The sequence below is a fragment of the Hordeum vulgare genome, chromosome 6H, assembly GCF_904849725.1.
Source record: "Hordeum vulgare subsp. vulgare chromosome 6H, MorexV3_pseudomolecules_assembly, whole genome shotgun sequence".
NCBI classification, from domain to species: domain Eukaryota; kingdom Viridiplantae; phylum Streptophyta; class Magnoliopsida; order Poales; family Poaceae; genus Hordeum; species Hordeum vulgare.
The window spans coordinates 503,236,207-503,308,295 of NC_058523.1; the positions used below are offsets into that span (position 1 = coordinate 503,236,207).

Here is a 72,089-nt window from a genome sequence, read left to right on the forward strand (position 1 = left end):
GAGCGCGCCGACAGCGATCGCATCAACCTTGGAACCATTTCCCATGCGCATCGTCACTTCGTCCTCGGGCAACCTTCATCTATTTCGTAGTTCTAGCTTTGCGTTGCAAATGTGAGCAACCGAACCGGTATCAAATACCCACACACTACAACGAGATTTGGTGAGGCACACATTAATAACATGTATATGATATATACCTAGTTTGGTGTTGGCTGCCTTCTTGTCGGCCATATACTTGGGGCAGTTTTGCTTCCAGTGACCAGTCCCCTTGCAATGAAAGAACTCAGTTTCTGGCTTGGGTCCAGCCTTGGGTTTCTACATAGGAGGGGCAACTACTTTGCCACTCTTCTTGGAGTTACCCTTCTTGCCCTTGCTATTTTTCTTGAAATTGGTGGTTTTATTGATCATCAACACTTGATGTTCCTTCTCAGCATCGCAAATAGCTCGACGATTGATTTATTCATCCCTTGCATGTTGTAGTTCATCCCAAAGATTTTGTAGGTAGGTGACAGTGATTGAAGAACTATGTTGGTGATTGCGTCTAGCGGGAGAACAATTCCCAACTCAGCCAGATGGTTGAAATACCAAGACATTCTGAGTATGTGCTCACTGACAGGCCCGTTGTCCTTCATCTTGCAAGCATAGAACTTATAGGAGGTCTCATACATCTCGATCCGGGCGTTGTTCTAAAAGATAAACTTCAACTCCTGGAACATCTCATATGCTCCATGATGTTCAAAACATCTTTGAAGTCTCGATTCTAAGCCATACAAAATTGCACACTGAACTACTCGGTAGTCATCGAGACGCGACTGCCAGACGTTCATAACGTCTTCAACCGCTAGGAAGGGGAGCGCATCACCAAGAGGTGTATCAAGGACATAATTCTTTTGGAAAACTGTGAGGACAATCCTCGGATTACGGGCTCAGTCTACAAAGTTTCTTCCATCATCTTTCATCCTGGCTTTCTCTAGGAACGCATTAAAATTCAGGGGTGCTACTGCGCGAGCCATTGATCTACAACATAAATTTACAGAGATTACTTAGACTATTGTTCAAGATAATGAGTTTAGTTAATCATATTACTAAACAACTCCCACTCAAATTGACACCCCTCTAGTCATTCGAGCGATACATGATCCAAATCCACCAACCCAACTCCGATCATCACGTGAGATGAGCTCGTTTCAATGGTGAACATCTTCCTGTTGATCATATCTACTATATGACTCATGTTCGACCTTTCGATCTCTTGTGTTCCGAGGCCATGTCTGTACATGCTAGGCTCGTCAAGTTTAACCCAGCTGTCCAGCATGTGGAAAACTGTCTTGCACCCGTTGTATGTAAACGTAGAGTCTTTCACACCCGATCATCACGTGGTGTCTCGAAATGATGAACTTTCGCAATAGTACACACTCAAAGAGAACACAATTTTATCTTGAAATTTTAGTGAGGGACCACCTTATAATCCTACAGTCGTCCTAAGCAAAAAAGGTGCATAAAAGGATTAACATCACATGCAAATCATAAGTGACATGATATGGCCATGATCTTTTGCTTTTGATCTCCATCTCCAAAGCACCAGCATGATCTCCATCGTCACCGGCACAACACCATGATCTCCATCATCATGATCTCATCATCGTGTTGCCATCAATATTTTCACGCCAACCATGCTTGTACTACTATTGATACCGTTTCGCGATAAAGTAAAGCATTACATAGCACTTAATGATTGACACGTAGGTCATACAATAATTAAAGACAACCCTATGGCTCCTGCCAGTTGCCGTAGCATTGACATGCAAGTCGATATTAACTATTACAACATGATCATCTCGTACATCAAATATATATCATCATGTGTTTAGCCATATCATATCACAACATACCCTGCAAAAACAAGTTAGACATCCTCTAATTTTTTGTTGCATGTTTTACATGGCTGCTACGGGTATCTAGTAAGAACGCTTCTTACCTACGCACAACCACAAGGTGACATGCAAGTTGCTATTTAACCTTGTACATGGACCTCCTCCGTTGAATCCGATTCAACTAAAGTGGGGGAGATAGACAACCGTGCTACCTCTTGAGCTTGCGTTGGTTTTTTCCCTTGAAGAGGAAAGGGTGATGCAACAAAGTAGCAGTAAGTATTTCCCTCAGTTTGAGAACCAAGGTATCAATCGAGTAGGAGTATCAAGCCAAGTCTCCAAAGTACCTGCGGTAAAACAGCAAATTTGCACCCAACACTACAAAGGGGTTGTCAATCCCTTCACGATTGATTGCAAGGTGAGATATGAAGGCGGAAAGTGCAACAAAGTAAAAGTGTAGGGCTGAAAATATGATGTGAAGTAAACCCGAGGGCCATAGTGTTCTCTAGAGGCTTCTCTCATGATAGCAAATATTACGGTGGGTGAACAAATTACTGTCGAGTAATTGATAGAACCGCGCAAAGTCATGACGATATCTAAGGCAATGATCATACATACAGGCATCACGTCCGAGACAAGTAGACCGATACTTTCTGCATCTACTACTATTACTCCACACATCGACCGCTATCCAGCATGGATCTAGTGTATTGAGTTCATGACGAACAGAGTAACGCCTTAAGCAAGATGACATGATGTAGAGGGATAAACTCAAACCAATGATGAAAACCCCATCTTTTTACCCTTGATGGCAACAACACGATGCGTGCCTCGCTACCCCTTCTGTCACTGGGTGAAGTCACCGCACGGTATGAACCGAAAACCAAGCACTTCTCCCATTGCAAGAATCATAGATCAAGCTGGCCAAACAAAACCCACAACTCGAAGAGAATTACAAGGATATGAAATCATGCATAAAAGAGATCAGAAGAAACTCAAATAAGATTCATAGATAATCTGATCATAAATCCACAATTCATCAGATCTCGACAAACACACCGGAAAAGAAGATTACATCGGATAGATCTCAATGAAGATCATGGAGAACTTTGTATTGAAGATCCAAGAGAGAGAAGAAGCCATCTAGATACTAGGTATGGACCCGAAGGTCTATGGTGAACTACTCACGCATCATCGGAGAGGCAATGGTGTTGATGAAGAAGCCCTCCGTGTCTGAATCCCCCCTCCGGCAGGGCACCAGAACGTGCCCCAGATGGATCTTGCGGACACAGAAGCTTGCGGTGGTGGAAAAGTATTTTCGTGGCTCTCTCTCGTGGTTTCAGATTTTTCGGGGATTTATAGGCGAAAGAAGTAGGGCAAAGGAGCCACGGGGGGCTCATAAGCCTGCTAGGCGCGGCCCCCCAGGCCGCGGCTAGGGGGCTTGTGGCCTCCCCGGGGACCCTTTGCCTTGGTTCTCAAGCTCCCCGCGTTTCTTCTGTTCCGGAAAAAATCTTTTCGGAGGTTTTATTCCGTTTGGACTCCGTTTGATATTCTCCTCTGAAAAAGGTCAAAAACACAGAAAAAACAGGAACTGGCACTTGGCACTGAGTTAATAAGTTAGTCCCAAAAAAGATACAAAATGCATACAAAACATCCAAAGTTTGACAAGATAATAGCATGGAACCATCAAAAATTATAGATACGTTGGAGACGTATCAAGCATCCCCAAGCTTAACTCCTGCTCGTCCTCGAGTAGGGAAGTGATAAAGACTGAATTTTTGATGTGGAATGCTAGCTAGCATATTTGTCCTTTGTAACTTCTCTCTTGTGACATGAATGTTTAGATCCGTAAGATTTAAAACAATAGTTTGCTATTGACATGAAAACAATAATACTTCAAGGAAACTAGCAAGGTAATCACGAACTTTCGAAATAATAAGGCCAAAGAAAGTTATCCCTACAAAGTCATATAGTCTGGCTATGCTCCATCATCCCCACACAACGAATTTAAATAATGCACAACCCCGGTATTGGCCAAGTAACTGTTTTTGCACTCTTACTCTCTCAAACCTTTTTCAACTCTCACGCAATACATGAGCGTGAGCCATGGATATAGCACTATAGGTGGAATAGAGTGTGGTGGAGGTTGTGAGGCAAAAAAGGAGGAGATGGTCACATCGACTCGGTGTATCAAAGGGTTATAGAGATGCCCATCAATAGATATCAATGTGAATGAGTAGGGATTACCATGCAACGGATGCACTTAGAGCTATAAGTGTGTGAAAGCTCAAAAGGAGAACTAGTGGGTGTGCATCCAACTTGCTTGCTCACGAAGACCTAGGGAAATTTTGAGGAAGCCCATCATTGAAATATACAAGCCAAGTTATATAATGAAGATTCCCACTAGTATATGGTGGTGACAAAACAAGAGACTCTCAATCATGAAGAACATGGTGCAATTATGAAGCACAAGTGTGCAAAAAGATAGTAGCATTGTCCCTTCTCTCTTTTTCTCTCTTTTTTTGTTTGGGATCTTCGGCCTCTTTTTTTCATTTTTTTGGTGGGCAACTTTGGCCTCTTTTCATTTTTCCTCACATGGGGCAGTGCTCTAATAATGATGATCATCACACTTTTATTTACTCACTTCTCAATGCTTAGGACAATGATGACTCTATAGGAAATGCCTCCGGCAGTGTAGCGAGATGTGCAACAATCTAGCGGAGCATATGACTCGCTAGCTATCTTACAATCATGCAATGGAAATATAAAAGTGACGGTGCATTTCATGAGACGGAACGGTGGGAGTTGCATGGCAATATATCTCGGAATGGCTATGAAAAGGCCATGATAGGTAGGTATGGTGGCTGTTTTGAGGAAGGTCTATGGTGGTTTTGTGTATCGGCGAAAGTTGCGTGGCACTAGAGAGGCTAGCAATGGTGGAAGGTGAAAGTTCATCTATACCATGGACTCACATTAGTCATGAAGAACTCACATACTTATTGCGGTAGTTTTTATTAGTAATCGAAACAAAGTGCTAAATGCATACTCCTAGGGGAAGGGTTGGTAGGTGTTAACCATCGCGCAATCCCGACCGCAACACAAAGGATGACAATCAATAAATCAATTATGCTCCGACTTCCTACATAGCGGTTCACCATACGTGCATGTTACGGGAATCACTAACTTCAACACAAGTATTTCTAGATTCACAACACCTTACTAACATGACTCTTAATATTACCAAATCCATGTCTCAAAACTAATTGAGAGGAATCAAACTTCTCTTTCTAATCAATGCACATGAATATGGAAGTTTTATTGTATCCTCTTTGGATGCCTATCAACTTTAGGACTACTTTCATAGCACAAGCCAACTACCAAGTTACTCAGAGAGAGCACTCTCAAAAAGACATAAGTCAAGATCGAGAGTTCTTATTTCTCCAAAATATGACACCGCCGTGCTCTAAAAATATCTAAGTGAAGCACTTAGAGCAAAGTTATCTAGCTCAAAAGATATAAGTGAAGCACATGTGAGCTAAATTGCTTAACTCAAAAGATATAAGCGAAGCTCAATGAGTATTCTAGCAAATTCACGATGAGTGCATGTCTCTCTCAAAAGGTGTGCAACAAGGACGATTGTGACACAACAAAAAGAAAATACTCCTATAATACACGACGCTCCATGAAAAACACATATCATGTGGTGAATAAAAATATAGCTCCAAGTAATGTTACTCATGGATTGAAGACGAAAGAGGGGATGCCTTCCCGGGGCATCCCCAAGCTTAGGATTTTTGGTGTCCTTGAATTTGGCTTGGGATTCCTTGGGCATCCCTAAGCTTGAGCTCTTTCCACTCTTTATCCCATTGTCCATGAGAACATCACCCAAAACTTGAAAACTTTACAACACAAAACTTAAACAGAAACTCGTGATATCATTAGCACAAGAAAACAAACTACCACCTCTTTAGGTACTCTAGAAAACATGATTTCTATTTATATTGGTGCTATATTACTGTATTCTCACTTTTCCATGGCTAGTACCCCCCGATACTATCCATAGTTTCATCAAAATAAGCAATCAACACAACAAAAACAGAATCTGTCAAAAACAGACCAGTCTGTAGAAATCTTTATACTTCGTATACTTCTGGTATCTCAAAAATTCTGAAAAATTATGACAATTTGGGAAATTGGCATATCAACGAGAAGCTAAAATAATCAACTCAAAATCTCTTTCTGGATAAAAATGAAAAATAATTTTGTGAGCGAAAAGTTTCTGTCTTTTCAGCAGGATCAAACAACCATCACCAAAACTAGTCATAAAGGTTTTACTTGGATCAAACACAAAAAACACAATCATAACAGAATTATGATGGTGTGGACACAAAAAATCAGAAAGCAAAAAAGCAAAGATAAATTCATTGGATTGCCTCCCAACAAGCGCTATTTTTAACGCCCTTAGCTAGGCATAAGGCGATAGAGTCACGTATCGTCGTCTTTGGTACTCAAACCATAAGTAGCCCTCATCATGGATTCATAAGGCAATCTTATTTTCTTTCTACGAAAATGTTCCATGCCCTTCTTTAATGGAAATTGAAATCTAAGATTCCCTTCCTTCATATCGATGACAACACCAATAGTACTTAGGAAAGGTCTACCAAGAATGATAGGACATGTTGGATTGCAATCAATATCAAGCACAATGAAATCTACGGGTACATAGTTCCTATTTGCAATAATAAGAACAGCATTGGTCCTTCCCATAGGTTTCTTATCAGTAGAATCCGCAAGATGCAAATTAAGAGAGCACTCATCAATCTCATTGAAGCCTAGAACATCACATAAAGACTTTGGAATCGAGGAAACACTAGCACCCAAATCACACAAAGCATTGCATTCATAGTTAGGTTCCCACTCATCATGAAGTTTTCTAGGAATAGAAACTTCCAATTCAAGTTTCTCTTCAAGAGATTTCATCATAGCATCAACATTATGATCGGTGAAGGCCTTGTTTTGGCTATAAGCGTGTGGTGAGTTTAGCATGGATTGCATCAAGGAAATGCATTCAATCAAAGAGCAATTATAATAACTGAATTCCTTGAAATTCAAAGTAGTAGTTTCATTACTACTCAAAGTTTTGATATCCTCTACTCCACTTTCAATGATTTTAGCATCAAGATAGATAGACTCCGAATCATTGGGGCATTTCTCAACCAAAGTGGATTCATATCCAGCCCCATCATCATTAGGTTTGACACTAGAAAACAAGGATTTAATGAGAGTCACACCAAGCACTTTAAGATCTTCATGATTCTCATCATGAGAGCACGCCTTTTTAAGCCATTCATGTCTAGCACGAATTTGGGCGGTTCTTTCTTTACTCTCATTCATGGAAACATGCATAGCTTTCAAAGTTTCATCCATATTGTTCTTGGGAGGAGCACATCACGATTTCAAAGCATCAATATCAAGAGACATTCTATCAACGCTCGTAGCCAAATCATCAATATTGAGCAGTTTTTATTCTATGGATGCATTGAAAATCTTTTGAGAGTTGATAAACTCTTTAATATTACTCTCTAGATCAGAGGGTAATTTATTGTAATTTCCATGAGCATTGTTGTAGGAATTGCCAAAGTTATTAGAAGGATTACTAGGAAAAGGCCTAGAAATATAGTTTCCTCTAAAAGCATTGTTATTGCCAAAATTATTCCTACCAACAAAATTAACGTCCAAGCTCTCATTGCTACTCTCAATCAAGGAAGACAAGGACATATCATTTGGATCTAAAGGAGCACCTTTACTAGCAAACAATTTCATTAACTCATCCATCTTAGCACTCAAAGAGTTAATTTCTTCTATAGCGTGCACTTTTTTACTAGTAGGTGACCTTTCAGTGTGCCACTGAGAATAGTTTGTCATGATATTGTCTAGGAGTTTTGTAGCTTCTCCTAACGTGGTTTCCATGAAAGTTCCACCGGAGGTGGAGTCCAAGATATTTCTAGAAGCAAAATTCAAACCAGCATAGAAGATTTGTATAATCATCCAAAGACTCAAGCCATGAGCGGGACAATTTCTAATCATCAATTTCATTCTCTCCCAAGATTGTGCAACATGTTCACGATCTAGTTGCTTAAAGTTCATGATATCATTACGGAGAGAGATAATCTTAGCCGGTGGAAAATACTTGGATATATAAGCATCTTTGCACTGGTTCCAAGAATCAATACTATTTTTGGGCAAAGATGAAAACCAAGTTTTTGCTCGATCTCGCAATGAGAACAGAAATAGCTTCAATTTAATCACATCATTATCCACATATTTCTCATTTTGCATATCGCATAACTCAATGAAGGGATTAAGATGGGATGCGGCATCTTCACTAGGAAGGCCGGAGAATTGCTCTTTCAAAACAAGATTCAGTAAAGCAGCATTGATTTCATATGATTCCGCACTAGTGGCGGGAGCAATCGGAGTACTAATAAAATCATTATTATTAGTATTCGAGAAGTCACAAAGTTTGGTGTTTTCAGTCATGGTGACTTCAGCAAGCAGACAAGCAGACAAGCGAACAGAAAGCAAGCGAAAGAAAAGGGCAAACGAAAAAGGCAAATATTTTTTTAAATTTTTGTTTTTCAGAAGTGGGGGAGAGGAAAACGAGAGGCAAAAAACTAAATGCAAGAGATGAGTTTGCTACAATTACTTGGATAAGCTTCACTTAGAACAGTCCCCGGTGCGAGAAATTGACACGTTGGAGGAAGACTATTCTTGACTTGATGCTCCCCGGCGACGGCGCTAGAAATTCTTCTTGCTACCTCTTGAGCTTGCGTTGGTTTTTCCCTTGAAGAGGAAAGGGTGATGCAGCACAGTAGCAGTAAGTATTTCCCTCAGTTTGAGAACCAAGGTATCAATCCAGTAGGAGTATCAAGCCAAGTCTCCAAAGTACCTATGCAAAAACAACAAACTTGCACCCAACGCTACAAAGGGGTTGTCAATCCCTTCACGATTGATTGCAAGGTGAGATCTGAAGGCGGAAAATGCAACAAAGTAAAAGTGTAGGGCTGAAAATATGATGTGAAGTAGGGGCCATAATGTTCACTAGAGGCTTCTCTCATGATAGCAAATATTACGGTGGGTGAACGAATTACTATCGAGCAATTGATAGAACCGCGCAAAGTCATGACGATATCTAAGGCAATGATCATACATATAGGCATCACGTCCGAGACAAGTAGACCGATACTTTCTGCATCTACTACTATTACTCCACACATCGACCGCTATCCAGCATGCATCTAGTGTATTGAGTTCATAACAAACAGAGTAACGCCTTAAGCAAGATGACATGATGTAGAGGAATAAATTCATGCAATAGATATAAACCCCATCTTTTTACCCTTGATGGCAACAACACGATGCGTGCCTCGCTACCCCTTCTGTCACTGGGTGAGGACACCGCACAATATGAACCCAAAACCAAGCACTTCTCCCAACGCAAGAACTGTAGATCAAGTTGGCCAAACGAAACCCACAACTCGAAGAGAATTACAAGGATATGAAAGCATGCATATAAGAGATCAGAAGAAACTCAAATAAGATTCATAGATAATCTGATCGTAAATCCACAATTCATCGGATCTCGACAAACACACCGCAAAAGAGGATTACATTGGATAGATCTCCATGAAGATCATGGAGAACTTTGTATTGAAGATCCAAGAGAGAGAAGAAGCCATCTAGCTACTAGCTATGGACCCGAAGGTCTATGGTGAACTACTCACGCATCATCGGAGAGGCAGTGGTGTTGATGAAGAAGCCCTTCGTGTCCGAATCCCCCCTCCGGCAGGGCACCAGAACGTGCACCAGATGGGATCTTGCGGAGGCAGAAGCTTGCGCCGACGGAAAAGTATTTTCATGGCTTTCTCTCATGGTTTCAGATTTTTCGCGGATTTATAGGCGGAAGAAGTAGGGCAAAGGAGCCACGGGGGGGGGGGGGGGCACAAGCCTGCTAAGCGCGACCGCCCCCCAGGTCGCGGCTAGGGGGCTTGTTGCCTCCCCCGGGACCCTTTGCCTTGGTTCTCAAGCTCCCTATGTATCTTCTGTTCCGGAAACAATCTTTTCGGAGGTTTTATTCCGTTTGGACTCCGTTTGATATTCTCCTCTAAAAAAGGTCAAAAACACAGAAAAAACAGGAACTGGCACTTGGCACTGAGTTAATAAGTTAGTCCCAAAAAATATATAAAATGCATACAAAACATCCAAAGTTTGACAAGATAATAGCATGGAACCATAAAAAATTATATATACGTTGGAGACGTATCAACCCGCCAGCCATCTTTATGCAACAAGTTGCATGTGTGTCGATGGAATCGATCTCTCGTACGTGAACGAGTAAAGTTGGTTCGGGCCGCTTCATCCCACAATACTGCTAAATCAAGAAAAGGCTAAGGAGGGAAGCAATCTGAATATCAACACCCACAAACTCCTTTATGTTCTACTTGAGATGTCATCTATGCATAGACCTAGCTCATGATGCCGCTGTTGGGGAACGTTGCATGGGAAACATACAATTTTCTACCCACATACAAGATCTATCCATGATAATGACCATCTACGAGAGGACAGATCATATCCACATACCCTTGTAGATCGCTAAGCGGGAAGCGCTAAGAGATGCGGTTGATGTAGTCGAACGTCTTCGCGATCCAAATCCCAAGCCATCCCGTGATCCAATCATTATCTAGCGCTGAACGGACGACACCTCCGTGTTTAACACACGTACAACTCGACGACAATCTCCACCTCCTTGATCCAACAAGCGAGAGTAGAGAGGTAGATGAGTTTTCTGGCACGACAATGGCGGGTGGCGGTGGTGGTGAACTAAACCGGCAAGGCTCCGCCGAGCTCTACCAAACTAATCTAGAGGAGGGATACGATCTATGGAGAAGAGGGTAGCATGTGGCTTTTCAGGTGGTGGCTGCCCTCAAAACCTCCACTATATATAGGAGGAAGGGGTATGTAGGGCTGGCCTTGGCCCCTCCTCCAAGGAGGAGGGTTCAGCATAAGTGGGGAAGAAGTCCACCTCCCACAAGGGAGATGGACACCCTTGGGAGGACTCCTCCTCCACCTCCTTCACCAAGTCCTAGCGCATGGGCCTCTTGGGGTCGGCTGCCCTAGCCCACCAGGGGCGAGTGGGTCACCTCCTACGCCCATGTGCCCCTCCCAGGGTGGGTGGGCCCCTCCTGGTGGACTCCGGTACCCTTTCAACACTCCCGATACAATACCGAAAATCCCTGAAACTATACCGGTGCCCGAATACCACCTTCCTATATAAAATATTTACCTCCGAATCATTGCGGAGCTCCTTGTGACATCCGGTATCTCATCCAGGACTCCGAACAACCTTCGGTCACCAACACACATAATTCAATAATACCAAAACGTGACCGAACCTTAAGTGTGCAAATCCCGCGGGTTCGAGAACTATGTAGACATGACCGAGACACTCTCCGGTCAATAAGCAATAGCGGGACCTAGATGCCCATATTGGTTTCCGCATATTCTACGTAGATCTTTATCAATTGAACCTCTATGTCAAGGATTCAATTAATCACGTTCTATGTTACCTTTGTCCATCGGTATGTTACTTGCCCGAGATACGATCGTCGGTATCTACATACCTAGTTCAATCTCATTACCGACAAGTCTATTTACTCGTTCCGTAATACAAGATCACATGACTAAATCCATAGTCACATTGCTTGCAAGCTTCTTGTACTATCGAGTGGGCCCTAGAGATGCCTCTCCGTCACACGGAGTGACAAATCCCAGTCTCGATCCACGCAAACCCAATAGACACTCTCGGAGATACCTCTAGAGCACCTTTATAGTCACTCAATTACGTTGTGACGTTTGACACATACATGGCATTCCTCCGGTGTCCGGGAGTTGCATGATCTCATGGTCATTGGAATAGATACTTGACATGCAGAAAACAATAGCAATAACCTGACACGATAATTTTCTATATTCATAGTTTGGGTCTTGTCCATCACATCACTCTCCTAATGATGTGATCCCGTTATCAAATGATAACTCATGTCTATGGCCAGGAAACATTGATCATCTTTGATTAACGAGCTAGTCCTATAGAGACTCACTAGGGACGGTGTGTTGTCTATGTATCCACACATGTATTTACATTTCCAATCAATACAATTCTAGCATGGATAATAAACGATTATCACGAATAAGGAAATATAATAATAACCACTTTATTATTGCCTCGGGGGCATATTTCGAGCAGTCTATAAGAAAGAATCCTACACTAATTAACAACATAGGTAGTCTTGGAGTGCATTACACCAAAATTTACTGACAATATGAATGTCACTTTATGTGCACCATTCTCAGAACAAGAGGTGTGTGATGCAATCTTTCAGATTGGGCCTTTAAAGGCGCCTAGATCGGATGTCTTCCCGGCCAAGTTTTGTCAACGCAATTGGGAGGTATTGAAAGCTAAAATTCTTGATGTTGTGTTGGAGTTTTTTGTGACTGGTATAATGCCTGAAAGGGTTAATGATACAACTATTGTTCTAATTCCAAAGATTCCTCACCCAAATGATCTGAAAGATGTTAGACCAATAAGTTTGTGTAATGTTATTTATAAGATCGTCTCTAAGTGCTTGCTGAACCGTTTGCGGCCATTGTTACAGGAACTTATCTCGGAAAACCAGAGTGCTTTCATTGCAAGGAGGATTATCTCAGATAATTCTATAACTGCCTTTGAGTGTCTTCGTTACATACAATCGGTGAAGCACAACGCTCCAGTGGTGTGTGTATATAAGCTAGACCTCTCAAAGGCATATGATCGTGTGGATTGGGATTTCTTGGAGCAAGCTCTAGTTAAATGGGGATATTCTATGGAGTGGATTTCTTGGATCATGTCTTGTGTCAGGTCGATTAAGTATTCGGCGAAGTTCAATGGAAAATTACTTGAGTCCTTTACCCCGTCTAGGGGCCTACGCCAAGCTGATCCATTATCTCTTTTTATTCCCCTTTGTAGATGATGCACAGTCTGCTCTCATTACTAAGTCAGTTGTCGAGGAGGGATTGACAGGAATTACTATATGCCAGGGGTCTCCTGTGATATCTCATCTTTTGTTTGCAGACGATACAATGTTGTTATTTGAGGCGTCTGGCCAGCAGGCAAATATTGTCAAGGGTTTGTTGAACACTTATACTTTAGCGTCGGGTCAACTAGTTAACCCAGCAAAGTGTTCCATCCTTTTTTGGATAATTGCCTCGATGGAGTGGCGGATGAGGTGAAAAGTTCCTTAGAGATTACATATCAAATTTTCGTACCAAAGTACTTGTGGTTGCCAGTTCCTCAAGGAAGAATTCATAAAGGTCACTTTGAGACACTACAAGCAAGACTCGGTAAAAGGCTTGTAGATTGGAGTGAGCAATATTTATCCTCGGGTAATAAAAAAATTCTGATAAAGTCTGTCACGCAGGCAATATGTCATGAGCGTTTTCAGATTACCAGCTTCAGTGTGTGATGACTTAACACGTATGATGAGGCGGTATTGGTGGGGTGTGGAGAATGGGAAGAAGAAGATGGATTGGCTCGGTTGGGAAAAGATGAAGTTACCGAAAGCAATGGGCGGTATGGGTTTTAGGGATATGAGAGATTTTAACGAGGCATTGTTCGCTAAATGGGCTTGGCATCTGTTGGATACCTCTGATAGCCTTTGCGCCCGTCTATTGAAAGCAAAGTATTACCCAAATGGAAATTTAGTGGACATTGTTTTTCCATCTAACTCTTCGGTGCTATGGAAAGGAACTGTGCATGGCCTTGATCTTCTAAAACAAGGTTTATATGGCAGGTCGGAAATGGCTCTTTAATTGAAACATGGCGGGAACCATGGATACCGCATGATCATAATCTTCGGCCTGTCACACCCAAGCAGAATTGCATATATACCTGGGTTGCGGATTTTTTGGATGAGCATGGAGCTTGGAACGTGCAGAGGCTGAGAGAGCACTTCTGGGACTTGGATGTTCAGGAAATTATAAAAATTGGACCTTCTCCTAGAAGGGGACATGATTTTATTGCATGGTTTCCAGAAAAGAACGGGCTATTCTGAGTGCAAAGTGTGTAACGGTTAGCAACTAGAGAACAAAATATGACGGTCACGAGGGGTTGTCGACTTTGCCATGGCCATCTCCATCGACGAACGGGGTCGCCTTATCCATGGATGGGGCTTTCTCCATGGTGGATGGAACAGCGGCGGCCGGTATGGTTCTGAGGAGGCACGATGAAAGCATGATTTTTGTTGTCTACTGATGTTTATTTAACTGTAATAATGCACTTGAAGCAGAATTGCATGCTATCATGCAAGGTATGGCATTGGCAGTCCAACAGTGCAACGATCCTATTATAGTCCAATCAGACTCTTCGAAGGCATTGACGACGATGATCGGGAATAATTTAACTCGGTCTGCATATGGGCATTTGGTGGCTGAGATCAAGCATTTGATGGTAGATCGAGAGTTTATTCTCGTGAAAATTAAGGGTGAGCAAAATAAGGTAGCAGATCGATTGGCACTATATAGTCATACTGAGTATACTACTGTTGTATGGCTAGGTAGAGGTCCACCATGTGTGGATGAACTTGTGTCTCTTGCAAACCAACCTGTGGTTGGATGGTTAAATGGACAGTGGTATCCCCAGCCCACCAGGGTTCAAGGCCTAGTTCTTGCATTATTTCTGGATTTATTTCAGTACTTCCGGCGATAAGCTTTCAGTAGGAGGAGACGTTCCCGTCGACGAGGAGACGCCTACTCTGACTTCATAAAATCTCAAAAATGATATGTCGGCTCAGTCTCTCGGAGGTGCTCATAGGGGTAGGGTGTGCGTGTGTGTGTTCATAGGGATGAGTGTATGCGCGTGTATGTGAGGGCTTGCGTCTGTACTGTGTTAAAAAAACTTATGTATATGGAATAAAACTCTTTTATCCTCGAAAAAAAGAATAGACACGTATTGCAACTGGATCCATGCACGCCGGCATGCCCCTTCCCTATTCAGGGCGCCATGGTGCAGCCCTAATTGCCTTTAATATCTAAAATAGAGTAATCGAATCAAAACCTTGGCCGATAAGCCGATATGAATTGTCCTCAGCCGGCAAAATTGACAAAAATGACCCCTGGGGGGAAAGAACGCACAGAGTGAACCCTCGGGGGAAAGATTTCACTCGTCTGACCCTTTTGTGTGGCGCCCGACACCTAGGCGCCACACTACACTGTGTGACACCTAACCGTTCGGCACCACACGCCCCGACCACCTGGCAGAGAGGGCCCACCCCCAGGCCGTGTGACGCCTAAGCCTCAGGCGTCACACATTGTAATGTGTGGCGCCGAACCTTAGGCGCCACACATTGACTTATACAACCACGGGCCAGCCCCCCTCCCCACCCCCTCCCCACCCCCTCCTCATTCCCCTCCCCCATCCCCCTCTCCCAGCCACGGGCCCCTCTTCAAATCCTTCTCCAAATCACCAAATCTGAAGGTTTGGACCGGGCATTTGTTCTCCAATCACTCCCCTAAGGTAATCCCCACCTCTCCCCTCATTCTCATCCAAACAAAAATCTCTTGTGGTCATTTTTTGTAAATTTGAGGAAACCCTAGTTTTTCATGAAATGTGGGATGTATATGATATTGTTGTATTTGTTTGTATGTTAGGATAAGGGGTATGATGGGGTTAGGATTAGGGTTGTTTGTATGTTTGCATTATGGTTGTTTTAGGGTTAGGCTAGGGTTAGGCTAGGGTTAGGGATGTTTGGTTGTGTTAGGGTTATGATGGGGTTAGGGTTAGGGTTAGTGTTATGGATGTTTGGAAGTTAGTAAGTAGATATTGTAGTTGTATGATTGCTTATAAAAAATGTTCTATGTTTTGTTGTTTAGGGATGGGAAGAACATGTGTTTATGTTCATCACGTGGACAAGGATGCCTTTTTAAAAGGCAATATTGATCCGGCCCGGATGAGCTTGACATGGTGTTCGATTTGTGTCCTAGCTATGGTGAATTGTTGGAACAAGTCCGAAAGGATTTGAATTGGACGGACCCTAGTGATGTAGTTGAGTTTGATGGTAGGCATAATGTGGGATTCGGAATGCACATTCGTTGGAAGACCATGCGTGTCAAATCCGAGCAACGTTGGCTTGCATACAAGGATACGGTGGCCGAATCACTAGACAAGGCTCTAGAGTTATTTGCCATCAAAACAAATGTTCCTAACTTGCAGTTGGATTTGAACCGGGTTGCCTCTCCGATTGTTGAAGCTATTCCTCCACCCATCAATGAAGAGGCCAACATTGAACCTCTTTCTTGTGTCCAACATGAACCATTGCTAGAGGCTAATGATGAGCACGATGATGATGAGAATGATGGTACTGTTCTTCATGACAACAATCTTGGTGATTTGGACAAATATAATTTGCAAGAGACAATGGACCATTCTATTCCGTACTCACGTGGCTATGCATCTGAGTCTGACGATGAGGGTCCCGATGAAGAAGTTTATGAGGAAGGGTTCACGGCAAAGGAGGCTGAAGCTTTCACGAAGGTATTAAAGCGTGATCACCGGACACCATTGTTCGAAGATCTTAGCCTTGTGGATGAAGCCGTGGTTGACGGAGGCGAAGGCATATTGTTTGGAGTTAGGCCACCTTCTCATCGGGACACACATGGGAAGAATATTATTTTGCCGGGGTCAAAGTTCCAAACATTCCTTGAACTGAAGATGTGGTTGGATGAATATTCTGTTACGCATTATAGGCCACACAAAGTTGTTCATTCAAACATGAAGCTACGTTACACGGTTGCATGTGAGGATAGAGGGTGTCCTTGGATTGTTCGTGTAAGACCATGGAAAGGAGGGCCAGGATGGAACATTGTCAGTTGTATGCCTCACATGTGTCGAGGCAAGAGGGTTGATGGTGCCCTTTCGTCGCAAAGCCATAGACAACTCACCTCTGAGTTCATCGCTTATAGACTTTCCAACTCCATCTCCTCTCTTCCTACAATGAGCATAAAAAGCGTACAAGACCTTGTGAAAGCCCTCTTTCACTACGAGGTGAAATATGGTAAGGCATGGAAAGCAAAGCAAGCCGCATTCAAGATGTTGTATGGTGGTTGGGAGCAAGCATACAACCGCATACCTAGGTTGTTGGGAGCTATTGCCGCCACTAACCCGGGCATGGTTCATGTGGTCGAGCCGTATGGGGAGAAAACAAGGATTCTCAATGGAAATAGGGTCCGGGTATTTGGCCGTGCATTTTGGGCATTTGAGCAATGTGTGAGGGCTTTTCAGCACTGTCGTCCTGTCATCTCCATCGATGGCACGTTTTTGACCGGACAATTCAAGGGCACTTTGTTGGTTGCAATAGCAAGTGATGCCAATAACCGGTTGATGCCTTTGGCTTTTTCTTTGGTTGAGGTAGAGAACAATGTTAACTGGGAACGGTTCTTGCATATTTTGAGAACCAAAGTATTACCGTTTGAGAGGGAAATATGTGTCATATCGGATCGCCATCAAGGCATACTTAACGCGGTTGACATTGTCATTCCCGACCATGCTCCTTTGCATCATCGATGGTGCATGAGGCATTTCTGTGCAAACTTCTACCGGGCATGTGGTAGCAAGGAGTTGGCGGATGATCTTCAAGATTGTTGTCAAGCATTTTTGGACAAACCATTTGCAAGATTGTACAACGCTTTGCTTGTAAACAAAAAACTTGATGCAGGTGGGCTTGAGTTTCTCAACAGGCACATTGAACTTTGGCCCAAGTGGGCACGAGCTTATGACGAAGATGGCCGAAGATATGGTCAAATGACAAGTAACATGGCAGAATGCTTCAACCGGGTGCTGAAGGGTGTCTATGCGTTGCCGGTGACGACAATAGTTCAATACACATTCGACAAGTTGAGAGCATACTTTCTAAAGTACTCGCAAGAAATAGATGATCAGATTGCGGGAGAGAACAAGAAAAAGTACAAGTACCAGTTTCCACCAAAGGTTGACAAATGGATGGTATTTCAATCACGGAAGGCTGACTCCCAAACGGCTACCCTGTACAACAAGGAGGGTTGCACATACCAAGTGAATGAGCCCGGAGAAACGACAAACGATGGCCAGCAACACGGAAACAGGGCGTTCAAGGTATCTTTATCGTTGTGTGATTGCTCTTGTGGGAGGCCAAGGTTGCTTCATCTCGCATGCTCGCATTTGTACACGGCAACTCGCAGTAGGAATGTGGACGTCAACCATCCACTAATCGTGAGGGAGTCCGAGTTCTCGATCATGACCACGAAGCATACATGGGCTCCTAGATTTGAACCATACTTTGACCAATAACAATGGCCGGAGTATCATGGAGTACAACTATGGCCCGACCGGGAGGGGAAGGTTGTGAAACGGGGAAGACGAAAGACAAAGCGTTTTAGAGGAGACATGGATGGATGGGGCCATGGTGGTGGTAGAGAAATGGGGAACAACCAATTCCAAGAGCCTACTGAGAGATCACATTGTGGAGAGTGCGGTGTAACAGGGCACAGCACAAGAAGGTGTACGAAGCCAAAGAAGAAGTCCAAAAACAATGATTCCAGGTCAAGCCAACCAAGTCCTAGCCAACATGGTCATAGCCAACCAAGTTCAAGCCAACAAGGGACGGGTCAAGCAAGCACAAGCCAACAAGGGACGGGTCAAGCAAGCACAACCCAACAAGTTCCTACTCAACAAGTTCCTACTCAACATGTTCCTAGCCGACTTGGGCTTACTAGAGGACGTGGTGGTGGTGGTGCTAGAGGCAGGGGTGGGATAGGTCGTGGTGGTGCTAGAGGCATGGGTGGGATAGGTGGTGGTGGTGCTAGAGGCAGTGGTGGGATAGGTGGTGGACTTACTAGGATTGGTATGCGTGGATACCTGCGAGGCCCATTTCTGTATGTCACATATTTGACTTATCTTTATCATGTTGTTTTTCATGCTCCTTTGTATGTTATTTTACTAACTATGAGCTTTGATGCCTGTTTTGTAGGTATGGCGGCTTCTCAACCCAACAAGGAAAAAGCGGAGTGGGGGGAGGAGAAGGATGCAGCTAGTGAGGAGCAGCGGTTGATGGAGAGGGCTGCAAAGAAGTTGAGAGAGGAGGATGCAGCCAAAGCGCGGAAGAAGAAGGATGAGAGTATAAGGCAAGGATGGATGAGCAGTGGCAAATGGAACTTGAGCGCCGGAGATATGAGGCTAGGATAAAGGAGAGTGACAGGAAGACGCTAGAGAAACGTAAAAAAGAATGGGAAGCTAACTTTAAGAAGATGATGGCAGAGGGCGCAACAAAGAGAGAGCGGGAGCATCAACGCTTCACAGAGAGGGTTAAGGAAGAGGCTTCAAAAATGCGCAAAAGGGAAGAGGAAGAGGAAGAAGAGAGGAAGAAGAAGAAGGGAAAGGGGCCTTGCTCGACCCAATAGAGCCGGATGCTTCTATTCTCATGCGCGCTTTCATCTTCGAACCCTATGTGTTGTTGAACCCTATGTGTTGTTGAACCTTGTTCGCTTGCGCGCTTTCTTACTATGAAACTCCACTATGTATGCACTTTTGGACGTATGTTCTTTAAGAACCCTATGTATGTTTTAACTCCACTATATTTGTGTTGTATGTTTTAACTCCAGTATTACCGTGCCGTATGTTTGAACTCCACTATATTTGTGATGAATATTTGAACTCCTCCATCACTATGTGCTGCAGTTTTCAGCATGCCAGAATGTGTGGCGCCTAAGCCTTGGGCGTTGCACATGTGTGGCGCCTAAGCCTCAGGCGCCACCCATGTGATGTATATTTGAACTCCTCCACTACTATGTGCTGCAGTTTTCAGCATGCCAGAATGTGTGGCGCCTAAGCCTTGGGCGTTGCACATGTGTGGCGCCTAAGCAACAGGCGCCACACATGTGAAACAGAGAGTAACAGAAGTCTGCACTTTCTGTTGCTCTCTGTTTCACATCTTTTTCACATGTGTGGCGCGTGAGGCTCATGCGCCACACATGTGAAATATATGTGAAACAGAGAGTAACAGAAAGTGCACACTTCAGACGCCAGTAGGTTTCACATGTGTGGCGCCTGAAAAAGATGTGAAACAGAGAGGAACAAAAAGTGCACACTTCAGACGCCAGTAGGTTTCACATGTGTGGCGCCTAAGGCTTAGGCGCCACACATGTGAAACCTACTTGCGTCTCAAGTGTGCACTTTCTGTTGCTCTCTGTTTCACATCTTTTTCACATGTGTGGCGCCTAAGACTAAGGCTAAGTCAATGTATAAGTCAATGTCTGGCGTAGAGCCAGCCGCCGCCGGTTTGAATGGGGGAGGGGAATGAGGAGGGGGTGGGGAGGGGGGCTGGCCCGTGGCTGTATAAGTCAATGTGTGGCGCCTAAGCGTTCGGCGCCACACATTACAATGTGTGACGCTTGAGGCTTAGGCGTCACACGGCTTGGGGGGTGGGCCCTCTCTGCCAGGTGGTCAAGGCGTGTGGCGCCGAACGGTTAGGCGTCACACAGTGTAGTGTGGCGCCTAGGTGTCGGGCGCTACATAAAAGGGTCAGACGAGTGAAATCTTTCTTCCAAGGATTCACTCTGTGCGTTCTTTTCTCGAGGAGTCATTTTTATCAATTTTACTTCCTCAACCTGCGCGGCTGCGCGTGGTGATTTTGACCTGACAAGCTCTTCTATGTGATTGCTACTGTAGCACCACCCAGGACAACAATTCATTCAGTGCATCTAATTTGTACGGTGCTACTGGTTATCTACTCTTTGTTCCGTATAGTACTCATTCCGTCTTAAAATAAATGTCGGTTGATGTAGCATAAAATTTAAATTAGTTTAATACTACATTTACAATATTTATTTTAAGATGAAGGAAGTAGTATATAATATTTTTTCTGTTTTCAAATATTTATTGTTAAAAAAATTAGACTAGTTCTTTCTAGTAATAAATATTATGATACAGCTGAAGTAACATGCACCAAGTGGAGTATGTAATCGCTTGTCGGTCTGCCCTTGGGCATGTATGTGGGGTTGCACTACCTGGCCTGCAGTCATACTTAGATCAGATTTGATGTTTCGCCGACGCTTGATTTTTCTGTTAGTTAATTTGGTTTAGGAGAGCAACCGGTAGGTACTTACTACGAATGCATGACCCCTACGCTGCACCAACAACCGAATTATTTTAACTTATCAACATCAGTGGCAGATACAACATGTTTCCTTTTCCTGGCCAATAATATAGAACATCTCATTTTTGCACTTGGCTCACTCGATTTTAGCTCCATAGGTCAATATCATATAATTATATTAAACAATCTTGACACTCACACGCACACGCACACACACACAAACACACACACACATATAGGATGATCGTTTGGGGCACCTATGTGACCAGGCTCCTAACCTAGATGTCGTTGGATCATACTTGATTTCATTGTTAAGATTGGTTTAAATTTTGCATGCATGCATGCATTATTACTTTCTATTTGTTTGCATGCATAATTGATACGTGTCAGTAATTATCTCTTTATGATAGAAAATCATAATTAATTATTAACCATACTTGTTGTCATGTATGGTAGCATGTACGTTAGTGCGTATGTATTTTTATTAAGTATAACATTAACACATGCATCTTTTCATTTTATACAACATCATTACATACATATATTCGTTATGTATAATACTCACTAACTTGTATACATATGTCGAATACATGCATGTATCATTTATTAAATGGTGTGTCACTTATGGGTATAAAATAAAATTAAATTAAAATTAAGGTATTTATATTTATATGTATATTTTTATTGGGTATAGCACCAACACGTGCATATTCATTTGTATATTCACAATGAGGTATGTATATTCATTTGTATATTTATGTGTACATTCACATCGAGGTATGAATATTTCTATGCGTATATTTTCATTGAGTATAACACCAAAACATATTTATTAAAATGTATGATATTTATGTGCGTATTTTTATTGGATATTGCACTGTCACATACATATTTTCGTTTAATACAATACCCAGTAACACGTATCACGGTCTACGTGGGAATGTCAGATACATGTACACATATACGAACCCATGTATAAATGTTCAGGCTATTTTTGTTTTAGAAAGTAATAACCATTTAATACATTAGTACATGCAAACAAAATATGGAAAGACATTATTTTGTCGAGTGGATGACATGCACTAATAAATATGACTTGCCATAACTGAAGCACCTAGGTGACCCAAACATTATTTTGTCGATTAGATGACATGCACTAATATATATATTAGGGCCACGCTATTCGTCAGCCTGGATGAGAAATAGTTATTTTTGACTTCCTTTTATTTTAACATCAATGCATCGTAAATTTACGTTCCGTAAATTTTGTCTTGTTTTATACGTAAGAAGAGAAGTCTTGTTTTATACGTAAGAAGAGACCGTAAAAAATATAATCAACGTAAAAATATTATATATTATAGTTTTTTGTCAAATTTTACATAGTGATTCAATATAAATGTAACCATTTGTATTTCAAATATAATTTGTTGTAAATTGATTATAAGATTATCTCAGGTGAAGAATAAACTATTCTGCATCCTAGGTGATGAATAGAGTTTCTATATATATATATAAATAGAATAATCTATTGACATGTATGTTGTGTACATTTTTTCTCAATTTTACCTTGTAGGAAACATGAAAGCCTAATTAAACGTTGCCAGCCGTGTGCTAAATATACTACATGACTAATCTTTCTAAGATTGAAGGCCTCAAAATCAATTGAGGTCTTCAATTGGAATTCGGTCATCCGATTTTGACCGGATCAACAATTTCTCAAACGCTTTCATTTATTTTTCATACAATGCACTATGCTTCCAAATTTTTAAAACTTCACAATTAATTGATGCTTCAATTTAGTCCCCGTTCGGTGTCTCTCCGCTGCACGGCTCCGCTCCGGGAGCGGACGGAGCGCTAGTTCAATTTTCTGGAGCGAGCAAACAGCTGATGTGCAGATCCTAGGAGCAGTGGATTACTGAACAGGTCTTTAGACTCTGGTCACCTGATTTTGATCGGATCAACAATTTCTTAACAGAGCACTCCTATTTAATTGTTTTAATTCTCTATGCTCCGTAATTTTAATGTTTTTCATTCATTAAGGTATTCAATTTTGAATTTGGTTTACGATTTTGATTGAGACAACGATTTTCCAAATCAATTAACAACAACTGGCCTACAAAAACATATAAACCACTCGCAGACTCCTATCACCCATACAAAAGCATCACCATGTGATATTATAGCACGGATATAGTATATGCAACCAACGATGAAAAAATATCTTCACATAAACATGGGTTGATTAGCAGATAACACAGAATCACACCACCAAAGAACCATTAAATAACTGCATTATAAATAAATCAAAAACATACTCCAATGCCTCGCACACCGGCCAAACTAAATACTCCACCAGTTTCAAAATATAAGGGTTATTAGTTTTTTGGAAACTCGTTTTTTTATTTTTACCAAGTTCAGAGACAAAAATATCAACATCCACAATATTAAACAAAAATAGGAAAATTCATTTCATGATGAATCTAATAACACCGATTCGATATTATGAATTTTAATATATTTCTCTATAAATTTGATCAACTTAAAAAGGTTTGACTTTTAAAAAAATTAATACACCATATATTTTAAAATAGAGTGGGTAATTTTTTTAAGAATCCTAACAAATTCAATGGCACAGCAAAGCGCGCATAACCCTTGTAGTATCCTATTATTCCGGTCAAAGTTTGAGAGCGGGCGAACCTTCATATGTCTATCTTTCTAGTTCATTCATGATCCCTGGTTATCAAGTGGTAGTATTCACTAGAGAGAGAATAAGTCAAATTTATAGTGATTTTCTATGTTGTGTTGTGGGCTATTATGTTTCAAAAATTGCCTTTGATTAATCGTAAAATCGTATTATTTAGCTCGAAACTAGATCGAGACCGACTCGAGATCGATACAAGTCGAGCACGGGCCATTTTCTACGCCTTGACTTTGAGCTCATTCGAATTTTAGTATAATCTGAGTTTAACCTAGTCCAACTTGCTTGAGCTCAACTTGTTTGCAGCCCTAGCCTAGATTAGAGAAAACATAACCTTTGGCCCCTCTAAACATACAGGTTTTGTACCCCACCCCCACGCCGCACACGCGAAAATCTTGCCTAGCTTCGCCACTGTCAATATGCAATATATCATATATGATGCCGGCTGTTGTATGCTTATTTGTTCGTGATTTAAACAAAATACCTCTAAATGGGTCTTACCTTCATTATAATTCTGCTATAGCTTTTCATAACTTATGACCAAATCACGCTAAATGGCATAGAGCTCACTATTTAGACTTCAATTTTTGTCGTGTTTGCTATTTACAAGTTATTGAAAATGCAACTTCCGTCGGGGACGACTTGGTTGACCACAGTGTCAACGGTGGAGGGAAGTCGGAGGTTGATGGTGCGGATCACGGGTGGGGAGGGGGTCACCGGCGACGGAGAAGAGTCTCAACTTAGAGGGAGAGGGGGTAGTAACACGTATGTACGCCAGCAGGACGGAGAAGAAGCTAGGACAAAAGATCGACTTCCACCAAATCTTTTTTCAGGCAACTTGCACGTAGTTGGTCTCGATTTTTGTCTATACATACATGGCCAGGGAGCTAGATATGTTTCTCTACGTGAGTGGCAGATATATTTCATTTTCTTAACCAGCAACAAGATATCCGATTTTGCCTATATATGCATGGCCAGGGTGCTAGGCAGGGTTATGGTACCGTTGCTCCAAACAATAGAGGTACTGAACCACCAGCTATATTGGCAAGTCGGCAAAACTGGTTGATTAATGGGGCTCAAGCTCCCAACAGCAATACTTGTCTCCCAGGTGGCCAAGCTAGGCTCCCTCCTCATTCTCTTCCTTCTCGTGCTGCTCGTGCCTGCCTTCCTCAGGGTCCCGTATTGCTACCTTCTCTTCAACGCCATTGTCCTGGTGCTGGGCATCCAGGCCGGCCTCCTGCGCCGCGGAAGCACCATGACCTCTTCCGATCCTATCGCCGAGGAAGACCGGTACCGGTATTCGCGGACTGATCAGGATGCCACGCCTGTCAGTATCGCAACTTCACCGTTTCAGAGCGCTAGATCAGTCCATCCCAACGACCAAACGGCGGTGTCAGATGATCATGCGGTACCTGCCTTTGGAGCAAGTAAGATAGTTGACCTGCAGACCAAGACCAAGACCAAGAAGGTTGTGCTGACGATGCTGATGAAGAAGTGCCCGTCGGCGGCGAGCATCTTCTTCCTCAGCGCGCTGAACGGCAGCCGAGACAGTGGGGAGGAGAAGGAATGCGAGGAGGAGCAGGAGGATTGTAAAGTCGACGTGGACGACGGCGATGCGACAATGTCTCGGCAGGAGCTGTTTGCCAACACGGAGAGGTTCATCGGGAACTTCCGCAAGGAGCTCAGCATGCAGAGGCAGTAGCTCTCGAAGCAAGATTTGGCTTTCCTTTTCTTATTGCTACTAGGGTGATACTTGATAGCACGCTTCGCCGCGCCGGTTGTTGTGTTGTGTGGGAAAACATGAGATGAGAGAGATATGAGAGAGATGTGACTGTAGTTTTGGTATTAAGTATTGAGGAAATGCACTTTAGCAGTTCAACTCTATCATAAGTTAAATATTGATACTTCCCCGGTACCCATGGTTCTGGTAAGTAAAAAGGGAGCTCTAGTTGCATTTCAGTCTAACACATCAGCGGATGACCATATTTCAGGGATTGAGAAAAATAAGAAACAGCGACTTACAACAACAAATCGATCGGCGGATCAGGCAGAGGCTGCGGTGCAGCCCTGTCAGACGCAATGAATCTTTTATGCTGGAACTGTCGAGGACTTGGGTCGGACTCGACAGTTGGTGAGCTTCGCTGGTTAGTGAGGTATTTTCGACCTTTCCTTCCTCTTCCTTTCCGAAACGAAGATGAAGGATTCCAGGGTTGAAAATTTCATGTGGTCTCTCGGTTATTCTGGAAGTTTTGCTGTAAGCAGTGTTGGTCTTAGTGGTGGATTAGCTTTGTTTTGGCAAAAACCATATACTGTTTCCCTAAAGGGTTTTAACTCACATTGCATTGATGTGATTATATCTTCGGAAGAGTGCATTCCCTGGCAGGCAACTTTTGTGTATGGAGAGCCTCGCCGTTGTAACATCCCAATTTTCGTAAATTCGGATGTTAATAGATCATTCATTTGCATCCCACATTTTATGCATCATTGCGTTCCTCTGAAAATTTTTATCGTTATGTGACTGCAGGCAATTTATCGGAGCGGAGATAATATGACTTCTCCCCTGTGAGTTAAAGTCACCATTTTTGGTTTTTGCAAATTTTTCCAAACTCCGAATTATTTTAGTCGAGTTTTTTTTTCGATCGCGTTGTGTGATCCTAGTGCATAAAACTTTTTTTTAAAATTGCATTAGGTGGAACTAGGGTTCCTATATGTATTATATATATATTAGTTGTATATGTATTTTGTTTTCCTAAGTATTCTAGCGCATATACGTATATTAGTACCTACTCTGTTTCTAGTATTTTTGTTAGCTAGGAAAATATTTTTTCTGTTTTGTTTTTTTTTCCTTTTCTTTCTTTTTGTTGCTGCTGTTTGTTTGTTTTTCAAAAAAAAAAAAGGAAAACTGCCAGCCCCCATGCATGCACGCCCCCATGCATGCACGCATGCAAGCCTTGCATGCAGCCCCCAAGCCCCTCTCCACGTCTCTCCCTCCCCACGTCTCCTCTTTCCTTTTTTTCTTCTCTCCCTCCCCACGTCTACTCCTTCCTATTTTCTCTCCCTTTTCCTTATTTCTCTCTTCCTTCTTTCTCCTCCCTCTCTTTCCTATTTTTCTCTCCCATGATCTCCTTCCCAAAGTTCTCCCTCTCCTTCCTTTCTACTCTCCTCCCCTAAGCCTATATAAACCCCCCCCACCTCCACCTCTCCCCAACCCTAGCCGCCGTCTCTCCACCGCCGCCTCCACAAGCCGCCGCCGGCGCCTCACCCCACCGCCGCCCTAGCCGCCGCCGCGAGCAGCGGCAGCAGCCCGAAAGCTGCTGCACCTCGGCCTCGCCGCGGAGGAGGAGCCCTCCCCGAACTCTCTCTCCATCGCCGCCTCTTCCCCGCGGAGGAGGAACCTCACCGCCGCCGCCCGACGCCCCACCGCCCGGAGCTACTCCCTCCTTCCTCGCCGGCCATCTCCTTTCTTGCCAGTGCAACACCTCCAGCAGCAGGTAGCAACCTCTCTCTCTCTATTTCATGCACTCCATCTCAGCCATTAGAAGCTTGCCACGTGTGCCTCTCATTAACACTAGCAGTTTCGTAATTTCTGTCCAGATTTCAAAAACAGAAACTTTCAATCTTGTTTTGATCACAACTTTTTATCCCTACGTCCAATGACATTGATTCTTTTTCCAGTAGCTCACAAATTTCCTTTAGTTTTTAAAAATATATAATTTTTCTGTGTTTGGAATTTTTAAATATAAGTTAGAGCAGATTTAGTTTAAACACTGTTTTGCCTATTCCAGGAGTTTGAAAAATGATATTGAGTTGATTCTTTTTGCTACTGTTTTCTAGTGATAAAACCTTACTGTAGTAGAATTTTCAGAATTTTCCAAGTATTTTACTAGTGTTTTAAACAGAAACAAGTTTCTGTCCTACCGACGTGCGATAAAATTCTTTTGCGTAGTCGTTTGCCAATCTTTGCATGTGATGTTATTTTTTTTTCTCGTGGCATGATTGAATTGCTTATGGTGTGCTTTGTGTTTGTATCGGTAGATCATCCGGAGTGCGAAGCGTGTTACTTAGAGACGCTCGAGCAGGACAACTATCATCAAGGCAAGTCATCTTTGATCATGTTATTTTACCTATGTTTTCAATGCATAGTAGATCACCTTCTTTGCCCTATTTGCATGCTGCCTAGGTACTTGGAAACTTTAGTCATAGGTGTAGTATCATGTGGTAGGAACACCAACACCCCGATACTTGGCCCCGGGACGACAATGTTATATATGCTATGCTCTAGTAGACGGGTTATCGGTTGAGTGTATTCCACGAGTGATGCGAGGTTGATATAATAATCAAGACCGGACTAAGACAAGATTTTCAAGACCTCGGACGCAATGCAACACTGGGTGAAGGATGGTTGATCGGCTCCCTGGAAAACCCAGTGGATGCCCGGGATGCTGGAGAGGCCATGTCATCCTGCGGAAAGCTTCACCCAGGCTCAAAGGGACGGACGAAGACTTCAAGACTCAAGGCTTACCTGCACAGCCACAAGTCATTATGGGCTCTGGCTTGGTTGGACAACGCGGCGACTCTGGACAGGCGGTGCTAGCAGATGTAGACGAACGGTAGGAATGGATGGGCACCGACAGGGATTCAGAGGGACCCGTTGAAAGACCATGTTTTGATCATCCGGTCTTCAAACACCCTGAAGTGCGAGGACAAACCCGGAGGCGATCAAATCTTGTGGGGAACGTGTGCAAAACGCAGAGTACTCAACCTAATCGATTAGCCGTGTCCACGGTCATGGACAACTTGAGCCGAAGGCATTGAATTTCCCCTGAACTCTCGACACAACCTAATAATGATGTGGGTGTTAACAACTATTCGGGTACGAGAATTGGTTGGCGGAACCATCTCGTTAACAACAAACTATGTAGTAATATTTTGCTTTCAAACCCTTTTGTTGTAGGATAAAACTAGCTTTATGCAAAAACTTAGCTCCACCGGCCAAATATGCATGTAGAGATAGTGATTATTTTACTCCCTCTCTTGATGATTTGCCAGCATATTCAATATGCTGACCTACACGGCTGCAACGTATCATGTTGCAGAGTACTTTTCCGACCAGGAGTGAGGCTACCGTTCTACGCTCAGCGACATGCCCTTGGAGTCGGATGGACTCGTCTACCTGATGCTTCCGCTTAGTCTTCGTTAGATAATCTCATGAGTTGGCCTTCAGCCACTTTATTGTACTCCTTTATTGTAATAAAGTACTCTTTATGAGATTTCGATTAATAAAGCTGTGTGATTGCACTCTTGAATATATACATTATGTACTGTGTGTGTACCAGCATGATCTTGGGATGGTACAGAAACACCAGAGGCTTGACTCGTTGAGTCGGGTCGCTACAGCCGTGAATTGCGTCATGACTTTTGGAAGTTGTTATCTAGGCTATGCTCAGAATGGAAGGGTCCGTGGATTTGTTGCGGAGATTTTAACGAGGTTCTTTGCAGTGATGAACATTTTGGGGTCACCAAACGATCAGATGCTCAAATGTCTTTGTTTCGTGATTGTTTGGATGAATGCAACTTGGTGCATCTTGGTTATGCTGGCCCTCAATTCACATGGAATAATAGGCAGATTGGAGATGATTTGGTGAGAGTCAGGCTAGACAGAGCTGTAGCAAATGGAGAATTTATGGATTTGTTTAATAATCACAGGGTGGAAAATATTATCACTACTACGTCTGATCATTTTGCTATTGTAGTCAAAGTTTCTATATTGGCTGAGGAGATGAGGGCAACGCCGGTTCAACAACAGTTTCGGTTTGAAGCGGCTTGGCTTAGAGCACCAAATTATCATGAAATAATGGAAAAAGTTTGGGTACAAGGGCAGGACAGTCATATATCTATGCAATCCACATGTGATAATCTACGGCGTCTTGCCATTTCACTTAAGAAATGGAGTCATGATTCTTTTGGTTCGGTTCACAAAGGTATTCTCATATTACAAAGTAAGCTGAAGGTGTTGCGGGGGTCAACACAGAATAATTCTGATGAGATACGTATGACCGAACAATCTCTGTATGAACTTTTTGAGAGGGAAGAGATAATGGCACGTCAATGTTCAAGGATAGATTGGCTTCGGGAAGGTGATAGAAACACTGCGTTCTTTCATGCACGGGCTTCGGCGAGGAGACGCACTAACAGAATTACTAGCCTAGCCTGTGAGGATGGATCAATGTGTGATGATATGTCCGAAATCAAAGGTATGGTTCATAGTTTTTATGCCAAATTGTTCAGTTCGGAACCATGTCCTTTGGCTGTTTCGGTCCTGGATGCTATCCCTCGTAAGGTCACTAATGAGATGAATGTCGAGCTATGCAAAGATTATACGGATGATGAGATAAAATCTGCTTTGTTTCAAATGGGTCCCACGAAAGCACCTGGACCGGATGGTTTCCCGACTCTTTTTTACCAAACACATTGGGATTTTCTACAGAAGGAAATTTGTGGTGCTGTCCGAAGTTTTTTGAATGGAGGATCTATTCCGATTGGTTTTTGTGATTCAGTGATTGTGCTCATTCCCAAGGTTAATAATCCACAACATCTCAAGAATTTTCGACCAATCAGTTTGTGTAATGTTCTTTATAAACTCGCCTCAAAGGTACTCTCAAACCGACTTAAAGTTTTTCTGCCAGAGGTGATTTCTGAGAATCAAAGTGCTTTCATTCCTGGTCGTCTTATCACGGACAATGCTCTTATTGCTTTTGAAAGTTTACATACGATACGATCTCAGAGAGTGAAGAAGCCTTACTTTGCTCTCAAGATTGATATGATGAAGGCATATGACCGTGTGGAGTGGAATTTTCTTCGTGGATGTCTCTCTCGTTTGGGTTTTGCTGATTCTTGGATAAGCTCGGTGATGAGGTGTGTTACTTCTACTCGTTATGCTGTTCGGATTAATGGAGATCGCACAGAACCCGTGGTACCAACTCGGGGTATTCGTCAAGGTGATCCAATCAGCCCCTACCTCTTTCTTCTTTGTACTAGGGACTGTCATGTTTGCTCAAACAACAGGAGGACCAAGGTGTACTACATGGCATTAAAAATGATCGACTTGGTCCTGCTATTTCCCATTTACTGTTTGCAGATGACAACATTTTCTTTGCGAGAAGTGATAGGAGGAGTGTGGAAGCTTTGAAGAATAAACTTTCTCTTTATTGTCAGGGTTCTGGACAAAAGATTAATTTAGAAAAATCATCTATTTTCTTTGGTAATGGCTGCCCGGAGGTGATCAAGGATGAGGTGAAACACATTCTTGGCGTTTTCAATGAATCATTACAAGAATCATATCTTTGCATGCCTACCGAGGTGGGGAGATCAACTTCTCTGACCTTCAAATATTTGTATGATCGGATGTGGAAGCATATCAACGGTATGTCTGATCGATCCTTGTCTAGAAAAGATGTGGAAATTCTTTTAAAATCAGTGATTCAGGCGATTCCTACATACGTTATGAGTTGTTTCCATCTTCCTGTCGGTACTTGCGAGCAAATGAGGAGAATCATTGCTGATCAGTGGTGGGGCTTTACTGGTGGTAAAAGGAAGATGCATTGGCGATCATGGGATTGGTTGACCTGTCCAAAATCTATGGGTGGTCTTGGGTTTAGGGATATGAATTTGTTTAATCAAGCTATGTTAGGAAAACAGTGTTGGCGGCTACTCACAGACCCAAATTCCCTATGTGCTCGTGTTCTTAAGGGCCGATATTTTCCAAATTCAGATTTTTGGGATGCTAAATTCCCACGGTCTGCTTCCTATACTTGGTGGAGTATTCTTCATGGCATGGAACTAGTTAAGAAAGGTGTCTGCTGGGGTGTGGGTAACGGTGCTACCATTAAGATCCAAGAGGATCATTGGATACCTGGTGTTAAACCTCAGTTTTTGTGGTTGTCAGCCCCTCCTTCGGTTGGCCAGAGGGTGAATTCATTATTCGCTGTTGATGGTTGTTCTTGGAACATTCCCCTTGTCCGATCAGTTTTTGAGGAAACAATTGCGGATCAAATTCTTCAAGTTCCCATCAGCCGATTTGGAGTTCCTGATTTTGTATCATGGCCGCACACCCGTTCTGCTACATATTCGGTTCGATCTGCTTATCATCTCGCCTGGATGACTAAGATGGTTGCATCCTGTAGTGTTTCGGGCCGGGGTATGACTTCTAATCTTTGTGGTGATGCTATTTCATGGAACAGATTATGGGCGATCAAGGCACCAGGGAAGATGTTGATAACTATTTGGAGTTTTGCTCATGATTGTTTGCCAACTGGAATGCAATTACAACGGCGACATATTCCTGCTTCTAAGGTTTGTGTCCACTGTTCTGTTGATGAGCACGTAGAGCATGCATTGCTTTTTTGCCCTTATGCACAAGCTGTTTGGAATGATGTCAAACATTACTTCAATCTGCATCTTGGTCGGCAAGGTTTCACAAGCTGCAAAAGATGGATTTTTGATTTTTTGGCTCGTTGTGATGATCTTGCTGCGACATTCCTTGCAGTCACGTGTTGGCATATTTGGGATGCTAGAAACAAACTCCGTGAAGAAAATATTACCCAGCATCCTTCTAGTCTTGCTCTGAAAATTAAAGCTTATGTTGATATGATTGTGGAGCATTTGTTCATTTCCTCAACCAACCATAGGCGTGAACCCTCTCCAACAGCATTTTGGGTTCCGCCGCCGGCAGGTAGGGTGATGATAAACGTTGATGCTGCCCTTTTCTCACATGACAGGAGCATGGGACCAGGTGTGGTGATGCGAGATCATTCTGGTTCTTGCATTACTTGTTATGGTGTTGGTGTTCCTAATGTGATACTTCCAGAGCTAGCAGTGGCCATTGCAATTCAGAGAGGTTTGCTATTTGCTTTGGGTGAAGGGTTTCAGTAGGTTATCCTTGGTTCAGATTGTTTGACGGTTATCCAGCGCATCAATTCACTGAGCCAGGATCGATCTTTGTGTGGTCTTGTGATTCAGGATATCAAGCAACTTAGAGGTTCCTTCATGAGTTGTTTTATATTTCATGTGCGTAGGGAACAAAATGTTGCGGCACATTTATTAGCTAGGTCATGTAATCAGCTAGAATGTCGTGTTTGGCGTGGTGTATTCCCGGAATGCATCCGGAAAACTATATGTATGGACATTATGCCATGATCTATAAAATTTGTGTGTTATCAAAAAAAGTTAAGCTTTCCAGGTTACACCCGGACCTGCTATAAAATCTGAGATGTATACTGTTTAACTTTATTTATTTCTACAGGACCGAGAACTTCGTTATTCAATCATCACGGTTGAGGTGCTGAGATGTCAGTACAGTTAATCTGCTATAAGTAACCTATTCGATTCGTTTTAGTCAGCCACAGGGGCAACATGTAAATAGGACAACCGGAGTATCAAAGATGAGAGGAGAAATATTATTTAGGGAATAGAAGTTCTACAAAAGTTCCTACAAAACAAAAGAGAAGAACGGAAAAGTTCCTACAAAAGTTCTGCATTAAGTCTCTCTCACAGCTGTAAACATAATCGCACGTCATAAGGAATCCCCATTGTGGAAGCACCATCCGACAATCCCGAGCTTCCTCCAGAACTCAAAGTGGGCTCTCTTACATATAACAGTCCAAACCGAAGTAGCTCAATCTACTCTCTTCGATCCAAAATGTTTGAGGTTCTAGGTTTTGTCCTAAGTCGAAAAAGAAAACTTGACCAAGTTTGTAGGAAAATATGCCAATATCTAAGATACCAAATTAGATTCATTAGATTTATCATAACATAAATTTGTATACTATAAGATTGTAGATATTAGTTTTTTATATATAAATTTGGTCAAACTTATAGAAGTTGGACTTAGGACAAATCTAGAACTTCAAATATTTTGAGATTGAGGGAGTAGAACACATGTAAACCAGTAAACTACGTCCTAGAACAGGATCTCAAAGATAAGTCAATCTTAACATAAGTTGCTAATAGTAGCACCCATGCGAACCCCAAGCGATATATAGCGGCAAATCCTATTCCGCACGCGAGTTAGGGGCAGTGACCAAACGTGCACCCTGTGTATGTGGTAATGTGCCCACGCACTTGTTCTGTTTCCCTCTATCTTCCCGTTGGTTTTGGGAAGGTTCTAGAACCCTCCGTGGACTAGTTTTTTCCTCTTTTATTCTTTCTCCAAATTTATCTGTGTTTTTATTTTTCCATTTTTATTTAAAAATATTGATTTTTTTAAATATTAAAACAGTTTTTAAAATCATGAACATCTATTACAATTTGTGAATATTTTTAAAGTTCATGAAAAATACTGTAAATTCACAATTACGAAAATGTTTGCAAATTTAAAAAAATGTTAAGAAATTAAAAAATCCCAATTTGTTTATAGATTTATAATTCTGTATTCAAAGAACATTCACAAGTTCAATAGCAATTCGCAAGTTCAAAAAGTGTTCATGAATTCAGAAATGTGTTTCTTGTTTCACAAAATAATAGCAATTTTCAGAAAATATTAATGAATTAAAATAATATTTATGAGGTCAAAATATTTGAAATTAAGAAGTATGTGTGATTTATAAATTTTAACAAGAATTAAAGAAATGATCGAATTTGAAAAAAATGTTCAGATATATAAAATAATTATGAATATAAAAATGGAAATTAAAATATAAAAGGCATGAAATTGAAAGACCTCATAAAAATCGGTGCAATGAAAACCATGAAAAGGAAAAAAATAACCAACAAAGGCTCTAGAACATTATTAAAACCAATTGGAAGACAAAGAAATAGAACAATCACGGTCAACAATGTACTCCATGCGGCGGGTGCGTTTTAGAGCATCTTCTACACACGCGTAACCGCATGCCATGCTAAAATATTTTTAACGCGTCGAAATAGCCTTTTTTGCGTGGAGCAGAGCGCTGCAAAAAATGACGCGGTGCTATAGCTTTAGCACGCGCTGCAAAATACAGCGCAGTGTGCAACCGGCTTCATAGTTCAATTGCATTGCATAGTTCAAAATCACCCAACCAACTTCATGACAAATAAAAGTTCACACAAACAAATAGCACATCAACAATCATGTCTCCTCTTCTTCGTCCTCTTCCGAGGACGATTCTTCCTCCTCATGCAAAGGTATGTGAGGCACACCAGAAACCATGCGTCCACCCATGTCACGTGGAGGTGCTCCCATGCCTCCCATGGGAGACCCCAAATTCATGCCTTCCAAGCCTCTCATGATAGCTTCGAATCCACCAATGCGTCCCGTAGATGCTCTCATGCCTCCCCCTCCCATGGTTGCTTAGAAGTCACCCATGTCTCCCGTAGATGCTTCCGTTCCTTCCATGCCGCCCATGGTAGCTCTGAAGCCACCCATGCCTCTCGTAGATGCTCCCATGCCTTCCATACCGCTCATGGTAGCTCTGAAGCCACCCATGCCTCACATTCTTGTTTCCAAGCCTCCCATGGTAGCTCCCATGCCTCCAAAGCCTCCCATGGTCATGGATCTTTTTTTGACCAATACTTCATCACATGAAAGATTGATGAACTCCTTTTGCCTATCATCGAAGGTAGATGTGTCCATGAAAAACAAGGGTTTCTCCCATTCCAATAATCTAGCTCGCTCCTCCATGGCCAATTTCTTCTCCTCCAATGCCACTATTTTCTCCTCGGCCGCCAAACTCCTCTCCTCGGCCACCGCATCTTGTCTCCTTGCCATCCTCCTCACCTCGGTTGCTTCCTTTCTTGCCTTCACAAGAGTATCCATAGAATTCTTTAACTCATCATCTCCTCTGTTCTGTTGGGGAACGTCGCATGGGAAACAAAAAAATTTCCTACGCGCACGAAGACCTATCATGGTGATGTCCATCTATGAGAGGGAATTTCCGATCTACGTACCCTTGTAGATCGCACCGCAGGAAGCGTTAAGAAACGCGGTTGATGTAGTGGAACGTCCTCACGTCCCTCGATCCACCCCACGAACCGTCCCACGAACTATCCCGCGATCCGTCCCACGATCCGCTCCGATCTAGTGCCGAACGAACGGCACCTCCGCGTTCAGCACACGTACAGCTCGACGATGATCTCGGCCTTCTTGATCCAGCAAGAGAGACAGAGAGGTAGATGATTTCTTCGGCAGCGTGACGGCACTCCGGAGGTTGGTGATGATCTATCTCAGCAGGGCTGTGCCCGAGCTCCACAGAAATACGATCTAGAGGAAAAACCGTGGAGGTATGTGGTCGGGGTGCCGTGGCAAAGTTGTCTCAAATCAGCCCTAATACCTTAGTATATATAGGAGGGAGGGGAGGGACCTTGCCTTGACGCTCAAGGGAGCCCCAAGGGGTCAGCCGAAGGGGGGGAGGAGGAATCCTCCTCCAATCCAAGTCCAACTAGGATTGGAAGGTGGTGTCCTTCCCTTCCTTCCCACTTCCCTTTTTTTCTTTTCTCTTTGATTTTTTCTTCTCCTGTGCATAGGGCCTCTTGGGTTGTCTCACCAACCCACTAAGGGCTGGTGTGGCACCCCTAAGGCCTATGGGCTTCCCCCGGGTGGGCTGCCCCCCCCGGTGAACACCCGGAACCCATTCGTCACTCCCGGTACATTCCCGGTAATGCCGAAAACTTTCCGGTAATCAAATGAGGTCATCCTATATATCAATCTTCATCTCCGGACTATTCCGAAAACCCTCGCGACGTCCGTGATCTTATCCGGGACTACGAACAACATTCGATAACCAACCATATAACTCAAATACGCATAAAACATCGCGGAACCTTAAGTGTGCACACCCTGCGGGTTCGAGAACTATGTCTACATGACCCGAGAGACTCCTCGGTCAATATCCAATAGCGGGACCTGGATGCCCATATTGGATCCTACATATTCTCGGAAGATCTTATCGGTTGAACCTCTGTGCCAAGGATTCATATAATCCCGTAAGTCATTCCCTTTGTCCTTCGGTATGTTACTTGCCCGAGATTCGATCGTCAGTATCCGCATACCTATTTCAATCTCGTTTACCAACAAGTCTCTTTACTCGTTCCATAATACAAGATCCCGTGACTTACACTAAGTCACATTGCTTGCAAGGCTTGTGTGTGATGTTGTATTACCGAGTGGGCCCCGAGATACCTCTCCATCACACGGAGTGATAAATCCCAGTCTTGATCCATACTAACTCAACGGACACCCTCGGAGATACCTGTAGAGCATCTTTATAGTCACCAAGTTACGTTGTGACGTTTGATACACACAAGGAATTCCTCCGGTGCGAGTGAGTTATATGATCTCATGGTCATAGGAATAAATACTTGACACGCAGAAAACAGTAGCAACAAAATGACACAATCAACATGCTACGTTCATTAGTTTTGGTCTAGTCCATCACATGATTCACCCAATGATGTGATCCAGTTATCAAGCAACAACACCTTGTACATAGTGTAAGTGCATCTAGTGCCCCGTAGTGATTTTGGTGGTTTGAAGACTTATAGGTTAAGTATCTAATGTGTTCTCGAGTGTACACATGATCTATAAGTCGCTGAGGAGTTTGAAATATTTGATGAATATCGACCCCTAAAAAGGTACATCTTCGGTTGAAGAAATTGGTCTGAAGCTGAAGATTTGAATCGCGAAGAATCTGCGATGAAATTGATATTCCTCATGAAGATATTGAAATTGTGGAATTCGGTGTGTCCTGAAGAAAATCATTCTGAAGACTTTGAAGCATGAAGATTTACTCTTTCTGTTTTGTTTTCTTCACACTTGAGTAATAGGAACACCCTACTGTTAAAGGGGGTCGAGGTAACACACTGGAATGAATTTCCTCATAATGCTCAACCCAAGCCTAATCCTACCAAAAGCCTCAAGTGAGGAATATGAGTGACATGAGGACTCTCACAGTTGAGGGTTCCGACCGTTTTGATAGCCACGCCACATCATTGGTCTTATCCACACCAACGGTCATATTAGTTAAGGGCATTAATGTCAAATCATGTCGGGATGCTCCCAAGCTATAAATAGCCACCCCCACAACCATTAGCTGGTTGGCTGCTCCGTTAAGAAACTGACACTTGTCATAAGAGCAACCCAAATTCCTCAGAGCCTTCGAGAGTAATTCATTAGTGAGGAAATACCTCAAACACTAAACCACAAACCGAGAACCTAGTGATTGAGCATCACTCAAGAAGTTGTTCCTGTGTGGGACTGAAGCCTTTTACCTTTGAGGACTGTGCATCCTCCAGACGGTTAGGCTTCATTGTCTAGAGCAATCCAACAGTCAATTGTGGATCGCCGGGTGACCAAGTTTGTGAGGGTTTGAAAGTCTGCCCTGAAGACTTACCACGAGTGTTGGGCGAGGACTTTGTGTTCTTAGCCCAAGGAGAATACGGTAGGGACTGTGTGTCCCGGGATTGTGTGTCTTTTGGTTTCAATACCAAGCCGCTCCAAACCAGATGTACAACTGTCACAACAGTTGGAACTGGGTCATCAACTATTGTCTTCGCTGTGAAACGGGTTCTAATTCCTCAACTCTTTATATTCCTCAGATTATGTGTTGATGATTTTCACTGTCACTGTTTGACGAATTTGCTGCAGACTTTCTCTGAAATTCCTCAACCCCAAATTCTTCACGCAAGTTAATCCTCATCTGTTTTCTGCGTGCCTGCTTACTGTGCAATCTGTTTTCGCATTCTTCATACTGAAAAACTGCTGTAGTGAAACATTGCACTCCTCATCCTTTACTGTTTCCGCTGTAAGTTAGTTATGAGTGAGGAATTTCCTCAAAAGGAATTTCCTCAGCGATGAAATTCTGAAAATCTCCTATTCACCCCCCTCTAGTCGATATAACGCATTTTCAATTGGTATCAGAGAAAGGTACTCCCTTGTTCTGTGTGATTTTGGTTTAACCACGTGGAGTTTTAGTTATGTCGACTGCATGCATGATTAAGGTTACTGCAGCATGTCCTACTTTCAAAGGAAAGAACTTTCCCTTCTGGAAGACCAAGATGTAGATGCATCTACAAACTATTGACAATGATCTCTGGTATATTGTGGAACATGGCGTCCCCATCGTCTCTGCTAGTGTCTCTGCTGCTGATGTGAAGAAATTCAAGGAACTTGATTCTCAAGCGAAGAATATCATATGTGGCCATCTGAGCCCACGCCAGTTTGGAAGAGTGAGTGCTCTGGGCTCAGCGACACTTATCTGGGAGAGACTGTGCAAAGTAAATGAAGGAGTATCAACCCAACGTGATTCTCGTATTGATATTCTTCGCAATCTCTTCAATCGCTTCAAGAGGCTTGACAATGAAAGCTGCCAAGATACCTTTGATCGCCTCACTGACATATCAAATGAACTGCAAGCACTGGGAGCTCGAGACATTACTGATCATGAAGTTGTGAAGTAACTGCTAAGATCTTTGGATTCTTCATTTGATATTTAGTTCTGATGATTCAAGAAAGACCAGACTACAAGATGCTTGATCCAGCTGATATACTCGAAAGACTCAATACTCATGAATTCTAGCAAGAAGAAAAGAAAGATCTATATGGACCAAGCTATTCTAGACCACGTGCACTGAAGGCTAGAAAAATTTCCTCATCTGATGAAGAAGACTCAGATGATAGCATTGGTGACCCTGAAGAATTTGGACAGGAGATTGCAATGCTCGTGAGGAAATTCCAGAGGTTTACACGACGTGGCCAGTTCGGTAAATCTTCAAGAAGAGATATGAGGAAATCAGAATCAGAATCTGAGGACTACAAGAAAAGAACCTGCCACAAATGCAAGAAATCAGGTCACTACATTGCTGATTGTCCCCGTTGGGGAAAGGAATCAAAGAATAAGAAATACAAGGATGACAGTTCTGATGACTCGAAGAAGAAGAACAAATCTTCAAAATCCTCATCTTCAAAGCCCTCATCGCACAAGAAGACTAGTTTGAGAAAGGCTAGGGCACTTATTGGCAAGGAAATGGATTCCGAGGCAGAATTGGAGGAATGTGATGAAGAAGAGGGTTCTGATGAAGACTCAGAATCCGACATGCTAGTCTTGCACTTGCAACCACTTACGTCAGCAAGTTAATCTTTAACCTTGAAGAAGATGATAACACCATCCACACTGACGACTATGCTGATGACTTCGCTCCAACCTATTGCTTCATGCAAAAAGGTTCAAAGGTACCGAATGATGCTTCCTCCTCTAATTCAAGTGACTGTGAACCTGATGATTATAAAAAACCCAGTTATAGTAAACTTGCTATCATTGCCACTAAACAACAAACTGCCCTCGAAAACCTTCAGAAGCTGCTAGATAGAAGTGATGATCTGTTGAATGATGAACTGAATCTTACCCAAATCCTCACTGAAGATGTGAAAAGTCTTCAGTCTAGATTTGATAATCTTCAAGATCGTTATGATACACTCCTCACTGGTCATGAGAAACTTTCCTATGAATTTCTTCAAAGGAAGCTTGATCTAGAGAAGTTGAGGATTTCTCATGATGATCTTCGTATGGAAAATGATTCATTACTAGCTCAAGAGATCAGCACTGCTCAAGGTGAATTCATTCCTCCTTGTCTTAAATGCATTGAACGTGAAACTGCTAATTCTTCACCAGAATAATCAAATGCTTCCATTGCTACAAATTCTTTAACTGCTCCTGTAGTGTCAAATTCCTCACTTGAGGAAAACACAAATGTCACTGATGAAAATGCAGGGCTGAAGAAATTGTATGTGACAGGCATATACAAAAGTTTCAAAGGACATCAAACCCTTTGTGATGTGCTCAAAATGCAGATCTTGAACAAGAACCCGAGGAAAGAAGGAATTGCCTTTGAAAGGAAATTGAATACTGATGGATCTTATTGGAAACCTGAGCAGTATCCCAAAACCTCATGGGTTGCTTCTACTGGGCCTCCTTTTGATCCATCCAATCTAACTCGCTTTTCATGTGAATTATCCTATTCCTCAGATGAGTCATTTGACTCCAACTATAAACTGTTCAAAAATCAAGCTGGTGAAGTATTTGCTCGATATGTTGGAACTAACTGCAGGAATGGCCCTCCCCTGAGGAAAATCTGGGTGCCCAAAAGTTGTCTTGAAAATCTTCAGGTGAATGTCCTCATGACACCACCAATGAAGAATCTGAACCCCAGATCAAATTCCTCAGGAGGACCAAAGTCTTCAAGAGGATCAAAATCCTCAACTGGTCAAAACTATGCTCGTACCCGTGCTAATGCTTCTAACATGCAGGGAAATTACAAGGAATATGAATATGAGCGTTACTCTTCAAATCATTATGTTCATAAATCCTCAAACCAGTTCTCTGCATATTCATATGAGTACTTTAACCCCCTACTGTTAAGAGAAGTGCATTAGCTTCAATGCCACCTTTCTCATATGGTGCTCGCAGGATTATGAATGCTTTACCACCCCTTCAGATGTGGGTGGTGAAGAAATTGAACTAATCACTTCTGCAGGACAGGTCTCCAGATGAAAATCATCATCTGAAGAATTTGCTGGAGACCTGATGAAATGCTTGATAGGACGCAAGCTAATATTGATGAAATAGAAATATTTCACATGTCCTCATAATTCTGTTATGATGAAATTCCTATATGATGAAATTGATATCATATTCTTCAAGTCTGAAGCATATGAGATGGTAAGCTGTACTAATTCATCTGCAGGATGACAAACCCAAGAATACTGAGTGGGTTCTTGATAGTGGCTGCACACATCACATGACTGGTGATAAAGGCTTGCTGATGAATATGCCACTAACTCCATCACCTCTGAAGCAAATCACATATGCTGACAAAGGTAAAAGCAAGGTATCGGGACTTGGCAAAGTGGCTATTTCCAAGGATAGGCATATGGACAAAGTGATGCTGGTTGAATGCCTTGGTTTTAACCTCATGTCAGTCTCGATGCTTTGTGATCTTGATATGATTGTTATCTTTGGTAGATATAGATGTGTTTTCATCATGGAATCTGACAAATCCAAAGTCATCGAAGGTGTGAGAAGAGGGGATTTGTACATTGTTGATTTTTCTACAGGTCCTCAACCAGCCACTTGCTTACTAGCAAAAACCTCGGAAGGATGGCTGTGGCATCGAAGACTCGGTCATGCAGGCATGAGGAATTGGCACACGCTCACGAAGAAGAAGCATGTCAGCGGCATCGAATCAGTCAAATTCCTCAAGGATCATCTCTGCGGTGCATGTGAATCTGGGAAAATGACCAGATCCAAGCATCCCTCGAAGACTATCATGACCACTACTCGTCCATTCGAATTGCTTCACATGGATCTATTTGGACCTACTCATTATGCCACACTAACAAATGCAACATCTTTATATGGTTTCGTCATAGTTGATGATTATTCCAGATATACATGAGTGCATATCATCTTATATAAAACTGAAGTGCAGGAAATCTTCAAATGATTTTCTTCAAGGGCCTCGACGAACTTCGGCATCAAGATCAAACATATCAGGAGTGATAATGGAACAGAGTTCAAAAACACTGGTCTTGATGATTATCTTGATGAACTTGGTATTACTCACGAATTATCTGCTCCTTATACTCCTCAACAGAATGGCGTTGTCGAAAGGAAGAACAAGACTCTGGTTGAGATGGCAAGAACCATGCTTGAAGAATATCAGACTCCTTGTCGCTTTTGGCCTGAAGCAATCAACACTGCATGCCATATCATCAATAGGGTATATCTTCACAAATTCCTCAAGAAAACCTGATATGAGCTCCTCACTGATAAGAAACTCAATGTAAGTTATTTCAAAGTCTTCGGTGCAAAATGTTGGATTAGAGATCCTCACCATAGCTCACAATTTGCACCTAAAGCACATGAGGGTTTTATGCTCGGTTATGGAAAGGACTCGCACACCTACAGAGTCTTCAACAACTATCACAACAAACTTGTTGAGACTGTAGATGTGCGGTTCGATGAAACTAATGGCTCGCAAAGAGAGCAATTGCCTTCTGATCCAGATAAGTTGTCTCCTGAGGAAGCAATAAAGCTCAAACCTACTGAAGACATTGTTCCCACTTAGGAAATTGATGAAGAAACCATCCCCATCACTGATGAAAATCAAGAAGGTGCTCCTGAGGAAATTGCTCCAGAACTACTTCCTCAGCCCAGACGAAATCTTCAACCAGCTCATCCGAGGATTGCAAATGAAGTAGAACTTGACAAAATCCTCAATGACATCAACGCGCCAGGTCCTCTCACTCGCTCAAAAGCTTCACACTTAGTTAACTTTTGTGGGCATTTCTATTTTGTATCTATCACAGAACCCTCAAAAGTTGTTGAGGCTTTCCTGGAACCGGAGTGGATCCAAGCTATGCAAGAAGAACTTCTTCAATTCAAGCTGAATGCCGTGTGGGAGCTCGTCAAACGACCAGATCCTCGCAAGCACAATATCATCGGAACAAAGTGGATTTTCCGAAACAAGCAAGATGTGGATGGTCAAGTGGTGAGGAATAAGGCACGACTTGTAGCCCAAGGCTACACTCAGATTGAAGGAATAGATTTCGATGAAACTTTTGCACCTGTTTCTAGACTTGAAGCTATTCGAATACTACTTGCTTATGTTAATCATCATAACATCATATTATATCAAATGGATGTGAAAAGGGCATTCCTCAATGGTAAGCTTGAGGAAGAAGTATATGTTGCTCAGCCCCCAGGTTTTGAGGATCTAAAGAATCCAGACAAAGTCCTCAGACTCAAAAAGGCGCTCTATGGTCTCAAGCAAGCCCCTCGGGCATGGTATGATACATTGAAGGAATTCCTCATGAAGAAAGGCTTCAAACCTGGTTCACTCGATCCAACTCTTTTCACTAAATCCTATGATAATGAGCTATTTGTGTGCCAGATATATGTCGATGACATTATTTTTGGTTGTACTGACAAAAGATACAGTGATGAATTTGCTTACATGATGAGTGAAGAATACCAGATGTCTATGATGGGGGAGCTGAAATTCTTCTTAGGTCTTCAAATTCGTCAACAAAGCAATGGAATCTTCATATCACAAGAGAAATACCTCAAGGACATTCTGAGGAAATTCGACATGCATGAATGCAAAGGTGCCAAGACTCCAATGCCGACCAACGGCCACCTCTCCACTGACGGAAATGGTAAAGAATTCGATCAATAGGTATATCGCTCTATGATTGGCTCTTTATTATATTTATGTGCATCTAGGCCAGATATAATGCTTAGTGTTTGCATGTGTGCACGTTTTCAAGCAAAACCGAAGGAATCACACCATAAGGCTGTGAAGCATATTCTTCGATACTTAGCTCACACACCAACACTAGGATTATGGTACCCCAAGGGCTCAAATCTTCATCTGGTAGGGTATTCTGATTCTGACTATGCTGGTGACCGTGTGGATCGCAAGTCAACCTATGGCACATGCCATTTCCTTGGAAGATCACTAGTCTGCTGGTCCTCAAAGAAGCAGAACTGTGTATCACTCTCCACTGCCGAAGCTGAGTACATTGCTGCTGGCTCATGCTATGCTCAATTGCTATGGATGAAGCAAACCATCAAGGACTACGACATCAACTTGAAGAATGTGCCTCTCTACTGCGACAATGAGAGTGCAATCAAGATTGCATACAACCCAGTACAACACTTGGAAGACCAAGCACATCCAGATTCGTCATCATTTTCTTTGGGACCATGTCCTCAAGGAAAATATCCTCATCGACCATGTAAAGACTGATGATCAACTCGCAGATATCTTCACTAAGCCCTTGGATGAGAAAAGGTTTTGCAAGTTGCGATGTGAGCTAAATATCTTAGAATCTTCAAATGTTTTGTAAAAACATGCACACATCCTAACACCTATGCAAAACTGATGAATTAGATGTGCAACACATGATGAATCGATTTTCTTCGACTGATGAAGAATATCACTCTGAATGTGAAGAAATCAACGAAGAAATTGATTCTCACGGCCCTACGACAATTGTACGCGGCGTCTGTAATCAACATTCTTATATGGTGGGTCACGCCACCGCCCAACGTGAAATTCCTCAAGTTGATTTTCTTCAAAGTTCCATTTCCTCAAAATTTGACTTTCTTCAAAACAGTTGTTCTTCAAAATCATTTTTCTTCAAAAACTGAATTTCATCATTGTGACGATTTATCACAAAATCTTCAAAAACACTTGATGACTTTCGTTTACCTAGATAGACTGTGATTTCAAGTCCTCAACGACATTCACTTATAGCTATTTCTTCAAGTTGATATTTCGTCTAAATGAATGTGATCGAACCCTACTTTCCCTCTATGCTATTCTCATCCAGTCTATTCAATTCTTCATATGCGTTCTACTTGAAACTTTGTTCAAAATCATCACTGCGTCATTGTCAGCTGATGATTTTGTAACAAAATCCTCAGATCTTCAAAAATATTTTTTTAATGAACAATCACTGAACCCCACTTTCCTTGTTCGGATAACCACGATCTCCACCGCTTTACTCGTAAGTTACACGTGTCCTGCGGAGACGTAGAGGCAGGGGCTATTTGGTCCGATTTCTTCGCGCCAACAGAAACTGCGTGGCTATAAATATGTCCCCACACTACAACAAAACATACTTTAAGTAACACAATAATGTAACACATGGAAAAATATGTTACAAGTAAAACTACAGTAACACATCATTTGTGTGGAACGACTGTTAGTAACACATACTTCATATGTTGGAACATTGTGTTACATCACTATTATTACAGTAACATCTAAATATGTGTTGGTGTAGATGTGTTACGAACTTTAGTGATAGTAACACATAACCATGCATCGATACATAGTGTTACAAGCTCTATTATTGGGAGAAATAAGAAAAACAAAAAACAACTACATTCATAAATCACCAACGCCCTGACGCACAGGGCACATGTGCAACATATCTTTGTATCAATACATTTTCCCTGCTAAATCCGGTTTACATTCTTTGGTCAATATGGTATGAAAAACAATACCGTTTGGTTGGTAAACTAAATACCAAACTATTTGGGTATAGTTGCAATGGATATCATATCAACCATATTTTACGCGAAGTTTTGGATGACTCGACAATCACACATGCCAAATGCACACACTTTAGAATGATCATACAAATTTGAATATTTGACATCAATACTCACGAAGGAGCGCAAGACCACCAACGAGAGTTTAAGTTCTGAACTCATACAACTATAGCATCAATCAAGCACTAATTGGCAGTCTAGTACACTCGTGTTGTACTAACCTAGAAAAGTTAGTTAAGAAAGTTGTTCGGTGCTAGTAAAGTACTTTTGAAGGACAACCACAAGCTCCCGATAGTATAACACAAGAATCGTCCGTAGCGGTAGTGGTAACCAAAGTCACTCAAACGGCAAAAAAATTACAGCAAGAGCGGCAAAAAACAGCAGGTGCACAACATACCTTGTCTACCTAATCAAACGACAATACAGCCCCCGACTGCAAGTGCAAGCTATAGAAGTCACAAAATCACAACACCTAGCACCTAGCTGCAAGTAGAAGCCATAGAAGTCACACGCATAGACTGGTTCACAAGAACAAAGAAGAAAATGTTGCATTGAACATCCAGGTTTTGGCACCAAACAAGTATCCCACATAAATGAAAATGCAATTTCAAAAAGACGTCAAATCAGTTTACAAGATGGTAAATCTTTTATTTTTATTTTTGAAATGCAACACTTCGATTCCATACTCACACTGGCTTAACCAAAGCGCTGTCCCGTCGTACAAGTACCTTGTCAGGCAGGTCCTCTAACCACAGATGTAGGCCTGCCGGTTGAGAGGCACCAAAAGCTACAAGAGCATGCACCAAGTTATTACATGCCTTGGGGACAAAATAAAACGTGCAAGTACTGAAACTTAGACGAGCGAAGTCCCAAATCTCTCTCAATAAAATTCCTTCTGGTGCCCTGACATAAACTGAACTTTGGAGCGCTTTTATCAGTGTCTGGCAATTAGACTCGACCTCCACATATTTCATACCCCATCAGGAGGCTGCTTGCAGAGCAGCACTGCATGCCGTCGCTTCCGCTTGAAGAGCACTTGCTACATGTCGAAGGCGCCCCGCTCCAGAGCCTCTCACATCTCCCGGCAAATCCTGTATGACGAAGCCCCAGCCACCACCACCACCAGTGCCCTCAGGTGCAGAGAACGCCCCATCACAGTTGATTTTACAAGATGGTAAATCTGACATGATACTTCTTTGAAAAAAGTGTATCTATTCCCAATGAAAATCTGTCATACATGAAGCTTAATTAACTTAGTAAGAATTTTTTGAAATTTTACAAGGTTCATTGTCGAAGAGCAAAAACTATGCAAGCATATAAAAGTTCGCTAAAAGAACCACCAGCTTTATGTGCCCAGCAACACACATATCATGTAAGTTCCCTATCCAATACCCATGAATGCTTGCGTTGCTGCTGCTTTCTACCCAATACACATGGATGATTGTTGTTTGGCTGTTTGCTGTTCCCAGTCAATTAGTAATTTCAGAAATAGATTAATTGGGCACGCAATTGATTTAGTGCAAATCATCGACCTATGTGTCTTTCTAGGTCGTCTAGTGATAATAATCTGTGACAGATTCGGCCTAGCCTAGCACATGTATTTCAGGAAAGTAAGAATCACAGATTCAGCATAGCCTAGCACATATCTTTTTGGAATGTAATTATCATAGATCCAGCATAGCCTAGCACATATATTTTAGATCAAGATGAGGTTTTAGTGTTCTTTACTAGGCTGTGCTCACGACTCACAAAGCAGTATCATGTGCTGTGCAAGTTGCCGAAACACTAGGAGAGGTATATAATCAAAGTATTGAAGTATTTAGAGCATTCAGTCATGAATCAAAATCTTTTTTAGGACAGGGATGAATCAAAACCATCAACGCTACTAGACCAGCAAAAACATAGTTTAAAAATCAGACCAGACCAATGGTTTGACCAAAAAAAAAGCCAGAACCGATGACATTAACGCGGTTGGTTAAGCTCTGCGGACTTTAATGCCATCGAACCGTGAAAAGCCGGCCCTAACTAAGAGATTACAAAGAAAACCGGCTAATCGCCCGGTTTGCACGAAACCGACGGTTCAATGTCGATTCCCAAATCACTGTAATTCTATTTTTCTGTGAAAAAAATCCCTCCCGTTCCCCCGAATTAGTCCTGCGTGATCCCTTTTTCTGCGCCGTCCTGCGCGGGTTCCCCGCTGGCGGCTGGCCGCACCTTACCACCCCCGTCCGGCCGTCCTCCGCCCAGGTAGACAGGAAGAAGCGAGGAGGGTCGTATCCGACTGCGGCACATGGAGAGGTGGACTAGGGGGACGCATCTCCCGGCGAGCACGGGAATACTACTATGATTCAGACAGGGTGACGGGCCGCCGCCGGCGCCGCCTGAGTACAGAGCCTACATCGCCCACGGTCGGCGGTCAGTTTCATGCCCATCGCCACCGGCGACCTCTCGGGAAACGGGCAGACGGCGAGAGTTTAGGACACCACTAAAACCTGGGCTTCTCCTTATCCACATCCGGGCGGTTGGCTCTGCTTCTTCTCCAGTATGTCGCTGTCCATTGATTCCATTAATCCATTCTCCCCTGTTCCGGCTTTTTATCATGAATACGCAGATTTAGATTAGGTGATGTGGTACTTTGATCGTTTGATGATGAGTACTCTAATTACTGTGATTGTGCGATCCTGATACTGTATTTTGTTTCCTGTAAGTTTAATGTTTGAGACTTGGAGCTTTATAGCTTATTGTTGATACTTGTTTGTGACCTGGATTGCAAATGTGTGTCTCGTAGCTTGCTGCTGCTGTTGGAGCACTGAACGCTTGGTCTTGGACATCACAGCCACCCCACCATTACCTTGGACGCTACTTCAAATCCTGGCGGCACAAAATTTTAGTGGAAACATAAGGTAAAAAATCTTGCAACCCGGATGTGACGGTTTTATTTGTTTATTTTGTTATCCCTTGATTAGTGAACCTGATACTTTTTCGGATCAACTGAAAATAAATATAAGATTCTGTTATCTATTGGTTTGATTCTATTATCACCATATTAGTTGATGAGAATCCTCTTAAACCACGTCTCCTTGTCAAGTGCTGGAACTTATTTATCACTCCCACTTCAGAACGGAACCTCGTTGCCAAGTGCCAACTGATTCATAGTAAAATCCCCTCTGACACCCAATAGAATAGGTTGCTGTTGTTTTTTTGTTTCACCAATGAGCTATTTTAAAACAGGCAAATATCAATGACAAAATGAATGCAAAATATGCCCTTAGACCGATGTGGCATGCATGTAACATAATTAACTGCTCGACAAGAATTGAGTCAATTGAACATCTATAGACGACATAGCGCCGTGGGGTCTACTAGGTCACCCAATTACTGGTTCTTAATTATCTGTCCCGCTTGTGTTTCTGTCTAGCTTGTGCAGTTATGCATATCTGTGCTCGATCATACATGTTATCTCTACCATAAAGCACCAAGTTCACATTATATTATAATTACCATCCACATATGATTTAGTTTTACTTCTTCTGATTTGTAATGAACTTCTACTTGAATGCTTTACTAAATCTTATTTTTCAGGAAATTTGCAAGCGGGGATTAGAAGAATTATTTTGAACTGAATGAAGAATCTATGCACCTTTTAGCGAACTTTTATATGCTTGCATAGTTTTTGCTCTTCGACAATGAACCTTGTAAAATTTCAAAAAATTCTTACTAAGTTAATTAAGCTTCATGTATGACAGATTTTCATTGGGAATAGGTACACTTTTGTCAAAGAAGTATCATGTCAGATTTACCATCTTGTAAAATCAACTGTGATGGGGCGTTCTCTGCACCTGAGGGCACTGGTGGTGGTGGCTGGGGCTTCGTCATACACGACTTGCCGGGAGATGTGAGAGGCTCTGGAGCGGGGCGCCTTCGACATGTAGCAACACACCCCTTTATTTTCTGAAACATTGACGGGTGTGGCAACACACCCCTTTATGTCCTAGTGTCTACTGTTAGGAAACTTCTTGCAAGTACTTTGGTTAGGTACTAGAAAGCATGCGCGTGCACACACACACACACACATGCCCACAGCAACAAGCACGCACATACAACACAACACAGATGCTCTGCTCCTGATTTGTCAATAGTATGCTGATGCTTTGCTTTGATCTGCTCTAACACTAACTTTTTTGTCAATAGTAAGGGAAGTCGAAGTTTCTGATTGGTGATGCTTTTGCTTCAGGATACTTAATTTCCTCGCATTGACCTTTTGTAAGTTAAAATCTTTTTTTCCATATTCCAAAATTATGTTGGTGTACACTTAATCACATAATCGTAAGGTCCAAATTTCATTTACAGATTCAAAAGAAGGATAATCGAGTTGCAGCTGAATTCTCCGGTTGGATCAAGAAGCAAATACAATTAGAAAATTTTACTTAGAAATAACCGTAGTTTACATTGATAGATGGAAACAATGTAATATCATGCAGAAGTTGTTTTTTATTTGTTTGAATTGTGCAAATGCTATGGTGTAATATTCTCCATAGACATGTTCACTGTAGTCAAAATATATGAATGATATTTTGCGGTACCAGTAATATTGGTATTTGTTTATTGTAATGCATATGTATCCTACATTGTTGTATATTCATATTAAATATCTTGATATTTTCAATTTGTGTATGTGTCGTGCTTTAATTTCTCTATCATTTTAATGGTGTCAAGCATCAAAATAAAATAATTGACTAATTGATCAATTGTAGCTATTTTATTAAATAAATGTGTAAAATGGGTACCTAATTTTGTGGTTAATAATTAAAAATAAAATATATTAATTATGTTGTCATACTAATATAATAGTGTTACTGATGGTGTTACCGTAGTAACAAAATGTGTTACTAGGTCATTGACAATTATAAATTATAGTGTTATGGTCCTTGATATTGTGTTACAACTTGTGTTACTATAGGTACAGAAACATGTTACCACAATGTTCTACGTATATGGAAAATATGTTACTTTGAACGTTACAATAGTTATGAAAATGTGTTACCAGGGTCATTTGGTAACACATAATATGCATGTTACTACAACATAATAGTAACACAATTTTCAATATATGGTAACACCTATAATATGTGACAGTTAACACCACTTAGTAACACGGTCTAATGGAACACATTTTAAAATGTGTTACTATATGACTTAGTAACACAGTTTTGGGTCTGAAGTAACATAACACTATGTTACAAAAGCTCTGTCCTGTTGTAGTGCCACCCCCTCGGTAAACACTTCTTCGCTCCATCGCTCTCCTCCTACAGCAAAGCCCCGAACCCTAGCGCCACCGCTGGAAGTCTCGACGCCGGCGAAGAAGAGCTTCACTGTCTCGACTTTTCCGTCGCCAAAACCACGCCGGAGTCGGACCATGCTCGTCCGCCGCCGCCGTAGACATCCTCTGCTGCCGGGTTAGAGTGCATTGGACACACACCGAAAGAGCTTCTCCCTGCTACTCTTCTCTGTTCATCGTGCGCGCCATCTAGGGTAAATAAAAACCCTATTTTTACAGCAAGTTTGATCTACTATTTTGCCTCTGTGATGTGAAATCTGTTTTTCTTCAAGAATCCATCCGTTTCTTTTCCTCAAACACTGCCTATCACCACACTATTGGTGAACTTCACTAAGCATCTAAGATTTTCATGAGATTCCTCGGTTGTGCGAATTTTCGGATCTGTACAACTCTGGAACCCAAGAACAGTATGCTTAGGCAAATTCCTCATACACTGGTCAAATTCCTCAACTGTCAAATTTTTTCATTTTCTTCAAATCTGAGAACGCATATGACCTCTCCACATTCCTCGCTACTATACTCTGTTCACAGGTACACACATGTCAGCTGATGAATATCTCGGTTCTCATCAAATTAACTCATTTGCAGCGTTTCTTGAAGAAAATCTTCAAGTCTCATCAGAATCCTCAAGAGTTCAATGTCATGAGCAAAATCCTCAGCTAAAGAAAATGGAGGATGACAGGAAGCAAAAGGGAGGCAAGAAACTTGAGCAGAATACATCCATAGATATCCCTGAGGATATATACTTGGACTACTGCACTCCTGATGAAAATGAAACTATGGCCAAGAGAAAGATTCGGCTTCAGAAGATAGAACGCCGATGGGCTAAGGAGTGGAAGGAGTACAGATTCGTCACTCCCAAATATGCAAAGAAATTCACTCTGAAGCCTCCTGGCAAACGGTCTCCACTTGAGGATTATCAAGAAGCACATCCCTCAAGCCTCAAGACCCTTATCCTGATGAAAAGGAAAAGCACTTGGCAAAGCTCAAGAAGCAGGCAGAGGCTGCTGTGAGGAAATTCAACGAATCATCTGCAACTCCATCAACTGCAGCTACTTCCTCTGCTGCTGAGACCTCTCGTTCGGCAATTCCTCCACAAAAGTCTGTGCCATCAAAACCAAAGGCTTCAAAGCCTCAAGAGAAACCATCTCCAGCATCAGCTCCAAAATCCTCAGCACCACCACAGGCTTCAAAACCTGAACAGAAGCCAATAGTCAAGCCACTACCAGCTACCTCCAGCTCCTCGCTCCCAGCTGCAACCAGCTCGGGGACAAAATCTTCACCAACTCCTCTAAAGACTAAGGTGACTGCTGGGAGAGGAACAAGACCCAGCCCAAGCAAAATCATCACGGTCCCTTCTGCATCAGAGGGTAGTGATGAATATGATGATGAAACTTTGCAAGCAATGATCAGAAACAAGCAAGAGAGGGTAGCTTAAGCTTCTGGCAGCTCCATTCCTCTGGCCATGGACCCAAAAGTCCTCCTTGACTACATCAATATCTGGTATGCGGAGCCCAATACTCCACTTGATGATTTGGAACTTCCTCCTGGCATCAGCCACATGATGGCTACATTCATCAACGAGGCCAAGTGGAAGGAGCAACAAGCTAAACAGGCCAAGGTGGCCAAGCTCAAGAAGGAGAAATTCCTCAAGCAGAATCTCCTCAACCTGACTCCTCATGACCTTGTGTCAACACAGGCGGAGTTGAAGACTTTGACAGATAAGTACTCCAAGCTTTCTGACCGTCAAAGTCTCAAAAGCAATTTCATCAAACTTGCTACTGAAGCTGTTAACGACTACAACAAGAAAGCTGCCCCTCGAGTACCAACTCCTCAGCCTCTGATTGAAGAACCAGCAGATGAAACTGCTCAAGCTGAGGAAATCCCTCAAGAAAGCCGTGTGGATGAACCGGTAATTGAGGAAATCAGCACCGAAAAGCCAGCTGATGAATCTGCCACAGCTGGTGAGACAGAATCTGATCCACCTGCTGCTAAGCCAGCTGATGAATGTGTTCCAGCTGCTTCTTCAAAGTCAGCTGATGACTTTGTTCCAGCTGCTTCCTCAAAGCCAGCTGATGCGTAAGTGCATCTAGTGCCCCTTAGTGATTTTGGTGCTTTGAAGACATATAGGTTAAGTATCTAATGTGTTTATGAGTGTACACAGGATCTATAAGTCACTAAGGAGTTTGAGAAATTTGATGAATATCGACCCCTAAAAATATATATCTTCGGTTGAAGAAATTGGTCTGAAGCTGAAGAATTGAATCGCGAAGAATCTGCGATGAAATTGATATTCCTCATGAAGATATTGAAATTGAGGAATTCGGCGTGTCCTGAAGAAAATCATCTTGAAGAATTTGAAGCATGAAGATTTACTCTTTCTGTTTTATTTTCTTCGCATTTGAGTAATAGGAACACCGTACTGTTAAAGGGGGTCGAAGTTACACTCTGGAATGAATTTCCTCATGATGCTGAACCCAAGCCTAATTCAACCAAAAGCCTCAAGTGAGGAATACGAGTGACATGAGGACTCTCACAGTTGAGGGTTCCGACCGTTTTCGATAACCACGCCACATCATTGGTCTTATCCACACCAACGGTCATATTATTTAAGGGCATTAGTGTCAAATCATGTCGGGATGCTCCCAGGCTATAAATAGCCGCCCCCACAACCATTAGCTGGTTGGCTGCTCCGTTAGAAACTGAGACTTGTCATAAGAGCAACCCAATTCCTCAGAGTCTTCGAGAGTAATTCATTAGTGAGGAAATACCCCATACACCGAAACCACAAACCAAACCTAGTGATTGAGCATCATTGAAGAAGTTGTTCCTGTGTGGGACTGAAGCCTTTTAGCTTTGAGGACTGTGCATCCTCCAAACGGTTAGGCGTCATGGTCTAGAGCTTTCCAGCAGTCAATTGTGGATCGCCGGGTGACCAATTTTGTGAAGGTTTGGAAGTCTGCCCTGAAGACTTACCACGAGTGTTGGGCGAGGAATGTGTGTTCTTAGCCCAATGAGAACACGGTGGGGACTGTGTGTCCTTTGGTTTCAATACCATGCCAACTAGATGTACGACGGTCACCGCAGTTGGAACTGGGTCATCACCTACTGTCTACGCTGTGAAACGGGTTCTAATTCCTCAAGTCCTTACTTTCCTCAGATTATGTGTTGATGACTTTCACTGCTACTGTTTGAAGAATTTGCTGAAGACTTTCTATGAAATTCCTCAACTCCAAATTCTTCACGCTAGTTAATCCTCATCTGTATTCTGCGTGCCTGCTCACTGTGCAATCTGTTTTCACATTCCTCACTCTTAAAAACTGCTGTTGTGAAACTTTGCACTTCTGATCCTTTACTGTTTCCGCTGTAAGTTAGTCATCAGTGAGGAATTTCCTCAAAAGGAATTTCCTCATTGATGAAATTCTAAAAATCTCCTATTGACCCCCCTCTAGTCAATATAACGCACTTTCAATTGGTATCAGAGCAAGGTACTCCCTTGTTCTGTGTGATTTTGGTTTAACCACCTGGAGTTTTAGTTATGTCGACTGCAGGCATGTTTAAGGTGACTGCAGCATGTCCTACCTTCGAAGGAAAGAACTTTCCCTTCTGGAAGAACAAGATGCAAATGCATCTACAAGCTATGGATAATGATCTCTGGTATATTGTGGAACATGGTGTCCCCATCATCTCTGCTAGTGTCTCTGCTGCTGATGTGAAGAAATTCAAGCAACTCGATTCTCAAGCGAAGAATATCATCTGTGGCCATCTGAGCCCTGGCCAGTTTGGAAGAGTGAGTGCTTTGGGCTCTGCAACACTCATCTGGGAGAGACTGTGCAAAGTAAATGAAGGAGTATCAACCCAGCGTGACTCTCGTGTTGATATTCTTCGCAATATCTTCAATTGCTTCAAGAGGCATGACAATGAAAGCTGCCAAGACACCTTTGATCGCCTCACTGACATATCAAATGAACTGCAAGCACTGGGAGCTCGAGACATTACTGATCACGAAGTTTTGAAGAAACTGCTGAGATCTTTGGATTTTCATTTGATACTTTAGTTCTGATGTTTCTAGAAAGACCAGACTACAAGATGCTTGATCCAGCTGATATACTCGAAAGGCTAAATACTCATGAATTCTAGCTAGAAGAGAAGAAAAACTATATGGACCAAGCTATTCTAGACCACGTGCACTAAAGTCTAGAGCAATTTCCTCATCTGAAGAAGAAGATTCAGATGACAACATTGGTGACCCTGAAGAATTTGGACAGGAGCTTGCAATGCTCGTGAGGAAATTCCAGAGGTTTACACGACGTGGCCAGTTCGGTAAATCTTCAAGAAGAGACATGAGGAAATCAGAATCTTCATCTGAGGACTACAAGAAAAGAACCTGCCACAAGTGCAAGAAATCAGGTCATTACATTGCTGATTGTCCCCGTTGGGGAATGGAATCTAAGAAGAAGAAATACAAGGATGACAGTTCTGATGACTCGAAGAAGAAGAAGAAATCTTCAAAATCCTCATCGTCAAAGCCCTCATCGCACAAGAAGACTAGTTTCAGAAAGGCTCGGGCACTTATTGGCAAGGAAATGGACTCCGAGGCAGAATCAGAGGAATGTGATGAAGAAGAGGGTTCTGATGAAGACTCAGAATCCGGACAGGCTAGTCTTGCACTGGCAACCACTTTCGTCAGCAAGTCAATCTTCAATCTTGAAGAAAATGATTGCACCATCCACACTGATGACTATGCTGATGACTTCGCTCCAACCTATTGCTTCATGGCAAAAGGTTCAAAGGTTCCAAATAATGCCTCCTCCTCTGATTCAAGTGAATGTGAACCCGATGATTATAAAAAACCCAGTTACAGTAAACTTGCTATCATTGCCACAAAACAACAAACTGCCCTGGAAAAGCTTCAGAAAGTGCTAGATAAAAGTGATGATCTGTTGAATGATGAAATGAACCTTACCCAAATCCTCACTGAAGATGTGAAAAGTATTCAGTCTAGATTTGATAATCTTCAAGATCGTTATGATACACTCCTCACTGATCATGAGAAGCTTTCCTATGAATTTCATCAAAGGAAGCTTGATCTAGAGAAGCTGAGGATGTCTCATGATGATCTTCGTATGGAAAATGATTCATTACCAGCTCAACAGATCAGCGCTGGTCAAGTTGAATTCATTCCTCCATGTCTTAAATGCATTGAACGCGAAACTGCTAATTCTTCACCAGAATCATCAAATGCTTCTATTGCTACAAATTCTTCAACTGCACCTGTTGTGTCTATTTCCTCACTTGAGGAAAACACAAATGTTACTGATGAAAATGCAGGGTTGAAGGAATTGTATGTGACATGCATATACAAAAGCCTCAAAGGACATCAAACCCTTTGTGATGTGCTCAAAAAGCAGATCTTGAACAGGAACCCGAGGAAAGAAGGAATTGCCTTTGAGAGGAAATTAAATGCTGATGGATCTTATTGGAAACCTGAGCAGTATCCCATAACCTCATGGGTTGCTGCTACCGGGCCTCCTTTTGATCCATCTAATCTAACTGGCTTTTCATGTGAATTATCCTATTCCTCAGATGAGTCATTTGACTCCAACTATAAACTGTTCAAAAATCAATCTGGTGAAGTATTTGCTCGATATGTTGGAACTAACTGCAAGAATGACCCTCCCTTGAGGAAAATCTGGGTTCCCAAAAGTTGTCTTCAAACTCTTATGGTGAATGTCCTCATGACACCACCACTGAAGAATCTGAACCCCAGATCATGTTCCTCAGGAGGACCAAAGTCTTCAAGAGGATCAAAATCCTCAACTGGTCAAAATTATGCTCGTACCCATGCTAATGTGTCTAACATGCAGGGAAACTACAAGGAATGTGAATATGAGCGTTACTCTTCAAATCATTATGTTCATAAATCCTCAAACCCGTTCTCTGCATATTCATATGAGTACTTTAGCCCCCCTACTGTTAAGAGAAGTGCATTAGCTTCAATGCCACCTTTCTCATATGCTGCTCGCAGGATGATGAATGCTTTGCCACCCCTTCGGATGTGGGTGGTGAAGAAATCGAACTAATCACTTCTGCAGGTCAGGTCTCCAGATGAAAATCATCATCTGAAGAATTTGCTGGAGACCTGAGGAAATGCTTGATAGGACGCAAGCTAATGTTGAGGAAATATAAATATTTCACACTTCTGTTGTGATGAAATTCTTATCTGATGAAATTGATATCATATTCTTCAAATCTGAAGCATATGAGATGGTAAGTTGTACTAATTCATCTACAGGATGACAAGCCCAAGAACACTGAGTGGGTTCTTGATAGTGGCTGCACACATCACATGACTCGTGATAAAAGCTTGCTGATGAATATGCCACTAACTCCATCACCTCTGAAGCAAATCACATATGCTGACAAAGGTAAAAGCAAGGTATTGGGACTTGGCAAAGTGGCTATTTCCAAGGATAGGCATATGGACAAAGTGATGCTTGTCGAATCCCTTGGTTTTAACCTCATGTCAGTCTCGATGCTTTGTGATCTTGATATGATTGTCATCTTTGGTAGATATAGATGTGTAGTCATCATGGAATCTGACAGATCCAAAGTCTTCGAAGGTGTAAGAAGAGGGGATTTGTACATTGTTGATTTCTCTACAGGTCCTCAACCAGCCACTTGCTTACTAGCAAAAACCTCAGAAGGATGGTTGTGGCACCGAAGACTAGGTCATACAGGCATGAGGAATTTGCACACGCTCGCAAAGAAGAAGCATGTCATCGGCATCGAATCAGTCAAATTCCTCAAGGATCATCTCTGCGGTGCTTGTGAATCCGGGAAAATGACCAGATCCAAGCATCCCTCGAAGACTATCATGACCACTACACGTCCATTCGAATTGCTTCATATGGATCTATTTGGACCTACTCACTATGCCACACTAACCAATGCAACATCTTTATATGGCTTCGTCATAGTTGATGATTATTCCACATATACATGGGTGCATATCATAGTGTATAGAACTGAAGTGCAGGAAATCTTCAAACGATTTTCTTCTAGGGCCTCGACGAACTTTGGCATCAAGATCAAACATATCAGGAGTGATAATGGAACAGAGGTCAAAAACACTGGTCTTGATGATTATCTTGATGAACTTGGTATTACTCACGAATTATCCGCTCCTTATACTCCTCAACAGAATGGTGTCATCGAAAGGAAGAACAGGACTCTGGTTGAAATGGCAAGAACTATGCTTGAAGAATATCAGACTCCTCGTCGCTTTTGGCCTGAAGCAATCAACACTGCATGCCATATCATCAACAGGGTATATCTTCACAAATTCCTCAAGAAAACCTCATATGAACTCCTCACTGACAAGAAACCCAATGTAAGTTATTTCAAAGTCTTCGGTGCAAAATGTTGGATTAGAGATCCTCACCATAGCTCAAAATTTGCACCTAAGGCACATGAAGGTTTTATGCTCGGTTATGGAAAAGACTCGCACACCTACAGAGTCTTCAACAACTATCACAACAAAGTTGTTGAGACTGTAGATGTGCGGTTTGATGAAACTAATGGCTCACAAAGAGAGCAATTGCCTTCTGATCCAGATAAGCTGTCTCGTGAGGAAGCAATAAAGCTCAAACCTACTGAAGACATTGTCCCCACTGAGGAGATTGGTGAAGAAACAATCCCCATCACTGATGAAAATCAAGAAGATGCTCCTGAGGAAATTGCACCAGAACCACTTCCTCAACCCAGACGAAATCCTCAACCAGCTCATCCGAGGATTGCAAATGAAGTAGAACTTGACAAAATCCTCAACGACATCAACGCGCCAGGTCCTCTCACTCGCTCAAAAGCTTCACACTTAGTTAACTTTTGTGGCCATTTTTCCTTTGTATCCATCCCAGAACCCTCAAAAGTTGCTGAGGCTTTTTTGGAACCGGAGTGGATCCAAGCTATGCAAGACGAACTTCTTCAATTCAAGCTGAATGACGTATGGGAGCTCGTCAAACGACTAGATCCTCGCAAGCACAACATCATCGGCACCAAGTGGATTTTCCGAAACAAGCAAGATGAGGATGGTCAAGTGGTGAGGAACAAGGCACGACTTGTAGCCCAAGGCTACACCCAGGTTGAAGGAATAGATTTCGATGAAACTTTTGCACCTATTGCTAGACTTGAAGCTATTCGAGCACTACTTGCTTATGCTAATCGTCATAACATCATCTTATACCAAATGGATGTGAAAAGTGCATTCCTCAATGGTAAGCTTGAGGAAGAAGTATATGTTGCTCAGCCCCCAGGTTTTGAGGATCCAAAGAATCCAGACAAAGTATTCAGACTGAAAAAGGCTCTTTATGGTCTCAAGCAAGCCCCTCAGGCATGGTATGATACATTGAAGGAATTCCTCATGAAGAAAGGCTTCAAACCTGGTTCACTCGATCCAACTCTTTTCACTAAATCCTATGATAATGAGCTATTTGTGTTTCAAATATATGTCGATGATATCATATTTGGCTGTACTGACAAACGATACAGTGATGAATTTGCTTACATGATGAGTGAAGAATATCAGATGTCTATGATGGGGGAGCTGAAATTCTTCTTAGGTCTTCAAATTCGTCAACAACGCAATGGAATCTTCATATCATAGGAGAAATACCTCAAGGATGTTCTGAGGAAATTCGACATGCATGAATGCAAGGGTGCCAAGACTCCAATGCCTACCAACGGCCACCTCGGCATTGATGAAAATGGTAAAGATTTCGGTCAGAAGGTATATCGCTCTATGATTGGCTCTTTATTGTATCTATGTGCATCTAGGCCAGATATAATGCTTAGTGTTTGCATGTGTGCACATTTTCAAGCAAAACCGAAGGAATCACACCATAAGGTTGTGAAGCATATTCTTCGATACTTAGCTCACACACCAACACTAGGATTATGGTATCCCAAGGGATAAAATCTTCATTTGGTAGGGTATTCTGATTCTCACTATGCTGGTGATCATGTGGATCGCAAGTCAAATTCTGGCACATGCCATTTCCTCGGAAGATCACTAGTTTACTGGTCCTCAAAGAAGCAGAACTGCGTATCACTCTCCACTGTCGAAGCTGAGTACATTGCTGCTGATTCATGGTGTGCTCAATTACTATGGATGAAGCAAACCCTCATGGACTACGGCATCAACATGAAGAATGTGCCTCTCTACTGCGACAATGCGAGTGCAATCAAGATTGCATACAACCCAGTACAACACTCGAAGACCAAGCACATCCAGATTCGTCATCATTTTCTTCGGGACCATGTCCTCAAGGGAAATATCCTCATCGACCATGTGAAGACTGATGATCAACTGGCAGATATCTTCACTAAGCCCTTGGATGAGAAAAGGTTTTGCAAGTTGCAGTGTGAGCTAAATATCTTAGAATCTTCATATGTTTTGTAAAAACATGCACACATCCTAACACTTATGCAAAATTGATGACTTAGATGTGCAACACATGATGAATGGATTTTCTTCAACTGATGAAGAATATCACTTTGAATGTGAAGAAATCAACGAAGAAATTGATTCTCAGGGCCCTACGACAATTGTACGCGGCGTCTGTAATCAACATTCTTATATGGTGGGTCACGCCACCGCCCAATGTGAAATTCCTCAAGTTGATTTTCTTCAAATGTTCCATTTCCTCAAAATGTGTTTTTCCTCAAAACAATGTTCTTCATTGTGATGATTTATCACAAAATCTTCAAAAACACTTGATGACTTTCGTTTGACTAGATAGATTGTGATTTCAAGTCCTCAACAGCATTCACTTATAGCTATTCCTTCAAGTTGATATTTCTTCTAAGTGAATGTGATCGGACCCTACTTTCCCTCTATGCTATTCTCATCCAGTCTATTCGATTCTTCATATGCGTTCTACTTGAAACTTTGTTCAAAATCCTCACTGCGTCCTTGTCAGCTGATGATTTTGGAACGAAAATCCTCAAATCTTCAAAAGTTGTTTCTTTAATACATAGTAACTCAACCCCACTTCCCACGTTCGGATAACCACGATCTCCACTATCTCCACCGCCTTGCTCGGGAACTACACGTGTCGTGCGGAGATGTAGAGGCAGGGGCTGTTTGGTCCAAAATCTTCGCGCCAACAGTAACTGTTTGGCTATAAATATGTCCTTATCCCCCTCGGCAAACTCTTCTTCGCCCCATCGCTCTCCTGCTACAGCAAAAAGCACCGAACCCTAGTGCCACCGCTGGAAGTCTCGTCGCCGGTGAGGAAGAGCTTCACTGCCTCGACTTCTCCGTCACCGGAACCACGCCGGAGTCGGACCATCTTCGTCCGCCGCCGCCGTAGACGTCCTCTGTCGCCGGGTTAGGGCGAATTGGACACGCGACTGAAGAGCTTCTCCACACACCTTTTCTGTGTTCTTCGTGCGCACCTTCAAGGGTAAATAAATTCCCATTTTTACTGCCAGTTAGATCTACTATTTTACATCTCCTATGTGAAATATGTTTTTCCTCAAGAGTCGATATGCACTTGATTCCTCAAACACTGCCTATCACCACACCATTGATGGACTTCACTAACCATCTAAGATTTCCAAGAGATTCCTCAATTGTGCGAATTTTCGGATTTGTACAAATCTGGAACCCAAGAACAGTATGCTTAGGCAAATTCCTCACCTGTCAAACTTTTTCATTTTCTTCAAATCTGAGAACGCATATGACCTCTCGAAATTCCTCGCAACTATACTCTGTTCACAGGTACACACATGTCAGCTGATGAATCTCTCGGTTCTCATCACATTAACTCATTTGCAGCGTTTCTTGAAGAAAATCTTCAAGTCTCATCAGAATCCTCAAGAGTTCAATTTCATCAGCAAAATCCTCAGCTGAAGAAAATGGAGGATGACAGAAAGCAGAAGGGAGGAAAGAAATTGAACAGAACACAGCTGTGGATATCCCTGAGGATATTTACTTGGACTATTGTACACCTGATGAAAATGAAACAATGGCCAAGAGAAAGATTCGGCTGCAGAAGATAGAACGCCGATGGGCTAAGGAATGGAAGGAATACAGGTTTGTAACTGCCAAATATGCGAAGAAATTCGCCTTGAAGCCTCCTGGCAAACGGGCCCCACTTGAGGCTCATCAAGTAGCACATCCCTCAAGCCTCAAGACCCTTGATGACTATCCATATGAGAAGGAAAAGCATTTGGCTAAGCTCGAGAAGTAGTCAGATGCTGCAGTGAGGAAATTCAATGAATCCTCAGCTGCTGCCTCAGCTGCAGCTACTTCCTCTGCCGCTGAGACCTGTGGTTCAGTAATTCCTCAACCACAGTCTGTGCCGTCAAAGCCAAGGGCTCCAAGGCCTCAAGAGAAGTCTGCTTAGGCATCAGTTACAAAACCCTCAGCGCCAAAACCCTCAGCTCCAAAATCCTTAGCACCACCACCAAAGCCTCAAGATACACCAGTACAGAAGCAAGTCATGAAGCCAATGACCGCCACCTCCAGCTCCTCACTCCCGACTGCAACCAGCTAGGAGACAAAGTCTTCACCACCTCCGGTGAAGACTCAGGTGTCTGCTGAAAGAGCAACTCCGCCGAGCCCCAGCAAAATCATCACTGTCCCGTCTGCATCACAGGGCAGTGACGAATATGATGATCAAACCCTGCAAGCCATAATAGGAAACAAGCAGGAAAGGGTAGCTCAAGCATCACGCAGCGTCATTCCTCTGGCCATGGACCCCAAGGTCCTCCTAGAATACATCAACATCTGGTATGAGGACCCAAACACTCCGCTTGATGATTTGAAACTTCCCCCTGGCATCAGCCACATGGTGTCCACTTTCATCAATGAAGCCAAGTGGAAAGAACAGCAGGCCAAGCAGGCCAAGGTTGCGAAGCTTAAAAAGGAGAAATTTCTCAAGCAGAATCTCCTTAGCTTGACGCCTGATGCACTGGTGTCAACACAGGCCGAGCTGAAGAATTTGACTGACAAGTACTCCAAGCTGTCAGATCGTAAGAGTCTCAAGAGCAATTTCATGAAGCTGGACACTAAAGCTGTTGATGACTACAACAAGAAGGCCGCACCTCCAGCACCAGCTCCCCAACCCTTGATTGAAGAGCCAGCTGATGAATCTCCTCAAGCTGAAGAAACTCCTCAAGCTGAGGAAATACACTAAGAAAGCCGTGTAGATGTACCGGCTATTGAAGAAATCACCATGGAAGCTCCAGCTGATGAATCTGCTGCAGCTGATGAGACTGCCCCTAACCCAGCTCCTTCATCAAAGCAAGCTGATGACTCTGCTCTAGTTGGTTCCTCAAAGCCAGCTGGAGAATCTGTCGAGAGAACCCCTTCACCAAAAGCTTCAAAGGTTAAGAAGATGACTCCGTCTGCATCAGACGTGAAGAAAACCAGGGCTGCTGAGAAGGAAGCCAAAAAGAGAAAGGCCTCCTCAGCAGGAGAAGAAACAGAGGCCAAGCGCCTCAAAGCGCTTGAAGTCACTGTTCCACTGGACCCTGTGCCCCTAAATGTTGCTCCATCTTATGAAATGGTCATCCTTGATGATCAAGCGAAAGGGACAGATGAGGAAATGAAGGGTGCCGCCTCTGAGGAACAAACTAACGAAGAAATTCGTATTGACGACAGTCCTCAGCCCTTCATTCCTCAGAAATACACTGCTCAAGGATCAGCTGCACCAGCTGATGAAACTGCCTCTGTCACCAAGCCAGCTGAGGAAGAACAAAGTGAAATTCCTCAAGCTGATGAAATTCAAAGCTCTGAGCAAAATCCTCAACATGAGGAACAGGCTGACCCAACTCCTCCACCTGAGCAAGATGAACCTATTCCTCGGCCTGATGCACAGCCAGAGCAAGCCCCTCAGCCTGACGCCCAACGAGAGCCATCTCCTCAGCCTGAAGCCCCAGCTAATGAAATTCCTCACCATGAGGACAATGCTGAGGAAAATGCACCTGATCAAGACAATGCCTTCGTCGTGCTCAACCCCGAGACTGCAATTGTTGTCTCCCCTCCTGTTCCTCAGCAAAATCTTCAGCCAGTTCAGCGTCAGCCATTCTCCAAGCGACCACAATTTCAAAAGGAGAATTTCTTTGAAGAGCGCATGTACTTCATTGGAGAGAACCCCTATGACAAGCCTCAAATGAGGCATCTGAAGTTTTCGACTAGGATACGGCTAAATTACTATGCTTCTGTGCTGTGTGGAAGAAACAAGATATTCCAGCACATGCATATTCCTAATGTTGAACTTGAAGCAATACCGTGCCTAGAGCCAGTCCTCAATGTACTCCATGACGCTGGTCTGCTGCCAATGTGCTCCGACATCTCTGACTAGAACAGTGAGCTCATTCTTCAGTTCTATGCCACTCTTCACATATCTGGCAACCCTGAAGACATTAACACTTGGGTGTTTGACTGGATGACACAAAACACTCACTACAAGGCTCCTGCTACTGAGCTCCTCCGTGAACTGCCTATACCAATTCCCTCAGAGGAGGCTGTGAAGCTTTATGGTGAGCGTGAGCTGCCCAATGGGATGATGGAAGTCCTCATGAAGCCTTTGGTTGAAGGAAAATCACCGAGAAAAAACATTCCTCGTCCACGAGCTCAAATATACACCAAGGTCTGTCTACAGAATCCTCTGCAGTGTGCTCGCGCCGATCAAAGGCCATGATGATGAAGAAGATGTAGTAGGCCTCATGAAGAATATCCTCTTCAACATCATCCATGGTATTCCTATCAACATCCATGATTTCTTCTTGAGGACTTTGGCCGACAATGCTATGTGTCCATTTGATCACAAGATATATGCCCCATGGATCATGAGATTCATCAGGACAAGGAAAAGCATCAACTTCCACGCTGATTTCCAAAACCATGTTGGCTATATGCCTCCTATCCGGCTCAACAAGAAGACTTTCGAGCCCATTGAAGGAAAAGGCAAATCAATGATTGAAGAAGGCAGTAGGTCCCCTTGATGGCCAGTTCAGAGAGCCCGAAGCTTATTCTTCATGGGATGATACCAAGACTCGCCTGGCAAGCCCCGTTCGTCCTCTCGTGATGAATACAAGAGAGCTCCTCCTTAGTCTTCACCAGAAGGTGGATCGCAATCACAAGTGGGTCAAACGCCAGTTTGGCACCATTGTGAAAACCCTCACTGAAACACAGAACTCTATGAAGCTTAACCATCACTATTTGCATGAGGTTTTTGATCGCACCTGGGCTACACTTGCACATCTGAAGACTCAGACAGGGCTTGAAGAAATGGACTTTGAGCGAGACTTTGACTGGTCGTGGCCTCCCAAGAAGAAGTTCAGGCCCATTCCAGTTCCAGACCTTGAAGACAGCTTCTTTTCTTCATTCCGCACTGCTGAAACTGATGAAGAACAACTCGACACTGCTACCGGGCCAAGGAAGAAGACTACTCCCAAGAAGCATCACGACTCTTCATCAACCGCCAAGAAGTGAAGTCTTCACGTGCGTTAGTCCTCAGTTTGTCCCTTTTTGTCACTTGATGACGAAGGGGGAGAAACTTGAGAGTTAGTCTTCAAATGGGATATTTTGGGGCTTATGAACTATATTTAAGTTACAAACTCTTGGCTCTTCTGAAGTTTTTATGTAATGAGTTGTAACTTAAGCCCGATGGTACTCTGACGCTTTTGAATGTTTTTCTTCGCATGCTGATTCCTCAAGTTTTAATGCACGCATGCTGGAATTCGTCAGATACCATTTGCCATCATGCATCTTCATTTTTCTTCATATGATATGTTACATGTATGCATGACTTACAAGACTCAGGGGGAGATCTCCATGATATAAATCATCAATGTGCATTTGCTGTGAAAAGAAAAATCCTCAAGATATGCACATCTTCAGGGGGGGTCTCTGTGAATCTTGATTTCAAATTCCTCAAATGAGTATTTACACTTCATATTTTTGATCCTTGTTGAAGACTTAACCTAATTGTCATCAACCACCAAAAAGGGGGAGATTGTAAGTGCATCTAGTGCCCCTTAGTGATTTTGGTGGTTTGAAGACTTATAGGTTAAGTATCTAATGTGTTTATGAGTGTACACAAGATCTATAAGTCACTAAGGAGTTTGAGAAATTTGATGAATATCGACCCATAAAAATATATATCTTCGGTTGAAGAAATTGGTCTGAAGCTGAAGAATTGAATCGCGAAGAATCTGCGATGAAATTGATATTCCTCATGAAGATACTGAAATTGAGGAATTCGGTGTGTCCTGAAGAAAATCATCTTGAAGACTTTGAAGCATGAAGATTTACTCTTTCTGTTTTATTTTCTTCGTATTTGAGTAATAGGAACACCGTACTGTTAAAGGGGTCGAAGTTACACTCTGGAATGAATTTCCTCATGATGCTCAACCCAAGCCTAATTCTATCAAAAGCCTCAAATGAAGAATACGAGTGACATGAACACTCAAACAATTGAGGGTTCCGATCGTTTTCGATAGCCACGCCACATCATCTATCTTATCCACACCAACGGTCATATTATTTAAGGGCATTAGTGTCAAATCATGTCGGGATGCTCCGAGGCTATAAATAGCCGCCCCCACAACCATTAGCTGGTTGGCTGCTCCGTTAAAAACTGACACTTGTCATAAGAGCAACCCAATTCCTCAGAGTCTTCGAGAGTAATTCATCAGTGAGGAAATACCCCATACACCGAAATCACAAACCAAACCTAGTGATTGAGCATCACTGAAGAAGTTGTTCCTTTGTGGGACTGAAGCCTTTTACCTTTGAGGACTGTACATCCTCCAGACGGTTAGGCGTCATGGTCTAGAGCTTTCCAGCAGTCAATTGTGGATCGTCGGGTGACCAAGTTTGTGAGGGTTTGGAAGTCTGCCCTGAAGACTTACCACGAGTGTCGGGCGAGGACTGTGTGTTCTTAGCCCAAGGAGAACACGGTAGGGACTGTGTGTCCTTTGGTTTCAATACCAAGCCGCTCCAAACCAGATGTACGACTGTCACAGTAGTTGGAACTAGGTCATCCACTACTGTCTTTGCTGTGAAATGGGTTCTAATTCCTCAACTCCTTACTTTCCTCAGATTATGTGTTGATGACTTTCACTGCTGCTGTTTGAAGAATTTGCTGAAGACTTTCTTTGAAATTCCTCAACTCCAAATTCTTCACGCTAGTTAATCCTCATCTGTATTCTGCGTGCCTGCTCACTGTGCAATCTGTTTTCACATTCCTCACTCTGAAAAACTGTTGTTGTGAAACTTAGCACTTATGATCCTTTACTGTTTCCGCTGTAAGTTAGTCATCAGTGAGGAATTTCCTCAAAAGGAATTTCCTCAGTGATGAAATTCTAAAAATCTCCTATTCACCGCCCCTCTAGTCGATATAATGCACTTTCATGATGAATCTGTTCCAGCTGCTTCTTCAAAGTCAGGTGATGACTCTGTTCCAGCTGCTTCCTCAAAGCCAGCTGATGAATCTGCTGAGAAAACACCTTCACCAAAAGCTTCAAAGGTGAACAAGATGAATCCGTCTGCATCAGACGTGAAGAAGACAAGGGCTGCTGAAAAAGAAGCCAAGAAGAGAAAGATTCATTAGCAAAAGAACACATTGAGGCCAAGCGCCTCAAAGCACTTGAGGAAAAATGCTCCACTGGATCAAGTGCCTCTCAACATCGCTCCTTCTTATGAAATGGTCACCTTCGAAGACCAGGAGAAAAGGCCAGATGAGGAAATGAAGGAAGCCGGATCTGAGGAACACACTGACAAAGAAATTCGCATTGACGAAAGTCCTCAACCTTCTATTCCTCATGAAGAAACTGCACAAGGATCAGCTGCACCAGCTGATGAATCTGGATCTGTCACCAAGCAAGCTAAGGAAGAACAAACTGAAAATCCTCAAGCTGATGAAAGTCATAGTCCTGAGAAAAATCCTCAACCTGAGGATCAGGCTGACCCAACTCCTCCTCCTGAGCATGATCCTCAAGATGAGGCTCAGGATGAACCTATTCCTCCTCCAGAGCAAAACCTTCAACAAGATGCTCCAGTTGACGATATTCCTCGGCCTAAAGCTCAAGCTGATGAAATTCCTCACCCTAAGGACCATGCTGAGGAAAATGCACCAGACCAAGACAATTCTTTCGTCGTGATCAACCCAGAGTCTGCAATTGTTGTATCCCCTCAAGTCCAACAGCAAAATCTTTAGCCAATGCAGCGTCAGCCGTTCTCCAAGCAGCCAAAGTTTCAAAAGGAGTCCTTCTTTGAAGAATGCATGTTCTTCATCCGAGAAAATCCCTATGACAAGCCTCAAATCAGGTATCTGAAGTTTTGGACGAGGACGCAGCTCAATTACTGTGCCTCCGTGCTGTGTGGACGAAACAAGATTTTCCAACACAGGCATATTCCTCATGTTGAGCTTGAAGGAATACCATGCCTGGCCCCAGTCCTCAACGTCCTTCATAAAGCTGGACTTCTCCCAATGTGCTCAGATATCTGTGATTGGAACAGTGAGCTCATTCTTCAATTTTATGCCACTCTTCACATATCTGGGGATCCAGCAGATACCAACACGTGGGTGTTTGACTAGATGACGCAAACAACACACCACAAGGCTCCTGCCATTGAGCTCCTGCGTGAACTGCCAGTGTCAATTCCCTCAGAGCAAGCCGTGAAGCTTTATGATGAGCGTGAGATGCCCAACGGGATGATGTAAGTCCTCATGAAGCATTTGGCTAAAGGGCAGCCACCGAGAAAAACCTTCCTCGTCCATGAGCTCAAATATGAACCAAGGTCTGTCTACAGAATCCTCTCCAGCGTTCTTGCGCCGATCAAGGGCCACGATGATGAAGAAGATGTTGTAGGCCTCATGAAGAATATCCTCTTCAACATCATTCATGGTATTCCTATCAACATACATGATTTCTTCTTGAGGACTTTGGCCGACAATGCAATGTGTCCTTTTGACCACAAGATATATGCTCCATGGATCATGAGATTCATCAGGACAAGGACATGCATCAACTTTCACGCTGATTGCAACAACCATGTTGGTTATATGCCTCCTATCAGGGTCAACAAGAAGACCTTCGAGCCCGTTGAAGGAGAAGGCAAGTCTGTCATTGATGAAGGCCGTAGGCCCCTTGATGGCCAGTTCAGAGAGCCTGAACCATATTCTTCATGGGATGATACTGAGACTCATCCTCCAAGCCCTGTTGCTCCTCGTGTGCTGAATACGAGAGAGCTTCTTCTCAGTCTTCACCAGAAGGTGGATCGGAATCACAAGTGGGTCAAACGCCAGTTCGGCGCCATTGTGAAAACCCTCAATGAAACGCAAAATGGTGTGAAGCTTAACCACTATTATCTTCATGAGGTTTTTGATCGCACCTGGGCTACACTGGCTCATCTGAAGACTCCGGCTGAACTTGAAGAATTGGAGTTTGCACGAGACTTTGACTGGTCGTGGCCACCCAAGAAGAAATTCAGGCGAATTCCAGTTCCAGACCTTGACGACAGTTCTTTTTCTTCATTCCGCACTGCTGAATCTGATGAAGAACAACAAGACACTGCCACCGGTCCAAGGAAGAAGACTGCTCCCAAGAATCCCCACGCGTCTTCATCAGCTGCCAAGGAGTGAAGTCTTCACGGGCGTTAGTCCTCAGTTTGTCCCTTTTTGTCACTTGATGACAAAGGGGGAGAAACTTGAGAGTTAGTCTTCAAGCGGGATATTTTCGGGCTTATGAACTATATTTAAGTTACAAACTATTGGCTCTTCTCAAGTGTTTATGTAATGAGTTGTAACTTAAGCCCGATGGTACTCTGACGCTTTTGAACACTTTTCTTCGCATGCTTATTCCTCAAAATTTTAATGCACGCATGCTGGAATTCGTCACATACCATTTGTCATCATGCATCTTCAATTTCTTCATACTATATGTCATATGTATGCATGATTTACAAGACTTAGGGGGAGATCTCCATGATATAAATCATCAATGTGCATTTGCTGTAAAAAGCAAAATCCTCAAAATATGCACATCTTCAGGGGGAGTATCTCTGAATCTTGTTTTCAAATTCCTCAAATGAGTATTTACAATTCATATTTTTATCCCTGTTGAAGACTTAACCTAATTGTCATCAACCACCAAAAAGGGGGAGATTGTAAGTGCATCTAGTGCCCCTTGGTGATTTTGGTGGTTTGAAGACTTATAGGTTAAGTATCTAATGTGTTCTCGAGTGTACACATGATCTATAAGTCGTTGAGGAGTTTGAAATATTCGATGAATATCGACCCCTAAAAATGTACATCTTCGGTTGAAGAAATTGGTCTGAAGCTGAAGATTTGAATCGAAAAGAATCTGCGATGAAATTGATATTCCTCATGAAGATATTGAAATTGAGGAATTCGGTGTGTCCTGAAGAAAATTATTCTGAAGACTTTGAAGCATGAAGATTTACTCTTTCTGTTTTGTTTTCTTCACACTTGAGTAATAGGAACACCGTACTATTAAAGGGGTAGAGGTAACACACTGGAATGAATTTCCTCATGATGCTCAACCCAAGCCTAATCCTACCAAAATCCTCAAGTGAAGAATATTAGTGACATGAGGACTCTCACAGTTGAGGGTTCCGACCGTTTTGATAGCCACGCCACATCATTGGTCTTATCCACACCAACGGTCATATTAGTTAAGGGCATTAATGTCAAATCATGTCGAGATGCTCCTAGTGTTGGGGAACGTCGCATGGGAAACAAAAAATTTCCTACGCGCACGAAGACCTATCATGGTGATGTCCATCTACGAGAGGGGATGAGTGATCTACGTACCCTTGTGGACCGTACAACAGAAGCGTTACTGAACGCGGTTGATGTAGTGGAACGTCCTCACGTCCCTCGATCCGCCGCGCGAACCGTCCCGCGATCACTCCCATGATCTAGTGCCGAACGGACGACACCTCCGCGTTCAGCACACGTACAACTCGACGATGATCTCGGCCTTCTTGATCCAGCAAGAGAGACGGAGAGGTAGAAGAGTTCTCCGGCAGCGTGACGTTGCTCCGGAGGTTGGTGATGATCTTGTCTCAGCAGGGCTCCGCCCGAGCTCCGCAGAAACGTGATCTAGAGGAAAAACCGTGGAGGTATGTGGTCGGGCTGCCGTGGAAAAGTCATCTCAAATCAGCCCTAAAACCCCACTATATATAGGAGGAGGAGGGGGGAGCCTTGCCTTGGGGTCCAAGGATTCCCAAGGGGTCGGACGAACCTAAGGGGGAAGGTCTCCCCCTCCCAAACCGAATTCTACTTGGTTTGGAAGGTGGAGTCCTTCTTCCCTTTCCCACCTCCCCTTTTTTTTTCTTTTCCTCTTTGATTTTCTTCCTAATGCGCATAGGCCTCTTTTGGGATGTCTCACCAGCCCACTAAGGGCTGGTGCGGCACCCCCAACACCTATGGGCTTCCCCGGGGTGGGTTCCCCCCCCCCCCCCCCCGGTGAACTCCCGGAACCCATTCGTCATTCCCGGTAACTCCGAAAACCTTCCGGTAATAAAATGAGGTCATCCTATATATCAATCTTCGTTTCCGGACCATTCCGGAAACCCTCGTGACGTCCGTGATCTCATCCGAGACTCCGAACAACATTCGGTAACCAACCATATAACTCAAATACGCATAAAACAACGTCGAACCTTAAGTATGCAGATCTTGTGGGTTCGAGAACTATGTAGACATGACCCGAGAGACTCCTCGGTCAATATCCAATAGTGGGACCTGGATGCCCATATTGGATCCTACATATTCTACGAAGATCTTATCGTTTGAACCTCAGTGCCAAGGATTCATATAATCC

General features: G+C 42.8%; 1 protein-coding gene and 1 long non-coding RNA gene across 2 annotated transcripts; both read left to right on the plus strand.

Annotated features, from left to right (window-relative positions):
• The first annotated feature begins 24,806 nt into the window (after positions 1-24,806).
• Positions 24,807-25,696, plus strand: LOC123404551. The gene has a single exon (XM_045098476.1). The coding sequence runs from the start codon at positions 24,862-24,864 to the stop codon at positions 25,492-25,494; it is 633 nt and encodes a 210-aa protein (XP_044954411.1). The 5' UTR covers positions 24,807-24,861; the 3' UTR covers positions 25,495-25,696.
• Positions 25,697-47,992: 22,296 nt separating this feature from the next.
• Positions 47,993-50,498, plus strand: LOC123402072. The gene is made up of 4 exons (XR_006611232.1): positions 47,993-48,425; positions 48,672-48,786; positions 49,466-50,146; positions 50,234-50,498. It is a non-coding gene; the product is annotated as an uncharacterized LOC123402072 (long non-coding RNA).
• The last annotated feature ends 21,591 nt before the right edge of the window (positions 50,499-72,089 follow it).

Bases quoted from the DNA above. Each gene is read 5' to 3' on its own strand.
- LOC123404551 (XM_045098476.1), top strand. From the start codon at position 24,862: ATGGGGCTCAAGCTCCCAACAGCAATACTTGTCTCCCAGGTGGCCAAG.